This window comes from Nicotiana tabacum, chromosome 23, assembly GCF_000715075.1.
Source record: "Nicotiana tabacum cultivar K326 chromosome 23, ASM71507v2, whole genome shotgun sequence".
Lineage (NCBI taxonomy): Eukaryota > Viridiplantae > Streptophyta > Magnoliopsida > Solanales > Solanaceae > Nicotiana > Nicotiana tabacum.
Window position 1 is genome coordinate 127,906,599 of NC_134102.1, and position 72,089 is coordinate 127,978,687.

The 72,089-nt window shown below is 38.3% G+C and overlaps 3 protein-coding genes across 4 annotated transcripts; 2 read left to right on the forward strand and 1 right to left on the reverse strand.

Annotated features, from left to right (window-relative positions):
• Window positions 1-22,515: 22,515 nt before the first annotated feature.
• Window positions 22,516-24,416, forward strand: LOC107794299 (protein DETOXIFICATION 56-like). The gene has a single exon (XM_016616782.2). It carries the CDS (start codon window positions 22,659-22,661, stop codon window positions 24,120-24,122), a length of 1,464 nt encoding a protein of 487 aa, XP_016472268.1. The 5' UTR covers window positions 22,516-22,658; the 3' UTR covers window positions 24,123-24,416.
• Window positions 24,417-45,851: 21,435 nt separating this feature from the next.
• Window positions 45,852-49,972, forward strand: LOC107793253 (putative LRR receptor-like serine/threonine-protein kinase At1g12460). Its single transcript, XM_016615575.2, has 2 exons — window positions 45,852-47,996; window positions 48,085-49,972. The coding sequence occupies exons 1-2, from the start codon at window positions 46,831-46,833 to the stop codon at window positions 49,565-49,567; spliced, it is 2,649 nt and encodes an 882-aa protein (XP_016471061.2). The 5' UTR covers window positions 45,852-46,830; the 3' UTR covers window positions 49,568-49,972.
• A 245-nt stretch (window positions 49,973-50,217) lies between these two features.
• On the reverse strand, window positions 50,218-55,233 carry LOC107793252 (putative aminotransferase ACS12). 2 transcript variants are annotated; one of them, XM_016615574.2, is made up of 4 exons: window positions 54,474-55,233; window positions 53,547-53,672; window positions 51,671-51,831; window positions 50,218-51,573 (listed from the first exon to the last, which is right to left on the reverse strand). In XM_016615574.2, the coding sequence occupies exons 1-4, from the start codon at window positions 54,975-54,977 to the stop codon at window positions 50,730-50,732; spliced, it is 1,635 nt and encodes a 544-aa protein (XP_016471060.1). In that variant the 5' UTR covers window positions 54,978-55,233; the 3' UTR covers window positions 50,218-50,729. The 2 variants fall into 2 exon arrangements, with proteins under 2 accessions (XP_016471060.1, XP_016471059.1); XM_016615573.2 differs by having other exon boundaries at window positions 50,218-51,582.
• Between the last annotated feature and the right edge of the window lie 16,856 nt (window positions 55,234-72,089).

The window sequence follows — 72,089 nt, forward strand, 5'->3', positions numbered from 1 at the left end:
AAACTTTGTGCTCTTCATAAGCATAAGACTTGTTTCAACTCAACATCAACACAATGTTAGCACACTTACCTCTTTAAAGTCATAAATCTTCAATGACCAGGTTCATTAGGTTATAAACATCACAGTCCAAAGTAAAAAGCACAACCTATCTTTCCCCTTTTGGCATCATCGAAAAGTTGCATAATTATGTTAGATAACCAGATTTTAATAGATATTACTCATGACCATTGGGGCTACTTCAAATGCAATCATGGAGTCAAGCATCATATATCAATCTAATGATATTAGCTATCTAAGAAGTATCAACAAATAGTTAGAGCACAAAAATCATTGCTTAACATTGATACTAGACATCCACAAAGCATAAAAAAAATAGAGATACTGGATCATGAGCAAACAGAACAAAATGAAATCCCATCTGGGTCACTGGTTTGTCTAACTAGGCTACGAAGGTTTCAAGGCTGGGAAGGACCATGTTCTTGGTTTTTGGCCTGAAGTAGCTTTAACATATCATGAAGGATGCCTTCATTCTTATCCTTCTCCTTTGCAAGCTCAGCCCTGAGAGCATCCCTCTCAGTTTCTACTTCAGCCAGCCTCTTCTTCAACCTTTTAATCTCAATATCTTTAGCCCCACACTCTTGTACCAAGGCTCTCACTTTTCTATTCACATGCACCTTCTTGGTTGAACCAGGTTCTTTAACAGCAGCATGGACTTCATAGTCACAAGCAGTCAAGGTGTTTGCTCCAAAGTGATCCATGCTTGTACTAACATCCCATTTCTTTAAGGGAACCTTGAAGTGATTCAATACGGTGGTGAGAATTAAACCATAAGGTATGACGTGAGTTTTGGTGCCATTTAGAACCCTATCAAGGAACTGGATAATAAACTCAGGCCAATTAATATGCCTCCCACTATCCAGGCATTCCATAAGGACGAAGTCTATGAATATGGCAATGTTTCTTCTTTCCTGCCTGGGCAACACGACCTTGTTAATAAATTCAAACAACACTTAGTAGGGGTGGCTTCATCTCACTTTTGTATACAGCCTTGGCCTCTAGCTCTAACTCATTGTCAGCAAACTTCCTTGTAATGGAAAGGGAGGTAGGGAGGTTCTCTAGGCTTGGCCATTTGAGCCTTTTGTAATCATTGTACCCTTCAACAGGTATACCAAGAATCTCTCCCAATTCTTTGTCGTCGAAGCTCATAGTCACTCCCTTCATCACACTGGTGACTGCCACTTTTTATCTCACACTTTTCCATGAACTCCATAATCTCAACCCTGGCAAGCCTTCCATCCATCTGAAGGACCATGTCCTTCCAACCCTGCAGTTGTAGTTTTTGCAGCACCATGACCATGCATTCCGCCTCCAAGTCCCTGAGGAGTCTATCCTTCAAGATGGTTCTTTTTCCAAACTTCTCCTTCTTACTCTATTTTTCATCGGTTTCTTATTCTTCTTCACTCTCTTCTTCCTCCACTACTTTCAATTTTCTAGATTTCACGGCAAACCTGGTTCTTTTGCCAAGGTAGAAGGTTTTGTAGACTTTGTCTTTGAAGGGGACTTCTTTTTGGAAGTATTACTTTTCTTTGTCTTTGGAGTCGCAACCTCTTCCTTCTCTTCTTGTCTTCATCGTGAAGAACTAAGTCTATCTCCTCAATATCAACGGCCTCAACAGGCTCAACCACTTTCTTCTTTCCCTTTGCAGCAACTTTTCTTTTACTCTCTACTAGGGCTTTTTCCAGTTCAACCTCATTCTGCTTCTTCTGACTCCTTGTAGCTCTTCCTCTTGTATGAGGAGTCTCTATAGGGATAGAAGAGACAACCTTTCTCTTCTTGTTTGCCCTAGCAGTTCAAGGGATTTTAACTCCTGAACTCTTCTTTCGTTTAGGATTGTAACTGTCAGACACTCGTTTCAATAGGTCTTCGAGGGATTCCTTCAAAGATGGAACAGGTTCTTGAACATTCTTCCCTAACATAACCAACTCCTCAGCAGCTTCTCTAGACCCACTACCCCCTCTTTCTCTCAAACCTTCTTCCTCTCCAGTAGATTCCTCACTCCACACTACCATAGCTCTTGTTTCTTCAGTCAAACCAACAGGAGTGGGTGAAGATTCAGCCACTCCTTTTCCCTTTCCCCTCATATCACCTTGAGCACCCTCACTCTCTTTTCTTTTTTTCTCTTTATTTTTACCACCTAGTTTTCCAAATTCAATTGTTTCAACCTCAGCCATAGTTCCTACCAAAACAAACCTATTTTCCAGACTTTTAGTAACCTCAGAGATTTTCTCATAAGTAATTTTTGGACCAGATGTTACCTTGCAGACTTAAATAATTATTCAGATTTCTGGGGTTCTTCTGCCCGACTTGCTTTTAACTACTCATTGATTTTTTTGATTTTTTCTCCTCCAGCGATTACCTTGAGAGCAATAATCTTCAACCTTCCTTTCTTAGAGGTGGGTATGGGTAAAGCTGTGATAGATGGTGTGGGTGTAGTTTCCTTGGGTGGTGATGAGGGATTCTCATAAGGGTTTTCCATTGTTGTGTTTGGATGAGTGTTTTAGAAAAGATAAGAGAAGATTGTGAGAGTTGTTTGACGGCAGGGTAGTTTAGAAGTGGATAAATGGGTAAGTACAAATCAAATTTAAAGAAGAACAGTTTAATTGGGTAATGACAACTTTTCCAGAAGCTCAGAAGTCTAATCAAACTGGGATTCAATTAAAAAGACGTTGAAGACTCCCTAGAATCTAGGCACTTATTGCGTTTTGGGACTCTCCTTAGATGAAACTGGTTCATTTTGTAACAGATAAGCTCAACGAAGGTTAGGATTAAATAGGACTCTCTTTTTTATCATAATTCAAATATAATTATTTCAAAATATGCACAGTGGAGAGTACGTACCATGTAATCCTGATACTATACTATCTTTGACTAGCGAGCATAATTAAAGTGATGTTTGGCGCTCGTCAAACCTAATTGAAATTACTACCTTTTGGATACCGCAAACAAAAGTCAATGGTTCCTCTTAGGTATCTCAAGATCCTCTTGACATCAGTCAAGTAACACTCCTTTGGATTTGCTTGAAATCTAGCACAAAGTCCTACACTGAAAACAATTTCAGGTCTTCTAGCAGCGAGGTATAACAAAGAGCCAATCATTCCCCTATACAACTTCTAATAAACAGATGAAACAGGTTCATCTACATCCATTTTTGTGGTTGTTTCTATAGGAGTGTCAAGTTCTTTGGAATCTTCCATTTAAAACCTTTTAAGCAACTCTTTCACATACTTCTGCTGATGGATCATAGTTCCATTTGAATTTTGTTTCATTTGTAAGCCTAATAATAAATTAAGCTCACCCATCATACTCATTTCAAATTCACTCCCCATTAGTTTAGAAAATTCTTTACTTAACTTATCAGTAATTGCTTTAAAGATTATATCATCAACATATATCTAAACTACCAAGAGATCTTTACCTTTTTCTTTCAAGAATAAAGTATTATCAATTTTGCCTCTCTTGTAGCTATGCTCAAGCAAGAATTTTGACAATCTTTCATACCATGCTCTTGAAGCCTGCTTGAGCCCATAAAGTGCCTTGTTAAGCTTGTACACGTGATTAGGACATTCCTTGCTCTCAAAGCCCGAAAGTTGCTTGACAAACACTTCTTCCTTTAGATATCCATTGAGGAAGGAACTCTTGACATCCATATGATGGAGAGTGAATTCCATGTGGGCAGCAAAGGCTATAAGGAGTCTAATTGCTTCCAATCTTGACACCTGAGCAAAAGTTTCATCATAGTATATGCCCTCCTCTTGACTACATCTTTGAACCACCAATCTTGACTTGTTCCTTGTAACTGTTCCATCTTCATCAAGTTTGTTTCTGAAGACCCATTTTTTGCCAATTACTTATCTGTCCTGGGGCCTTGGTACCAGATGCCAAGCTTAACTTCTTTCAAATTAGTTGAGTTCATCTTGCATTATATTGCATTCACCCAGTCTACATCCTGCAAAACCTCAGTAACATTTTTAGGTTTAATAAGAGATAAAAAAGCATCAAAAGCACAAAGATTCTTCAAAGAAGATCTGGTTTTGATTCCAGATGTTGGATCTGTAATTATGTTCTCAATGGGATGAGAACTTTGATACTTGTAAGGTTTCACAACTAGCTGGTTTCCCCTAGATGTTCCTTCAATGTTTTTTTGATGAGGAACAAGTTCATGGACAGGTTTCCTCGAGGTTTGAGGATCAGTTCCCATTTATTTAGTTCCCCTTATCAGGTTGCCCTGGGTGGAAGGACCTGTTTCATCACATATTCCTTCTAGAATTTTAATCAAACTGGGAGTCAGTTTGAAAAGACGTTGAAGACTCTCCCTACAATCTAGGCACTTATTGTGTTTTGGGACTCAACATGAGGTAGCAGCAACATACTCACCTTCTGCAGTTGATAAGTCCACGGAATTTTACTTTTTGGTGGCCCAAGACATAATACATGAGCCAAGAAAATGTGCCATACTTGAAGTAATTTTCCTATCCACAAGAAAACATGCATAATCAGCATCAGCATATCCTACTAAGTTGAAATTACTACCTTTTGGATACCGTAGACAAAGGCCAGTAGTGCCTTTTAGGTATCTCAAGATCCTCTTGACATCAGTCAAGTGAGACTCCTTTGGATTTGCCTGAAATCTAGCACAAAGTCCTACACTGAAAACAATGTCAGGTCTGCCAGCAACGAGGTATAACAAGGAGCCAATCATACCCCTATACAACTTCTGATCAACAAATAAACTAGGTTTATCTACATCCAATTTTGTGGTTATTGTTATAGGAGTGTAAATTTCTTTGGAATCTTTCATTTTAAACCTTTTAAGCAACTCTTTCACATACTTCTGCTGATGGATCATAGTTCCATTTGAATTTTATTTAATTTGTAAGCCTAAGAAGAAATTAAGCTCATCCATCATACTCATTTCAAATTCACTCCCCATTAGTTTAGCAAATTCTTTACTTAACTTATCAGTAATTGCTCCAAAGATTATATCATCAATATATATCTGAACTACCAAGAGAACTTTACCTTTTTCTTTCACTAATAAAGTATTGTCAATTTTGCCTCTTTTGTAGCCATGCTCAAGCAAGTATTTTGACAATCTTTCATACCATGCTCTTGAAGCCTGCTTGAGCCCATAAAGTGCCTTTTCAATCTTGTACACATGATCAGGACATTCCTTGATTTTAAAGCCCGGAAGTTGCTTGACAAACACTTTTTCCTTTAGATATCCATTGAGGAAGGCACTCTTGACATCCATATGATGGAGAGTGAATTCCATGTGGGCAGCAAAGGCTATAAGGAGTCTAATTGCTTCCAATCTTGATAACTGAGCAAACGTTTCATCATAGTATATGCCCTCCTCTTGACTACATCTTTGAACCACAAATCTTGACTTGTTCCTTGTAACTGTTCCATATTCATCAAGTTTGTTTATGAAGACCCATTTTTTGCCAATTACTTATCTGTCCTTGGGTCTTGGTACCAGATGCCAAGCTTGACTTCTTTCAAATTGGTTGATTTCATCTTGCATTGCATTCACCCAGTCTACATCCTGCAAAGCCTCAACAACATTTTTAGGTTTAATAAGAGATAAAAAAGCATCAAAAGTAAAAAAATTCTTCAAAGAAGATCTGGTTTTGATTCCAGATGTTGGATAAGTAATTATGTTCTCAATGGGATAAGAACTTTGATACTTGTAAGGTTTCACAACTAGCTGGTTTCCCCTAAATGTTCCTTCAATGTTTTGTTGCTGAGGAACAAGTTCATGGACAGGTTCTCTCGAGGTTTGAGGATCAGTTCCTCTTTATTCAGTTCCCTCTGTCAGGTTGCCATGGATAGAAGGGCCTGCTCCATCACATGTTCCTTCCTCTGATGTAGCTTCAGTCTGGACTGTTGTTTCTTTTGAGTTTCTTACCATCCGAATTGCTTCATCATCATGTTCCTACCACTCAGAAAGAATGTTAGTTTCATAAAACACCACATGTATACTTTCTTCTACACACATAGTTCTTTTTTTATAAATCTTATAAGCTTTACTATGTGAAGAATATCCCAAGAATACTCCCTCATCACTTCTGGGATCAAACTTACTGTGAGACCCCAGGTGTTTCTCTCTTCTCTTACGTAATATACGTAACGTGACGTAATTATATTAGGTATATATGATTGGGTATAGCATATTGGGAGAATAAGACTGAAAATGTGTGGTAATATCAAGGAACTAAACTAAAGCTTTAAGTCAAAGGAATCCCTTAAACAAAGGTTCATGGTTAAAGAAATGGCTCGGGTAGCACCCCGCGCATTCGGAAGGTTTAAGTTAACTTGCACCTGTGGGATAAGACTAAGAGTGTATAATATGCTAAGAATAATGTGTTATGAGATATTATAATATCACACTGGTCACATGTTAAGTTTTGGAGTCAAGCAAGTTGCGAAATAAAGGTCGGCAAAAGTTATCATAAATTTCTCTAATAAATTTTCTAATCTTTGGGTCAAATGTATCAGATCATTTCTCCCAATATATAAAGAGTTATGGGACCCACAACCTACCAAATCGAAGGTATACGAGTCTAGTTTGCAACCAAAGAAATCTCACATCAAACCGACATTGGAGTAAAGAGTTATGACTGTTTTACCGCGGACTGTCCGGGCTGAAATCGGGTCGCGAACCGGGTCGGGTCAAACAAGTGGTATAAGTCGGAAACTCCGACTTTTAAGACCCCAAAACATTTCATCTTCGTCCCAAAACAGTGTGACAGCTTAAGAGAGGGTTTCATGGTGTTCTTGAGTGATTAAGGTGCGTTTTTAACGATTTATATCGTTAAAGTTTGCCCCCGTGCCTAGAAGCGCAATCTCTACGCTTTGCAATCGTTTTCCCCTTCTATTAGCTGTGTTTGGAGTTATTTTTGGAAGATAGGAAATTGTTGTTCTTGCTGGTTCTTCAGGATTTATACTTGGTTTGCCAAGGTAATCATCTTGGGACTCTTTTATGATCGTTTTTATAAAGTTCTACGGGCGTTTCGTCAAGTTAGGGTCATATGGCAAATCTGCCGATTTAAACTCATTTATGAACTATTTATATGTGCGTATAAGCTGCATATATATAGTGGTTTCGAAGCTTAGGACGTAAGGAACAACTTTAATGAAGGAACTACAGGCATTCGGACGTTCGTTGGAGAGGTATGTTAAGGCTAAGCTTCATCCTTCCTTTTAGCACGAATTTTGGGAAATTCCTAAGACGCCAAATGTGATATTTTACTATTCTGTTGCTAGAAAGACCTTCTGTGAAAGGCATTGGTATCGTAGCTGAAGTATTTTCATGATGCTATTAGGTTGATGTTCCACTCGTTCGGTTAAAAAGGGTATTCGACATCTATATATGTCATTTATCGGCTTTCTTAAATATATGTCCATATATATGAATTCTTATTCGTCTTTGGGTTGTGTGACTTAAAAATAAAGATATTTAGTATTTGTGATCAGTCCTTCTTCCTTGTTAAAGTGTATTTTAAAATCGCTAAATTGACACGTCGGTTTCAAAATTCTCAAATATAATTTTTATGTTTAAACTACTAAAATATTTGATTTTTTTTTGAAATACTTTCTTTTACTAATTATCAAGAAATCAGGTATAAGGACTAAGTGAAGCACCTTAAGCTTTTTATGAACATATTCAGAGTTAAGTTATCTTTCTAAAAGTCGAGTTAAGTTTTCAAACTTATTAAAAAAGATATGAGGTTCCACGAGACATTTGTATGCGATACGAAGGTGATTATGAGATTATGAGAATAAGAGTACCAATGAGCCAAGGTTGGCTAAGTTCTTGTTATGGCCTATTATGTGCATTCAAAGTTCATATCATACATGACATATTATGCATGGACTTCGAGCTATAATCGAAGGTAAGGGGCCTATTTGCCCGAAAGACTATATATATTGTACAGATGGCCACAGGTTGGCAATATGATACCGGTTAGCTACCGGGAGAGACCGCCATTGCTAGCATTTGGTTGGGTATGTCATGCATTTACATCAATATATATGTATTCACGACATACGATTACACGAGCATACCATGCATATTTTATTACTATGAGGTCGGATGTCGGCCATGGAGGCTATCAGAGTTTCAGTGTCATGTGGTATCTTTATTACCTTTTTACATCAGCTATGTATGATTCTACTTTCTGCCTTAGATACCAGTACATTTTTATTCGTACTGATGTCCCGTTGACTGGGGACACTGCATTTTTGTTTCATGCGTACAGGTCCAGGTAGGGACTCTGATCGACCCCTCCGCTAGGATTTCGGGGTTCAGTTGTGAGTTGGTAAGCTCCACCTCTTCCTGGAGCTTTCATAGGATGGTTACTTTTGTTGTACAGTTTGGGTATAGTTGGGGCCTTATCCCGACAGTGCTTATGACACTCTTAGAGGCTATTGTGGACACAATATTCTGGGTTTCTTTTTGCTGCTTTCAGTCTCCAGCCCATAGGCTTGGCTTGTATATATAGGTGTGTAGGCATGTATGTCTTCAGTCGCGGCCTCGTCAGCCAGCTAGTATTTTATTATTTTGGCTTGTCTACCTATGTTTATATGGCTTATTGTTATTCATGTCATAACCTTACGGTCCAGGATTAGTATTTCAGATGTTGTGCTGCCTGATCTGTTGGGCCCCCAGTCTAGTTAGCTAGTATGTTTAGTGGCTAACTCGATCGAATACAGTATCGAGTGCCAGTCGTGCCTCCCCTAGTTTGGGGCGTGACAAACTTGGTATCAGAGCAGGTCGTATCCCAGGGAGTCCACAAGCCGTGTCTAGTAGAAGTCTTGCTTATGGGTGTGTTGTGCACCACACTTATAATCAGGAGGCTATGAGGCATTTAGGAATGGTTACATTTCTTTCAATTAATAGATCGTGCTATAGAGCGAAGTTATAAGAACATATGAAATCTAAATCGTGCTTTGTGTTTCCTATCTAACAGACTACCTACGCTCAGGAGATGGCACAGCGAGAGATAGGTATGGATCCGGGAGAAGGTACCAGTTGTTCCCGACCGGGTCAGACGGATTGATTTCCCTTAGAGGATCACAGTGAGTCTCCAGTACCCCTAGTTTCAGCTTCCCCGGCACTTGTTGGAGCCCAGGGAGATGCAGTACCCCCAGCCTCACCAGTTCCATTGGTACCTGAGGTAGCTAGAGACACAGGACCTCCAGCACCTATTGTTCCCCCATCAGAGACTGGGGAGCAGGGGATGAGGGAGGTTGTTCAGTTGCTGACTAGGATGGTTTCTATTTATGAGCGACAGCTAGAGTCAGGAGCAGATGCTCGGAGAGATCGGATAGGAAGCTCGACGGTACGAGAGTTTCTTCACTTGGCCCCTCCATTATTTACAGGATCCAGTTCCACTGAGGATCCCCAGGACTTTATAGACCATATGTATAGAGTATTGAGGGTGATGCATGCCTCTGTCACCGAGGCTGTGGAGTTGGCTTCTTTTCGACTACGTGATGTAGTCGTCCTATGGTATGAGGCATGGGAGAGATCTAGAGGACCTGATGCTCCGCCAGCAGAGTGGGAGGACTTCTCTGAGGCTTTTTTAGCCCATTATTTGCCACGGGAGGTTCGGGAGGCCCGTCTTGACCAGTTTCTTAGCCTAAAGCAGGGGGATATGAGTGTGAGGGATTATAGCCATAAGTTTAATTCTTTGGCAAGGTATGCACCAGATATAGTACGTACCATGAGGGCTAGAGTTCATCATTATGTGGATGGTTTGGGGGATCATCTGATTAGAGACTGTAGGGTTGCATCCCTATCGGATGATGTAGATATTTCCCGCATACAGGCTTTCGCTCAGACTACAGAGGACCTTTCCTGTCGGATTCGTGATACTCGTAGGGATAGGGAGCAGAGTAAGAGGGCTCGTACTATGGGGTCTTATAGGGAGCTACGAGTTGATTTTAGGCCCCCACTCCATCGATATCCAACTCGGTCAGCAGGTAGTTTCCCACCACAGATGCAGGGCCAGCGGTTTGATCGTTATATTCAGTCAGGACCGGGGCAGAGCTCAGGCCAGCCTGAGGGCCATCGACAGGAGCGTTCTGCACAGATGAGACAACTTACTCCTCCATGTACTCAGTGCGGTAAGCTACACATCGGGCAATGTAGACAGGGTTCGAGTGCATGTTTTCATTGTGGGCAGACAGGACATTATATTAGCCGGTTCCCGGGGTTAGGCAGAGGTACACCAGCTCAGCCTTCACGATTCACAGCAGCCTCGTCGCCCTCAGTTCGTGCTCCCCAACCAGGTCCACAGTCTACTCAGGGCCGTGGTAGGCGGATAGGTGGAGGAGACACCTCAGGTTCTAGTGGTGGCCAGAACCGCTTTTATGCACTCACAGGCCGACAGGATTCAGAGGCATCCCCAGATGTTGTCACAGGTATATTGACAATACATTCTCATGCCATTTATGCATTGGTGGATCCCGGCTCTACATTTTCATATATTACTCCATTTATTGCTGGTAAGCTTAACATGAGATCTGAGTTATTGCCACAGCCAGTTGAGGTATCTACGCCAGTTGGCGACTCTATTATAGCTAATCATGTCTATCGAGATTATACAGTGTTAATTAATGACCGTCCAACCTCTGTTGATTTAGTTGAATTGGTTATGCTAGACTTCGATGTAATTATGGGTATGGATTTGTTGGCAGCTTGTTATGCTAATATTGATTGTCGTGCAAAGTTGGTCCGATTTCATTTTCCTGGTGAGCCTGTCCTTGAATGGAAATGTAATGTAGCCACGCCCAAGGGTAAGTTTATTTCATACCTTAGGGCTCGGAAGTTTATTGCTAAAGGTTGTATATACCATCTGGTTCATGTTAGGGATATAGATAAGGAGCCAGCGACTCTTCAGTCAGTTCCTATTGTGAATGAATTCCCGACGGTATTCCCTGACGAGCTTTCAGGAATTCCCCCCGAAAGGGAAATCGATTTCGCTATAGATTTGCTTCCTGATGCGCAGCCTATATCCATTCTTCCCTACAGAATGGCTCCTGCAGAGCTAAGGGAATTTAAGGAACAACTGAAGGACTTGCTCGATAAAGGCTTTATTAGGCCAAGTACATCCCCATGGGGTGCTCCGGTGCTCTTTGTTCAAAAGAAAGATGGGTCCTTGCGGATGTGCATTGACTACAGGCAACTAAATAAAGTCACTATCAAGAATAAGTATCCTCTTCCAAGGATTGATGACTTGTTCGACCAGTTACAAGGTGCCAAATGCTTTTCGAAGATCGACTTGCGATCCGGTTATCATCAGCTACGAGTCAGGGATATTAATATCCCAAAAATAGCATTTAGGACGAGGTATGGCCATTTTGAATTCCTTGTCATGTCTTTCGGGCTTACAAATGCCCCAGCAGCCTTTATGGATCTTATGAATCGGGTATTCAAACCATTCCTGGATGAATTTGTGATTGTGTTTATTGACGACATCCTGATATATTCACGATCGAAAGCCGAGCATGCGGACCATTTGCGAGCTGTATTGCAGACTCTCCAGGACTACAGGTTATATGCTAAATTCTCTAAATGTAAATTTTGGCTAACTTCTGTAGCTTTTCTTGGTCATGTTATTACCGGCGATGGTATCAAGGTTGATGGCCAAAAGATTGAAGCTGTGATGACTTGGCCGAGGCCCTTGAATCCGACAGAAGTTCGTAGCTTTTTAGGCTTGGCAGGGTATTACCGAAGGTTTGTGGAGGGATTTTCCTCTATCTCTGCACCATTGACGAAACTGACACATAAGGGAGCTAAGTTTCAGTGGACTGAGGCATGTGAACAAAGTTTTCAGGAACTAAAGAAAAGGCTTACTACGGCACCTGTCTTGACTCTTCCGGATGGCACCGAGGTTTATGTTGTATATTGTGATGCCTCGAGAATTGGCCTAGGTTTTGTTCTTATGCAGCATGGTAAGGTTATTGCGTACGCCTCCAGACAGTTGCGAAAACATGAACAGAACTATCCTACGCACGATCTTGAGTTAGCCGCAGTTGTATTTGCCCTAAAGATTTGGCGGCATTATCTATATGGGGTTCATATTGATGTTTTCACCGGCCACCAGAACCTTCAGTATTTATTTAAACAGAGGGAGCTGAACCTACGACAAAGAAGATGGCTAGAATTACTAAAAGACTATGATGTTGATATTTTATATCATCCCGGCAAAGCTAATATTGTTGCTGATGCCCTTAGCCGGAAGTCCATAGGCAGTCTAAGCCATGTTGAAGCTGATAAGGTCAAGATGACCAAATATCTATGCCAGCTAGCTAGTTTGCAGGTGCGTTTGGTAGATGCAGAGGGTGGACGCATTCTCGTTCAGAATACGGCAAAATCTTCTTTTGTTACTGAAGTGAAAGAGCAACAACACGAGGATCCTGAGCTTATAAAACTGAGGGAAAGTATTCCACAGCGGCGACAACCTTTATTTGAGATAACTGGAGATGGAGTCCTTAGATACCAGGGCCGCTTATGTGTACCGTCAGTAGGAGAGCTCCGTGCCAAGATTCTTTCGGAGGCCCATTATTCTAGATATGCAGTTCATCCCAGAGCGACAAAGATGTATCGGGACCTTCGACAGATCTATTGGTGGAATGGAATGAAAAAAGATATCGCGGAGATGGTAGCCCAATGTCCCAATTGCCAGCAAGTTAAAACCGAACATCAGAGGCCTGGAGGCCTAACTCAGTGTATTGAGCTTCCATTATGGAAATGGGACATGATAAATATGGACTTCATCACTGGTTTGCCTCGCACTCCACGGAGGTATGATTCTATTTGGGTAATTATTGATAGGCTTACAAAATATGCTCATTTCCTGCCAGTCAGGACGACATATTCAGCTGAGGATTATGCCAAGCTTTACATTCGAGAGATTGTTCGCCTTCACGGAGTGCCATTATCTATTATCTCTGATCGAGGGGCTCAATTTACAGAATATTTTTGGAAATCTTTTCAGAAGGGTCTAGGCACGCAGGTAAATCTTAGCACCGCTTTTCATCCGCAAACTGATGGACAGGCAGAGCGTACTATTCAGACAGTTGAGGATATGTTACGTGCCTGCGTGCTAGATTTTAAAGGAAGTTGGGATGATCATCTACCTCTTATTGAGTTCGCTTATAATAACAGCTTCCAAGCTAGTATTCAGATGGCTCCTTACGAAGCACTATACGGGCGGAAGTGTAGGTCGCCGATCGGTTGGTTCGAGGTCGGGGAAGCAGAGTTGCTAGGTCCTAACTTAGTCCAGCAAGCAATGGAAAAGGTAAAACTTATTAGAGACCGGCTGCGTACAGCACAAAGTCAACAAAAGTCTTATGCAGATGTTCGACGACGAGACTTAGAGTTTGATGTAGAAGATTGGGTTTTCCTGAAAGTATCGCCTATGGAGGGCGTCATGCAATTTGGAAAGAAGGGAAGCTCAGCCCCAGGTATGTTGGACCGTATAAGATTATTCGGAGGATTGGTAGGGTGGCGTACGAGCTTGATTTGCCTTTAGAATTGGAAGCAGTCCATCCTGTGTTTCATGTATCTATGTTGCGGAAGTGCATTGGAGATCCTTCACGTATTACGCCCATTGAGGATATTCACATTGCTGAAGACTTATCTTATGCAGAGGTACCAGTAGTTATTTTAGATCGGTAGGTAAGGAAGCTTCGAACTAAAGAAGTGGCTTCTGTGAAAGTGTTATGGTGAAATAACAACATCGAGGAAATGACCTGGGAAGCTAAAGAGGAAATGAGGAAGAAGTACCCCCACCTATTTACGACTTAAGGTGAGTCGCATTTAAATAATTGCCAATTATTTCTTTACAGCAACTTAATTGGATTTTAAATGACTTGAAAGTGCAATTTAAATTTCTTATTGCGAGATAGCTATACGAAGCCTAGTAGTTGGAATCTTCAGAATTTGATTTATGCTTTGCAAATGTAACAAATATAGCCTCGCAAATAACGTATTAGCGGACAAGAAATGAAACCAAAGAATTGACTTGACCCATTCGCGGACGAATGGAGATCTCTGTTGTGAGACCCCAGATGTTTCTCTCTTCTCTTACGTAATATACGTAACGTGACGTGGTTATATTAGGTATATATGATTGGGTATAGCACATTGGGAGAATAAGACTGAAAATGTGTGGTAATATCAAGGAACTAAACTAAAGCTTTAAGTCAAAGGAATCCCTTAAACAAAGGTTCATGGTTAAAGAAATGGCTCGGGTAGCACCCCGCGCGTTTGGAAGGTTTAAGTTAACTTGCACCTGTGGGATAAGACTAAGAGTGTATAATATGCTAATAATAATGTGTTATGAGGTATTATAATATCACACTGGTCACATGTTAAGTTTTGGAGTCAAGCAAGTTACGAAATAAAGGTCTGCAAAAGTTATCGTAAATTTCTCTAATAAATTTTCAAAACTTTGGGTCAAATGTATCAGATCATTTCTCCCAATATATAAAGAGTTATGGGACCCACAACCTACCAAATCGAAGGTCTACGAGTCTAGTTTGCAACCAAAGAAATATCACATCAAACCGATATTGGAGTAAAGGGTTATGACTGTTTTATCGTGGACTATCCGGGCTGAAATCGGGTCGCAAACCGGGTCGGGTCAAACAAGTGGTATAAGTCAAAAAATCCGACTTTTAAGACCCCAAAACATTTCATCTTCGTCCCAAAACAGTAAGAAAGCTTAAGAGAGGGTTTCATGGTGTTCTTGAGTGATTAAGGTGCGTTTTTAACGATTTCTATCATTAAAGTTTGCCCTCGTGCCTAGAAGCGCAATCTCTACGCTTTGCAATCGTTTTCCCCTTCTATTAGCTGTGTTTGGAGCTATTTTTGGAAGATAAAAAATTGTTGTTCTTGCTGGTTCTTCAGGATTTATACTTGGTTTGCCAAGGTAATCATCTTGGGACTCTTTTATGATCGTTTTTACAAAGTTCTACGGGCGTTTCGTCAAGTTAGGGTCATATGGCAAATCTGCCGATTTAAACTCATTTATGAACTATTTATAGATGCATATAAGCTGCATATATATAGTGGTTTCGAATCTTAGGATGTAAGGAAGAACTTTCGTGAAGGAACTACAGGCATTCGGACGTTCGTTGGAGAGGTATGTTAAGGCTAAGCTTCGTCCTTCCTTTTAGCACGAATTTTGGGAAATTCCTAAGACGCCAAATGTGATATTTTACTATTCTGTTGCTAGAAAGACCTTCTGTGAAAGGTATTGGTATCGTAGCTGAAGTATTTTCATGATGCTATTAGGTTGATATTCCACTCGTTCGGTTAAAAAGGGTATTCGACATCTATATATGTCATTTTGTCGACTTTCTTAAATATATGTCCATATATATGAATTCTTATTCGTCTTTGGGTTGTGTGACTTAAAAATAAAGGTATTTAGTATTTGCGATCAGTCCTTCTTCCTTGTTAAAGTGTATTTTAAAATCGCTAAAGTGACACGTCGATTTCAAAATTCTCAAATATAATTTTTATGTTTAAACTACTAAAACATTTGATTTTTTTTTTGAAATACTTTCTTTTACTAATTATCAAGAAATCAGGTATAAGGACTAAGTGAAGCACCTTAAGCTTTTTATGAATATATTCAGAGTTAAGTTATCTTTCTAAAAGTCGAGTTAAGTTTTCAAACTTATTAAAAAAGATATGAGGTTCCACGAGACATTTGTATGCGATACGAAGGTGATTATGAGATTATGAGAATAAGAGTACCAATGAGCCAAGGTTGGCTAAGTTCTTGTTATGGCCTATTATGTGCATTCAAAGTTCATATCATACATGACATATTATGCATGGACTTCGAGCTATAATCGGAGGTAAGGGGCCTATTTGCCCGAAAGACTATATATATTGTACAGATGGCCACAGGTTGGCAATATGATACCGGTTAGCTACCGGAGAGACCGCCATTGCTAGCATTTGGTTGGGTATGTCATGCATTTATATCAATATATATGTATTCACGACATACGATTACAGGAGCATACCATGCATATTTTATTACTATGAGGTCGAATGTCGGCCATGGAGGCTATCAGAGTTTCAGTGTCAGGTGGTATCTTTATTACCTTTTTACATCAGCTATGTATGATTCTACTTTCTGCCTTAGATACCAGTATATTTTTATTCGTACTGATGTCCCGTTGCCTGGGGACACTGCATTTTTGTTTCATGCGTGCAGGTCCAGGTAGGGACTCTGATCGACCCCTCCGCTAGGATTTCGGGGTTCAGTTGTGAGTTGGTAAGCTCCACCTCTTCCTGGAGCTTTCATAGGATGGTTACTTTTGTTGTACAGTTTGGGTATAGTTGGGGCCTTATCCCGACAGTGCTTATGACACTCTTAGAGGCTATTGTGGACACAATATTCTGGGTTTCTTTTTGCTGCTTTCAGTCTCCAGCCCATAGGCTTGGCATGTATATATAGGTGTGTAGGCATGTATGTCTTCAGTCGCGGCCTCGTCAGCCAGCTATTATTTTATTATTTTCGCTTGTCTACCTATGTTTATATGGCTTATTGTTATTTATGTCATAACCTTACGGTCCAGGATTAGTATTTCAGATGTTGTGCTGCCCGATCTGTTGGGCCCCCAGTCTAGTTAGCTAGTATGTTTAGTGGCTAACTCGATCGAATACAGTATCGAGTGCCATTCGTGCCTCCCCTAGTTTGGGGCGTGACACTTACCTAGGGAGTCTTTACCACTATTGTGCACAAAGCACTTGCATCTAAATGCCCTAAGATGTGATATATTTGGTTTTCTCCCTTTAAGTAACTCATAGGGAGTCTTCTCGACAAGAGGTCTAGTCATGCACCTATTTATGATGTAGCATGCAGTGTTCACAGCTTCTGCCCAAAAACTATGGGGCAGTTTACTAGAAAGAAGCATAGTCCTAGCCATTTCTTCCAATGTCCTATTCTTTCTTTAAACTTCTCCATTTTGTTGTGGATTCCTAGTAGCAGAAAAATTATGATTTATGCCATGCTCATCACAAAATTCAGCAAATTTAGCATTCTCAAATTCAGTACCATGATCAGACCTAATTAATGCAAGTTGATTACCTAGTTGTTTATGAGTTTTTCTAACAAAAGAAGTGAACATGTCAAATGCTTTATCTTTAGATGTTAAAAATAATGTCCAAGTAAACCTAGAGTAGTCATCAACAAGCACCATAACATATCTCTTACCACCCCTGCTCAGTGTTCTCATTGGACCACAAAGATCCATATGGACTAGTTCCATCGTCCTAGAAGTACTTAACATTTTATTTCTATTGAAAGAGGATCTTACCTACTTCTCCCTTGCACAAGCCTCACAAACTTTATCTTTCTTGAACTTAATGTTAGGCAGCCCTATCACCAAATCCTTGGAGACTAGTTTGTTGAGTTGGCTTAGACTGGCATATCCAAATCTTTTTGTGCCAAATGAGGGGATAACTATCCAAAACACTTAAGCAAGTGAGTTCATTATCTAAAAGTGTAGACAGATCCACAACATATATATTGTTTACTATTTTTCCCTACAAAACTATCTTGTTAGTGGTAAGATTAATCACCAAGCATTTTGTAGAGGTGAATGCTACCATGTTACCTCTATCACACAATTGTGTTATACTTATTAGACTATACTTCAGTCCATCTATCAAGTAGACATTCTCAATAGAGTGAGAATCAATCTTACCTACCTTTCCAACCCCAATGATCTCACCTTTTTTCCCATTTCCAAAGAAGACATTACCTCATTTAAGGTCCTCAAGTGAAAGAAACTGGTTCTTGCTTCCTGTCATATGCATTGAGCAGCCACTATCCATGTACCATATTTGATTACTCCCCTTCACTTAGACCTGCTAAAGGAAATCAGGGGTTAGTCTTAGGAACCTAAACTAGTTTAGGTCCCTTTCTATAGGCAAAAGGATGAATCAAATTCTTTTTAGCCCAACTTGGCAGCCTATTTTTTCCTTGAACAAAATCTTTGTTCTTTTGACTTGCCTTTTCTTTTATAGTGCATTCACTTTTATAGTGACCAGTGTAACCACAGTGTGTGCAAATCTTGTTCTCAGAAAGTGTAAGATACTTGCTTTTGGGATCCCACTTAGGTGCAGGGTTCCCAAAGCCAAGTCCTTTTCTGTTGCTACTATGGTGTTCTTGTAGCCATGAAAGTGCATCAGAGGACATGTTCCATTTACAAGTTCTGTATAGCTCATGATTGACTTTGCTTAGATCCTTCTTTAGGATTCTTACCTGTTCATCTCTCTTGTACAACTCATCTTTCATTTTTCCTACATTTTCTAAAGTAAGTTATGTGTGATCAGTTATCTCTTTGCTTGTTCCTAGTTTCAATTTTAGATTTTCAGATCTAAGCTCTAGGATAGTCGATTCAATTGCATGAACCTGGTCCTTCAACACAGTATTTTTACTTATAGTTTCACTAACCCTAAGTTCCAGGTTTTAGCACTTAGCCTTCAAAATCACACATTCTTTAGACAGTTGTTCCTTTTCGTTATTTACATCCTCAGATTCATGAATTAGCTCTAGTTGTAACTCAGATAACCTTTCTTTAGACAAAAAATTTGATCTTGTCTTTGAGATGAGAGACACATACCTCATTTTCTTCATCACATTCTCCAATGGCCATAAGTGCTCGTTCATCCTCCTCATCATCATCTGAGCTTTCTCCCCAAGCAGCGACCAAAGCCTTGGTTGATCCTTTGTTGTTACTTTTCTTGGGTTGAACATGTTCCTTCTTCCTGTTTCTTCATTCAGCTCTTTCCTTCTTCAATTCAATTTCCCACAAAGGATAATTTTTGATGTGATGATCAGCTTTTCCTCACTTGTAGCAGCCATCATTGGTTTGCTTCTCCGGAGTTTTTGCCTTACTGTAGCTTCCATTTCTTGAAGAACCCTTTCCTCTCCTCAGGTACTTCTTAAATCTTTGGTGATCTTATCCATTTCATCATCTTCCAGATCAGAACCTTCAGTGATTCTGAGTTCCAAGCTTCTTTCCTTCTTTAGTACATCCACCTTCATGGTTTGTCTCCTAAGTTCATAGGCAGTGAGATTTCCGATCAATTCATCTAGTGGGAGGGTAGCAATGTTCTTTGACTCTTGGATGGTAGTGATATTGCTTTCCCAAGTGATTGGAAAGACCCTAGTAAGTATCTTCTCCACCCTCTCTTCTTCGGGAATAATCCTTCCAAGAGATTTAAGTTCATTTTTCAGTGTAGTGAACCTTATGTATATCTCTTGAATAGTTTCTCCATCCTTCATAGCAAAGTTCTCATACTGAGAGTACAATAAAGCTCCTCTAGATCTCTTCACTTAAGTAGTTCCTTCATGAGTCACCTGTAGTGTGTCCCAAATTTTCTTAGCAGTGGTACATCTTTGGATTCTGCTATACTCATCTGGACCAAGTCCACAAACAAGTCATTTCTTGGCTTTAGCGTTCTTTTCCCATTTTTTCAAGTCTTCAGCAGTGCAATCCGCTCTTGTCTTTGGCACCTCTACTCCTTCAGCACTTATCTTCAAGGTAGCCAGTGGACCATCGGTGACAATGTCGCATAGCTCATAGTCCTCTCCTTGAATGTGATCTCTCATTATGTTCATCCACCAAGAGTAGTACTAGCCATTAAAGAGTGGTGGACTAGCAGTGGATTGTCCTTCCCAGTTTTTAAGTGGTTCACTCATCTTAATCTTCTCCTAAGGTGTTAGCCTCTTTAAGGATAACCCGCTCTGATACCAATTTATGTTTTGTACTTCAATACCATACAAGAGGGGGATGATTTGTGTGGTATCCAATTTTCGCGTGCACAAATTATAGAAGAACCTGATTCTTCTATGTATTCCTTATACTACTGATGCAAAATAATAAATGCGAAAAGTAAAGAACACAAGTATTTTTACGTGGAAAATACTTGGCTCAAAAGGTAAAAAAAAAACCACAACCTACTATCCAGTAGGATTTTTTTCAACACTTCACTAAATCACTAAGCCAAAAATAGCATTTACAAAATTCTTTGTAAACCTAAGGATTACCTCTAACCCTTTGTGGCAACTAACCTCTAGCTGTTGCGACAACTTCAAGTTAACTCTAACTTGAATACAATACTCAGAGTACCTAGTACAATTGCTTCTAGATAAAGCTGAAAGGTAGAACTCAAAAGCCCTACTATAATGAAACTAGAATAAAAGACAAACACTTGGAACTGGTTATTCTATCTGGTTCATGTAGCTTCAGGTTCGTACACTTGAATCACACAGGAATTGTTTGCAAAATGCCTTGTTATTTTACTCTTAACTCACGTTTAACTTCAGCATTTGTGCGTACCTGTGAAATAAGAACATCCTGCAATATATAGAGTTAGTAGAATAGGAAATAACTAGAGTTCTAATGATATACTCTTCCATGGTGGAAGAGTTCTAGTTATCCTCAACTTCTAACTTCTCTATTATCTAGGATAGAGTTCTCTTTGAGTAAGGAGTCCTTATCCTTATCACTTATGCAATCCTTTCGTTCAGGAGATATCAGATATAACCACTTAAGCTTATCTCCTTCACGCACGCCTTGTGCTCGAATCTATCTGTGTATACTGTGTATGGACCTGGTTCATGCTTGAGTTCCTTTGTTAATCATCAAAACAATCTTCACTTAGGCTAACAATAAATGTAACCATTATAGATATTAATTAGATAAATTCTTTTCAACTGTCTATGCACAGTGTGCTATTTGTACATCATGCCCCTTTACAATTTTAAAATTAAAAAAATGACCTTTTTAGATTTTTTATGTGTAAAAGACAGATCTCTTACGTGTAAAAATAAATCTTCAATATATATAAAAAAAATAAATTTAAAAAAAAAAGAGTTAAGGTCATAAAACTAAAAATAAGATAATGGTATATTCCAACCCGGTTAAAATATTCTAAATTTGCTTTATTATTTCTTTGTTTAAAGCCACTTCGAATTTGCAGGAATGTTAATTAAGCTCAACCTACTTCGTATGATACGATTAATAGGAGTAGTTTCCAAGTATTGAGGGAAAAACTATGGTTGATTCTCCTGGAAGAATATATAATATACTTAGTTTTCATCGACATCACCTCCAATTCTTGTTCAAAACCCTTATCATATTCTCCCGTTTGTTAAATATGTTCGAGTATTAAACAACAATTAAAGAAGATTTCCCAACCAAAAAAAAAACATGTTGTTTTACCATGTTTTATCTCTAATTCTTTCCGGTGCGACATTAACTGCATGATAAAGAATAGAATTCAAACCATGCAAGAAAAATACGTTTCTCTTGATAATGCACTAATATTAATTTGGGAGAACTTAAATTGAAAAGGGGACACTATAATAAAAGTCACAAGTGTAGTTTAACGTGTACCATAAGTCTATGCTACTTGATATTTTGAGAATTGTTTTTGATCAGGACATATAAAAGCTACGAGATGGCAGCTGCAATTTCATTAATTAGGGAAAAAAAGATTTGCTATTCAATTGCGTCTCTACCAAACAAAAGAAGAAATGCAAATAAGGATGCATATTGTAGCATGTAAAATTTCTCACAAATTAAAAACACATACTCAATCTAACAATATCATGTTAGAAAGAGAAGTGAGAGACACGTATGGCCTACTGGAGACTGAATTATGGGATTAGTGCTTCAAATTTTAATGTTTATTTTTTCCACGGAACTTATCAATAAGATTCAAGATTATTGTAAGTGTTTAAGCAACAATTTATTGTCTTTCATAAAGTTTTCTGAGCCATATGCGTTATCTTTTCTTTCCATCAGCATCTTTCTAACATAATTGATTTGCTTTTACATTCTCATCTCGCACTATAAACAGTAGTGTACGAGGGACCGCCATTGTATTATACTTTAAAAGGTACTAAAATGCATCATCAAACTCTTCTTTCAATAATAAATTTAAATTATATATACTTACAATGTAAAAAAGAAATTATATTATTAATGTAATTCAGCCAGTTATATAGGTGGTTGCTCATACTTTTTATGAAAGAAGAAAAAAAGTCAGTATGGTGTACTAAGCTCTGGCTATGCGCGGGGTCCGAGGGAAGGGTCGGACCACAACGGTCTATTGTATGCAGTCTTATCCTGCATTTCTGTAAGAGGTTGTTTCCACGGTTCAAACTTGTGACCCCCTAGTCACGTAGCATCAACTTTAACAATTATGTCAGGATCCCTTTGTACTTTTAACTTTTTATAAAGAGTTATCTCTAATTATAGGTCAACTTAATGTGTTGGTATAATAGTTTGAGTTTAACTTCTGACATTGCACAAAATTAAGCTCTTCGCTTATTGGCTTCTTTACCTAATTGGCCGTTACATAAAAGGCATTCTTTTTGTGTCATCTTTTAGAAAAAACAAACCCCTCACGATACTCATCCTGCCCCTCATGCACCTTATCATTCTTATTTTACTGATTTAGCCATCAATTTTAAGCATAAGATAAAAAGACGCAGAAATAGAAAGAATTAAACCACTATCTTTGCCAATACATACCACCACCAAATATGCCATCTTCACCAGAAAATGTGACACAAAAATGGCCAGCATCAAGCCTCATGCAAAATGCCGTTTCAGAGCTAAAATTGCAAAGAGGAATACTACTTCCTTTGATGGCTATGAACTTCACATGGTTTGCAAAAACAGCCATCACAACTGCATTTCTTGGTAGGCTTGGAGATCTTTATTTAGCTGGAGGAACACTTGGTTTTACCTTTGCAAATGTGACCGGATTTTCTGTCTTGAATGGCCTTTGTGGTACAATGGAGCCTATTTGTGGACAAGCTTTTGGAGCCAAAAACTACAAACTTCTTCACAAGACCCTTGTTATGGCTACTTTATTGTTACTTTTAATCAGCTTACCTATTTCTTTCTTGTGGCTAAATGTTGATAAGATCCTCATTCACTTTGGCCAACAAGAAGATATTTCAATTATGGCCAAAAAGTATCTCATTTATCTCCTCCCTGATTTGGTTATCACCTCTTTGTTATGCCCTTTGAAAGCTTATTTGAGTACACAAAATATTACAATCCCAATTATGTTAAGCTCAACTCTAGCAGTTGCTTGTCATGTACCATTAACCATGTTACTTTCAAGGGCCAAGGGTATAATAGGAGTTTCTATGGCATATTGGATAACAGACTTTTTAATCATGATATTTTTGGCTATTTATGTTGTGATAGAAGAGAATAGAAAGGGAGGAAAATGGAAAGAAGGAGGATGGTGGGATCAAAGAATTCGCGATTGGATCAGACTACTAAAATTATGTGGACCATGTTGTCTTACTACTTGTCTTGAATGGTGGTGTTATGAAATCTTGGTTTTGTTAACAGGACATCTCCCAAATGCTAAACAAGCAATTGGAGTTATAGCCATTGTGTTAAATTTTGATTATTTGCTCTTTTCTGTTATGCTTTCGTTATCAACGTGTGCATCTATTCGTGTGTCTAATGAGCTTGGTGCAGATAGTCCTGGTCCTGCTTATCGCGCAGCCTATGTATCGTTAGCTATGAGCATTGTTTCAGGTTTTCTTGGTGGTGCTGTTATGGCTGCTGCAAGAGGAATTTGGGGGCCTTTGTTTAGTCATAACAAAGGGATTATAAGTGGTGTTAAGAAAATGATGTTGTTAATGGCATTACTTGAAGTGGTTAATTTTCCATTAGCAGTTTGTGGAGGAATTGTACGTGGAACGGCTAGGCCATGGCTAGGAATGTATGCTAATATTAGTGGATTTTATCTGTTGGCTTTGCCATTAGGTGTGGTTTTGGCTTTCAAGATTCATCTTGGTCTCACTGGATTGTTGACAGGATTTGTGGTTGGAGTTGCTGTTTGTTTGACCTTGTTGTTGGTGTTTATTGCTAGGATTGATTGGGTTCAAGAAGCTAAGAAAGCACAAGTTTTTGCTTGTGATCTTGAAGAAATAGCCAATGATGATGATAGAAAAAATTCACAAGTGGTTACTGAGTATTGAGTATGGCTCATGTCGTGAATAAGATTATATTCATTTTGAACCCTCTGATTCTAAATTCTGAATTCGCTTTTAACTATAATGATTGTTGGACAATATTTCAGCATTGATGGGAATCACTGTTGTAAGCGGTTTCTTACGCAGGATTTCCTTCCAGATGAAAAGAGAGTTCTTATTTCACATCCCAATTCAATCATCATGGTAAAGTTTAGATGGCTTAGTAGGCCATTGGTGTAAATAAAACCCAAAAAAAAAAAGTGAAGAAATCAATTCTGAAGAAAATGCCAACTGTTTGTATATTGTAGTCTTCTACAATTTTTAGTTAATCTTCCTTACATTTCTGAATTATATTTTCGAAGTAGATTCATTACACATTACCACTTCACTTAATAATGTATAGCAAGATTTTAGTCAAGTATATTACTACTATAATACTTGTGAGCTGTCTTTACCACAAGAAAGAGAAGTTTAAATTTCTAAGGCAATGGTTCATTTGTTCGGAAAATATATTAACAAGTTTCAAGCTACCCTTTTGATTTGGGGAATAACAAGCAATTTCATGCTTAAAGTCTTAATCAAGACATAATATCTTTGGTTTGCAAAAGTGAAAGGTAAAATTGTTGAGTAGTGGAGAAGTTTATAGGCGGCAGAATTCATGGTCATGATTACTTTATTATACCCCTTCTATATTTTTAGAGTTTTCGCAGCAGATCGTATTTAAGATTTTCTCCCGCATAAGCGGTTGGTCGGCTTAGTGACTTCCGCAGATGCGGATGATGGACCGCAAAAGCGGTACCGCAGAAACGGCTAAAGATTTTGGGCAAACATTGTCGGTCTATTATTACAATTTGCTTGTAAGTAAATTTAAGTTGAAATTGTGGCGGTCATAAAATTTACTGTGTGTCCCAAATTGGATTGAATAACTTTATATATATATATATATATATATATATATATATATATTTATTTATTTATTTATTTATTTTATTTATTTTTATTTTTTTGGCTGGTCCTTCTTTGATGGATAGATGTACGTCGTAGAAAAGGCCTAGTTTGTTATTGAGGCCCAGAATGGTACTGGGTAAAAGTAAAGAGAAGCCCGCTGTATTGGCCTCATAACGAACAGCATTTGAACAGAGACAAACCTATAAACAGGAGTCACTTTCAGGCTGGATTTACCTCAAAATGTCAAAAACTAGAAATACTCAAATCGATTAATTGCTACAACATTAATCCGGTTTTCTGAAGGTGGTGCATTGGTTATTACATGCTCAGAAACGGCGGCGAAGACACCCTCTAATAAAAGATGTCTTCCCACAGTCCTTCACGAATATTTTATTTAATTTAATGTGACTAAATGATTTTTTTTTAAATAATTACATATATATTTTATTTAATTATATATATATATATATATATATATATATATATATATATATATATATATATATATATATATATATATATATATACATATATATTTTATTTTTTATATTTATTATATTTTCAAAAATGGCTTTATACAATGTTGGTTACTTGTGTTTCACTTCAGCAGCACCCTTTCTGGGCCTGAATAACAATCTAGGCCCTTTCAACTCCATCTCTGGTTATCAGCCCAGCAACTACCACAGAAATCCTTACCAACAGTTTTGTCGCAATTTTTACTTCTCAGGTCCCAAATGTCCAATAAAATGGATGGGGAATTTTGAGCAGAAATTCCATGTAAAAGACCAAATTAAACTCAGAAAGATCCTAACAATTAGGATCTTTTTGTTAAAATTTCTGGCTCCGTACATGACTTGCAGGGGCAGATCTATAGCCTAATGTATGGGGCATGTGAACACATGGTCTCTCCGTCAAACTAGGTATTTTATATACATATTTTTTAAAAATTGATCTAATATTATTTACTGGCATCCATTCTCCAAAGTGTACTTGATTTAATGCCAAGTTATTTAGCCAGAGGAGTAGGAATCAATTCTTACTTAATACTTACCTGAGGACTTGTTCCATCCACCATACTTTAGCCGAAATCCATTGACAATTAATTAGTGTGACAGCAACACAAAATGCACACAGGTGAGAAGAAATCAAAAGCCATATAGGTGTAGCAACCACTCATGCATATAAATATAAGGCTTTTTCTATCATTTATATATATATATATATATATATATATATATATATATATATATATATATATATATATATATAAAGTGTTGAGTGATGCACATCTTATAAATAGTTGAATTTCCTAATCAGGAGTACGTAAAGCTGGATTGAGGGCACCATTGTATGACAGTTGGAACTTTGAAACCAAAAATTGCGGTGGGGATTAACTAATAATGTTGCTATCTTTTGAAAATGGTAAGCTAAGGTTATTATGAATTGCCTGGTCTGTACGCAGCTTCAATCAAACACCTTTTGCTGGACCTAGACTGTTACTTATGACTCGCAAGATCTTGTCACTTAATTTGCCTTTGGATATTTAGACAGTCAAAGATAATCATTACTTGCCGTCCTAATAAATCCTTTCTAGTGTCGAAGTGACAATAATTTGAGTATTGCCGGCAACTAATGTCTCCCGATTAATTTAAATTACTTGGGTGTGCGAATAAAGTCTGATATTAGTAGTTAAAAAGAGTGAAGCCTACGTATAAGGTATAAGAATCTCTTAATAGTGTGAAACATTTTAGGTAAAATCGTGCAAGAAGAAAAAAAAAATAACACACTATATTAAGAGTATATGTTTTAGCCAACATAAACTTTTCTATTTTTTTTTTTACACTTGCGATTTTGGTTGGACGGATCATTCTTAGTGGTCTTTCTACTCAGTGGCGGATTCAAGATTTAAACTTAATAGCTAGGTTGATCTTTAAAATTTTTAACATTGATCAATTTATAGCACCTCTAATTTTATGATTTTTGAAACATATATTTATTATTCATGTCAAAATTGTATTACTAAGTTTGGTTGATATCATAACTCAAAAGCTATATCCACCACCGCTTTTACTGGGTTGGTCATGTTCGGTTTATTTTCCAAAGTCAAAATATATATAAGTTAGGCACTTGAACTATAGACTAAATTCTTGTTACATATTTTTTGTGTGCAAAATAATATTACACGCTCAATCTTTCCAAAGAGTTTATCACTTCACTAGCTAGAATGCATGCACAGTTCATTGTACGTCATGAAGCCGTTGACGTGCCCTTGTTTTCAGAAAAACGTTAAATTTCAATCTTTTGTAAGACTGTTTTTCAATCGAACACCATTAAAGAGGCGTGTTAAATTTTAGTGTTTGGAAGAAAAAAAAATTAAAATTTCATGAGAAGTTTTTTTACACCAATTCAAACGTCATCGGTACGTGAAAACGAAATACTCCCTCCGTTCTAATTTATGTGAATATGTTTGATTGGGTACAGAGTTTAAGAAAAAATAAAAACTTTTGAAATTTATGGTCCTAAACAAATCAAAAAGGGGTTCAAAATATTTCTATAGTTATAAAAGCTTCTCATTAACGGTAAAATAATAAGTTTAAGTTAAATTGTTTCCAAATTTAGAAAGGGGTCATTCTCTTTGGATTGGACAAAAAAGAAATAGGTGAAACGGATGGAGTATGAATTAAGGGGTGTGGTCCTCCCCGTGCAAGGGTTATATTACTTGCATGTTTTTAAATGTTTGTCTTTTCTTTTGAGTTGTCCCAATTGTTATTCACTTTCCTTCAAATGAGAGTTTTCTACATATAGTAATTACCATAAAAAAAGTTTAAAGGCCTTACTCTCAGTCTTTTGAGTACAGAATTATTCTTTCTTTTTTTTTGTTTTTCGTTCGGTATCCGGTATTCATATTGGGGCTCGATTAAATTCGGATTCACGCTAGGAAGTCCCACATTGGAGGTAAAGCGCTCCCTAACAAAGGCGACTCCATACCCATGGGCTCGAACCCGAGACCTCTGGTTAAAGATGAAGGAGTACTTATCACTCCGCCACAACCCTTGTTGGTGTACAGAATTATTCTTATGGTAAGACTTCCACTTTGCAGGAATTTAGTTGTACTCAAAGAGCTAGGGATGACCAGTGGTGGCAAGCGGGTTCAGCTGAACTAGCTTCATCAAAAAATAATACTATGTATATGTATAAATTAGGATTAAAGCTGCATAAATTTTGTATAAATATTTTATTTGAACTCACTTGACAACTACTATTTTACGATTAAAGTTATGTATTTCTAAGATTGAACCCGCTTGCACTAAATTTTGGGTCCGCCACTGGGGATGACAATGTGACGGGGCTGGCTTTAACGGGCTAGGGCAGGGGAATATTTAAACGAGGCAAGGTAAAGCGAGGCGGGTTAAAACACATTTTTAGAAAATTTTAAATGGAGCAGATCAGAGATAGGTTTGGGGTTTTAACTGCAAAACTAAACTACAAACCGAAAGAAACTCTTGTTTTTGTAACTACGAATTTTGAATGCAAGGCCTGTGCTATGCAAAATGAGTTGCTTAAAGCCGACACTATCACTAACTTCTTAGTTTGCTATTTAAACTAGCTTTAAAAAAATCGGACACCTCTAATTTTAGGTGATGTTGTGTTGGTGTAGGAGTTAGACCACAAACATTTCAACAATAAAAACGTATATATAAAAATTAAGATAAATGTTTGAGGGAGAGGGCATTTTGAGTAAACTCCAAAACTTTGGCGATTATAAATTTCACAAATAATATGTAGTTCCGAACCACCTCGTCACTAATTTGGCATCTAAAATCAAGAAAATGGAATCTAATTAAGTGCAATACAAAAAAGACGAACTCAAGGAAATGGAATTGAGAGGGAGTTACAAAAATATTACTAGGAAGGTTTTTTGGATTATAAAAAATAATTACGGTTTTAGCTAAACGAAAAGTACTCGCAAGCTACAACCGCAAGTTTAAAGTGATCAACTTATGATTTTTTAACTTATAAGTATTTTTTATGTTTATCAAATATGTAAATAAGGTCATAAAAATATTTATAAACTGGTTTGATCAACTTATAGCCCACCCAAACACCCTTCCATGTATATTTACGAAGGATTGCATATAAGTGTTAGTAATACGTAGCGAAAAACAATAACAATCCTACAAAGATCTTTTCGTGTTTGAAATTGGCAAATACCTTAAAACCTTCCTAAACTTGGCACGCATTATTGGTTACATCCTTGAACTATCTATGGTCTTAATTACCCCCCTATACTTGGTTATTCGATAGTTGCTACCCTCTTGGACGATCTCATCCCAGGAAAGTGGCATGCACTCACCTGCCACGTGAATTTTTCTGTCTATGTGGTATTTTTTTGAAAAATAAAATATATTTTTACCTTTTTAAGTATGTTACGTTTTTAGATAATTTTTTTCGAATAAAATTTATAATAAAACTTGGATAGAACTACATTATTTATGCTTGTTTTTTTATTTTGATAAAAATAATAAAGTTTTAGTTATTCTTTTTTTTGAATTTGACCTGAAAATAAAGATTTATACAATTGAAATAAATAGTCAAGGCATCTAAAAATTTATAAGAATACATAGTTTGAAATTAATTATTTTGGCTATAATCTTTTATATAACTCTAAATTATGGTGCTCTACAAATATATTTTTTTTACAGATTTTATCTGAAAAAGTAAAAATACACAGTTGAAATAAATAGTCATTGCATCAAAAGAAGAAATAAAAAGAGTGTACATTGCAAGTTCATTATTTTGGCTATACTTTTTTTATTTGGTAAAATATAATGGAGCTATGGCCAATTTTGTTTTTATTGGTTTGACTCGAAAATAAAAATACATAATTAAAATAAGTAGACATTATATATAAAGAAGAAAATAGGAAATATATATACACAACTGGTACTCTATTATTTTGCTAAAAGTTTTTTATTTGGCTAAAATGATGGAGTTCCTACCAAACGTTTTACAAATTCGGCCAAAAACAAAAAAAGAAATATGCAGTTGGAACAAATAAACAATATATCTTAGAAGAAATTAAAAATAATAAAAGTTAGAGTAAAACTCACATTGTATGTTAAGATGAAGCAAGAAGAAATACACAGTTGTAACAAATAAAATATTATATATAATTATATGACAATTAAAAGTTAAAAAATAATTTACTTGGAAACTAATTTTTTAATTTTTCTTCACTCTCATGCGCTTAAAAGAGAGTGCACCTACACTCTTTATCACATCAGCATCCAGGGGATAATGGCTCTCAAAAGGCCAAGTTGAGGGGGGTAATTAAGATCACGAATAGTTTAGGGTTGTAACTAATAATTCGTGCCAAGTTTAGGATTTTTTTTAGGTATTCTTCCTTTAAAATTTATTTACCTATCAAAGATCAGATCTAAGACGTACCTGGTGAATAGAGTCTCGTTTCAAAAATTCTTCGATAGTGCGAAGACTCTATACTTATCCGCACCGAGACCGATCCTTGCTATCAACTCTTTGATCAATGAAACCAACAAATAAATTGAACAAATATTGTGCTGAAATTTTTCTCAAAAATCCCAACTCAATAATAAAAGAACAAGAAACACAATTTCTTATAAATAGTAATTCTCTCTTGACTTTGTGCGGCAACTTTATAGAATCTTTCCATTAAAAGTTGAATGCCATTCCAAATGGGTAATGTGGCAGCCGACTTTCGAAGGGTCAATTTGGTTTTTTGGCCTTTTACAAATTTATTTTTAATTTTATAATCCTATCTTTTTTTTTATATATGGTAGATTTACTTTTACATGTAGGAGATCTTTCTTTTACACGTAAGAGATCTAAAAAAAATATTTTCTTAAATTCAACATTGTAAAGAGACCTAAAACCTCACATTTTTCCAATCCAATTTCAATTGGATTTTACGTTACTATTCCAATCCAAAATTGGATTTAATTAACAAGTCTTTTATTAATATTTTATATGGCATCTTTCTTATAAAATAAGTATTAATTACATATAACATATATATTTTAAGAAAGATATATAATTTAATTTTCTATTCCAAATAGAAAACTTGAATTTGTTCACAAATTACATATAACAAAAATATTTTCTTATAAAATATCTTTTGTGCTAGCAAAGAATATAATAATATTTCATTTGCACTAATAATTTAATTTATTTGACTAACTAAATTCTTTAATTTAATTATCAAATAATTAAATAATTAATCCTTTAACAAAGATCAGAACACTCGTTAGTGTGTAACCCCATAGGTTCAATACTAAGCCGGTCATAATTTGATCAGATCAATATACAAATCAAGGGTGGTGTCTAGCAACACTCTTTAACGACTTTATAACATGAAGTATAAAATTTACTCTCAAGAACCCGTAGAAGAATAATATAGTAATTCCTCATGTCCTTATAGCTCTAGGTCACCCTAGGAAATGGTCCAACTGTCAAATCCTAATAGGCGACCAACTATGTATTCATGCCGAATATAATCGACCACTGAATGACATAAGAAACTCTTTTCTTCTTTCATTCAACTGCCCTAGCCAAGGTCTTAGTTTGGTCGTTTATAATTCATGACAACATGGAGTTTAAACTCATTACCAAGAGTCAACAAATTTCATCTTGATCAATCACTAATTCAACAAGTATTTAACGTACCTAATATCCTTTTGTAACGACCCGACTGGTCGTTTTGAGCATTTGCACTTCGCTTGGTAGTTTGAGGGCATGAGTAGAGCTGTATGATATATTATAACTTGTATGAATCGTTAGTTTTGGTTTTCAGGTTATTCGGAATTGATTTGGAAGAATGAATTTCATGATTGAAGCTTTAAGTTGGAAGAGTTGACCAACTTTGACTTTTTAATATTTGACCTCGGTTCGGAGTTTTGATGGTTCCGTTAAGTTCGGATGGTGGTTTTGGACTCGGACGTATGCCCGAATTTATATTTAGAAATTTCTAGAAGGTTTTGGCACTAATTGACGAAAGTTAGAATTTTAAAGGTTTGAAAAGTACATAAGTTTGACCGAGAGTTGACTTTGATGATATCGGTTTCGAATTGTGGTTCTAGAAATTGAATAGTTTCGTTATGTCATTTGGTACTTGTGTGCAAAATTTGAGCTCATTCCGGGTTGATTTGATATATTTCGGCACGAGTTTTGGAAATTGAAAGATTCAAAGTTTATTGAGTTTGATTCGAGGCGCGATTCATCGTTTTGATGTTATTATGTGTGATTTGAGGCCTCGAGTAAGTCCGTGTTATGATATAAAACTTGTTGGTATATTCATACGGGGTCCTGAGTGGCTCGGGAGAGTTTTAGACATGATTCGGATCATTTTGGAAATATTGGTTGAGGCTCGTTTGCGGCAAGATCTGGTGTGATTGCACTTGCGGCTGATTTTGCGCAGGTGCGGTGGTCGCAAAAGCGGAAGTATGGTTGCACCTGCGATGAAGGCTGAGTTGGGCTACCTCCGCAGAAGCAAAATTTGTAGCGCACCTGCGTGCACGCAGAAGCGAGATCGTGAGCGCAGGAGCGGACATTTGCGCAGATGCGCGTTCAAGTGTCACACTTGCGATGTCACAGGAGCGGATGTTTTTCTGTAGGTGCGAGGGCCATTTCTCCAGTACTTCTCCGTAGAAGCAGAATTTTGGTCGTAAAAACGACGCCGCAGAAGCAGCTAAGTGTATCGTAGATGTGACGATGCCTGGGCAGAAGCTATATATCGAGGGCTTGGCTATTTTATTCACATTTTGAGTTGGGGAGCTTGGATTTGAGCGATTTTGGAGGCAAATTTTATCACAAGGATTGGGGTAAGTGTTCTATACTTGTAACGACCCGACCGGTCGTTTTGAGTATTACAACCTCGTTTCCCCATTTACTTCTCAAATTGGGCTTTACAGTTGTTATGTGACTTGCCGAGGCAATTGGTTCGAGTCCAATGAGATTTTGGAATGAATTGGAACATCTAGTTCTAAGGTTTAAAGCTTAAGTTAAAATAGTGACCGGATGTCGATTTTTCAAGAATATATGGTATCATATTAAGCAAATGAGCTTTAAATTCATTTTTGATTGACGTATTAGATCCGTATTGAAATTACGGAGCCATAGCAAAAAGAATCATTAAATTCGGACATCGTATGAGAGAGTTATGCCTATTTTCGTGTCTGTAACGATTTTTCCGTTGCCACGAGCGCCCAGGGTAGCGTGGGGCGCTAGCCCTAGCGCTGGGAATTTTGGGATACTGGAAACTGCGCCACAGGCAGTGCCCCACGCTACCTGTGACACCTCAAACAACTGAGGGTTTATAAAACGGGGTTCTTGCCATTTTTACTCATTTTTGAGTTTATGGAGCTCGGTTTAGGCGATTTTTGGACGATTTTTATGGGAAAACATTGGGGTAAGTGTTCCTTATCCTATATTGATTATATTTCATGATTCCATATTCATTTACATCATGAATCCATGAATTTATGGAAGAAAAATCAGATTTTTATAAAATCTTCCAAAAATATAAAATGAAGATTTGAAGGTCAATCCGATGTCGGAATTTGATAATTTTTATATGGTTGGACTCGTATCGGAACGGGTGTTCAGATTTTGTAACTTTGTCGGGTTCCGAGATGTGGGCCCCATGGGCTATTTTTGAACTAAATTTCGGATTTTTATGAAAAATTAGCATTTTCATATGGAATTGATTCCTATACCTCGTGTTGATTGTATCGAATTATTTTGATTAAGATTCGAGGTGTTCGTAGGCCGAATCACGAGAAAAAGGTTTATTGGAATAAAGAATTTGCTTGGATTGAGGTAAGTAACTCTTCTAATCTTGGAGTTGAGGGTATGAACCCTGAATATATGTATTTTGTGAATTGTTGGGAGGTGACGCACATGCTAGGTGACGGGCGTGTGGGCGTGCACTATAGAAATTGTGACATAATTATTTATGTGGAATGTTATAGTTAAATAACCTTGGTATTTTCCATGCGGTTTTATGTGTTAAAGAAATTGAGCTGAAAAGCATATTACAAATCATGTTTTGTTCTACCAGTTCTTGGGGAGATGTATCAGTTTTAGATATTTTCTTTTAATTAATTTTATTGGAATTGGATAGTTGGAAATTGGCTTACCTAACGGGTTGGGTTAGGTGCCATCACGACTAGTGGGATTTTGGGTCGTGACAAGTTGGTATCAGAGCTCTAGGTTCATAGGTTCTACAAGTCATGAGCAAGTGTCTAGTAGAGTCTTACGGATCAGTATGATGACGTCCATACTTATCTTCGAGAGGCTACAAGGCATTTAGGATAATTTCCCATCTTTCTTTCCTTATCGTGCGGAATTGATTCAGCTTGAAATATAACTCTTTGAATTCCTTCCACGTATTCATATGCGCACATGAGCGCTCGGTATCAGCTGTGCATCGTCAGCTTGTGATTCTCTGAATGAGGTTCGAGGTGTGTATTTTGTGTTTTGGTGATTGGCCAGTCTGGAGGACTTGAGGCCAAGTTTAGACCGCAGCTTAGGCTCGGTAGCTTCAGTTGTAACCTGTACATTTGGACTCATATGTCCGGTAATATCCCTATGAGTGGAAGTTGTGGCTCGATGAGCGGTGGAATGGCTTTGTGATGAGTATGATGTAAATGCGGGATGTGTTAAGACGATTTGAATATGACGAGAAGTGTTTCCTTGAAATGTAAAGGAAAGGTCATTGGGTGCTTGATTTCTGAATTGATGTGGCGTACAATCTCTAGTTTGAATGTTTTGATGGATCTTTCACATTGTTAAATTTTGGGGTAAAACTAAATTCTCACGTCTGGTTAATGAGTTTGGACTCAGATAGACTAAGTGATTGCATAGTAATTGTGAATGCGAAAGGGTATAACAAGATACCAGATTGAGGCTAAGCAGGTGGATTATCCCCTGCAGAGTAATCTACGTAGGAGTATTCCTTATGATGTGAGTAGAGAGTTTCTTTTCTACCGACGGGGTGTATGGGTGGAGATTTGAATCTGAATCTGGCTAAGAAAGTTGACTTGTGTGTTAAGAGGATGAATACGAGTTTAGCGGTTGATTGAGGTATTTTTATGGTTGGCATTGTATGAACTTGGGAAGAAGTTTCATTGGACTGACTGTGGCATTATGGCAGTAAGAGAGTATTGGTATTGTGAGTTATGGAATGTTTTAATCTATGGCTTTGAGCCAAGTGTGGGAGTCTGCTATTGACAATTTGATTTCATGGTTAGGTGTTAAATTTTAATTTTGGTCTGAGGCATACTTGTGGGTTAGCTATGATTTGCAGAAGTTGAGATCGAGGATGACTCAAATAAAGAAATTTCTGGTTAAGGATTATATTGCACGTATGAGTAAATGAAATTCGCGGGATGAGTAAGTTGTTATTGGTGAATGATGTAGTGCGCACAGAGTATGAATTTGATATGTGGTGTTAAAGTAGAGTTACTTCTTTGAGTGTTGTGGTGCTAATGGGGCACGTGTCTTTTGGCCCATTTGGGCGGTGCAATTAGATTTGAGCAAAGTGGGTGACTCCCGAGAAAATTCCAGTGGGTTTGAGAATTATATGTAGCAATTGAAAATATTTCCAGACTTGTGTATGGATAAATCCGAGATTTGCGTTGATGGTGCCTGGACTTGCGAAAATTCTACATTAAGGATTCTACATTTTTGTATAAGGAAGGTAAGAAGTACAATTTCAAATTCACATAAGGTATTCTAAGAGTGAGTGTTATAATTGTGGTATTTTTGAATGTGCTTAAGAAGAGTACAATTGCTTATGGGTCGTAGGGCGTTGTGGTTCTATGCTAAGGTTTGTATGGTGAGTTGTGGTTAAAGATCGTGGTATTTTAGCAAGAAGAAGTATCAATCTGAAGATAAATTCGGAAGGGACTCGGAGAAAAATAGGACAACTGGGTAGTAGGTTGGATCAGTATGGTAATGGATAAGATCGGTTCTTTGGGTGCATATGATGTGGGGGTTTTCTACAGGTGCTTTGTGGCAATACACCTGGACTTGGAGACCTGCGTGGCTTGGTCGAGTTAGAGGAATTTAGTTTTAAGGGCTTGATTATGTGCAAATGGATTCCAAAGTATTCTTGATGGTTTCTACCAGTGTGGAGAACGTGTTATGTATTGTGATTTCCTCCTGGAAAGAAGCAAGAGAAAGGTTTCTAACTAAAAGGGTATGTAAATTATTGGTGACTCAAAGTTGATAATGGGATTCTTGTGCTTGTCACATGATGGCATAATAGATGCGGTGAGTTGTGTGTGATTAAGGTTGGCGTGTGCAAGGTCACGGTTTAGCCTTAAAAGGGAGGTCATAAATTCTTAGAGGCATGAACAGTTTTCGATGTCTAGATGAATACTATTACTACTTGGTGTTGTATGAGAAGGGGGCGGACTTCAGAAGGTGCACTGTATTTTAACTTACGGATCTATAAATTGGTATTACGGTACTCACACTGTTGATAGAATGCTGATATTCAAATTTTGACAAGTAGCACAGAAGAATTTTTATAGTATGTCTCATGGGATGATCTTGTATTAGAGAGGTGTTAGACATTCGGGCGGTGGAGATGGAATCAAATATGGTGATTCGTGTGTTCTATGGATTTGGAGATTGGGAGTTCTCAAGAGCGGATGTTTCATGGTTATGGACTGTGAAGTTGTGGCCGGAGCTGGCCAGATGATAGAATGTGTTATGATTCAGTCATTATGGATTTTCAGAAGAACTTTTATCTATTTGTGGGTAACCCGAGTTGATTTGGCGGTCCATTGGTAGGCCCAATTAAGATGTATATTCTACACCGAGTCAGAATGGTTGGCTCCATACTGCTATTATTGAGGGATGTGTCATTCTGTTGATGTTGAGCTTATTCGTGTTCTCAGATGATCTGTGAGTTGCTCCTTCATGCTACGAGGAGTTGTGATTCATTGGTTATGTGCACAGATGGTGCGGTCCTATTTGAGTTTTATAGTGGAATTTGAGCGTGATGAGTATTTGGGTATTGCATGATCGATTGCGTAATGGTTATGTTCTTTCAGGTTTTGTATGGCATTTTTGTCATTTGCCTCTCCGTGGTTATTAATTTTGAGCAGGGTGGCTCGAGGTATATTATATGGACCAACGTTTGGATGGGGACACACATTGCAGCGGAGCTATGTTAAGGTATGAACCTTGTGTTAGAATCGGGTGATGGTTCTATGGTGTATGATGAATTTTCAGCATTTCGTTGTGGCGGTACTTATTAACATTGCGGGACAGTTCTCTCATTTGAGTCATTTTTTATGACTGAGTACATTTGAATTATTGTGTATTAGTGCACAGATGGCACAGGTTGTGGCTCTGAGTTATATTGGTGAGGCATGTCTGTGAAAATAGTTGTGTTTAGTAATATAAAGTCATTGGACCTCGAATGGGTACTATCATGTTTGATTACCGTATGTTAGGGAGGATAATATTGAAAGTCGGCTCAAAAAGCGATTATGGTTCTGGTTGGGCGAGAGAGCTCCGTGACTTGTTTATTTCGCGTGTTTCTTTTATTATCAACAGGGTACGAAGGTTTTGGGATGAGGTTTGGTTCGATATGGGTTTAATACTAGTATGCGGTTAGTTTTGGAGTAGTCACTGCGATCGAGAATGGTGCTACGAGCAAGCGAGTTGTGTAATATGTTGGTTGATTATATCCGTGGTGATAGTTATAGCTCGATGCAACTTGTTCGGATTTATACGGTGTGTAAATTTAAGACTTGTGTCTTGAAAGAAATTCTAAAGGTTGGAAATAAAATTCCAAGGTTTATGGTCTAGAGTTAAATTAATGAATTCAGTTGGATTGTGTTGTCAAGCCTATATGAAATAGGGTGACGTGGGTTCACCCCCGGGTACGTGTGTGGTAAGATGGAACAGTGATTTGATGGCTTGGAAACAACTCTTAGCACGTTCGAGGACGAATGTATATTTAAGTGGGGGAGAATGTAACGACCCGGCCGGTCGTTTTGAGTATTACAACCCCATTTCCCCATTTACTTCTCAAATTGGGCTTTACAGTTGTTGTGTGACTTGCCGGGGTAATTGGTTCGGGTCCAATGAGATTTTGGAATGAATTGGAACATCTAGTTCCAAGGTTTAAAGCTTAAGTTAAAATAGTGATCGGATGTCGATTCTTCAAGAATATATGGTATCACATTAGGCAAATGAGCTCCAAATTCAGTTTTGATTGAAGTATTAGATCCATATTGAAATTACGGAGCCATAACAAAAAGAATCATTAAATTCGGACATCGTATGAGAGAGTTATGCCTATTTTCGTGTCTGGAACGATTTTTCCGTTGCCGCGAGCGACAAGGGTAGCGTGGGGCGCTAGCCCTGGCGCTGGAAATTTTGGGATACTGGAAACTGCACCACAGGCAGTGCCCCACGCTACCTGTGACGCCCGAAACAACTGAGGGTTTATAAAACGAGGTTCTTGCCATTTTTATTCATTTTTTAGTTTATGGAGCTCGGTTTAGGCGATTTTTGGGCGATTTTCATGGGAAGACATTGGGGGTAAGTGTTCTTTATCCTATATTGATTATATTTCATGATTCCATATTCATTTACATCATGAATCCATGAATTTATGGAATAAAAATCAGATTTTTATAAAATTTTCCAAAAATATAAAATGAAGATTTGAAGGTCAATCCGATGTCGGAATTTGATAATTTTTGTATGGTTGGATTCGTATCGGAACGGGTGTTCAGATTTTGTAACTTTTGTCGGGTTCCGAGATGTGGGCCCCATGGGCTATTTTTGAACTAAATTTCGGATTTTTATGAAAAATTAGCATTTTCATATGGAATTGATTCATATACCTCGTGTTGATTGTATCGAATTATTTTGACTAAGATTCGAGGTGTTCGGAGGCCGAATCACGAGGAAAAGGTTTATTGGAATAAAGAATTTGCTTGGATTGAGGTAAGTAACTCTTCTAATCTTGGAGTTGAGGGTATGAACCCTGAATATATGTATTTTGTGAATTGTTGGGAGGTGACGCACATGCTAGGTGACGGGCGTGTGGGCGTGCACTATAGAAATTGTGACATAATTATTTATGTGGAATGTTATAGTTAAATAACCTTGGTATTTTCCATGCGATTTTATGTGTTAAAGAAATTGAGCTGAAAAGCATATTACAAATCATGTTGAGGCTATGTGCCAGTATTATTGGGATCCACAGATGTCATATTGCTGTGAATTATTGTGTTAAATTGAAAAGTCATACTCAGTCATATTCATTTCATTGCATATCATAACTCAGTTTTATGACTCTATTTTGATGCATAAAAATGTTTTGGGTCGAATGCCTTGTTTTACTAAGATGCCCGAGTGGCTTGAGAGGTTTATGACTGAGTGAGGCCGAGGGCCTGATTTATGTTTCATATTCATTGGATCGGGCTGCACGCCGCAGCATGTTGCATATTCATGGGATCGGGCTGCACGCTGCAGCATGTTTGATATCGGACGAGGGCCTGATTTGTGAGGATGAGTGTGGATCGGGGCTTCCCGCCTGCAGCATACCTGAGTGAGGCCGAGGGCCTGAATTGTGAGGATGAGTGTGGATCGGGGCTGCCCGCCTGCAGCATACTTTATTATTATCGCGCGTGAGTTGTCCGTGCAGATTATAGCGCTTGGGATGAAGGATCCCTTCCGGAGTCTGTACACAACCCCAGTGAGCGCAGGTACCTACTAAGTGCGAGTGCTGAGTGACTGGGAGGAATGAGTGATTGTGAGGTATGCCCGAGTGGCAAGAGTGATTGTGAGGTATGCCCGAGTAGCACGAGTGACTGTGAGGTTTTGCCCGAGGGGCTGTATATGAGTGATGTTCTGTCCGAGGGGCTGTTTATGATTTTTATCATTGATTTGCATTGCATTGGCATGCACATATGACATACAAGCATAGAGATGTATTTTTCCTCATGCTGTACAACATCACATCATTCATGATTTCTCACACATTTTTGACAGATGGGCATAGTGATGCATTTGTTTTACACGGGTTATCCGGAAAGAAAATGAAACATCTTATTTATTATTGACAAGATTTTGGGAGAAATTTATTGTTTTCAAACTATATATATTATTGAAAACTTCGGCAAATGATTTGGGTTTTCACTGAGATATTTAGAAGGAAGAACTATAATTTTTGAAATCATTATTTGGCTGAGCATTTTATCCCTGAGTTATTTCTGGTATTATCTGCTTTATGTTGTTATGGATTATTGTGTACTATTGGTTGTGGACCCGACCTTGGTAGAAGCTCGTCACTACTTTCAACCTACGGCTAGGTTTGTTACTTACTCAGTACATGGGGTCGGTTGTACTGATACTACACTTCTGCACATTGCGTGCAGATGTTGGCTGCTGTTGTTGCTGTGCTCGCTGGTTGCGGGACTTGAAAATGTACATGCGTTCCTGTTGTAGCTGCCTCTTGTTCAGGGTAGCCTTAGATTTATAAAAGCTCTATTTATATATTATTCAAACAGACTATGTATTTATTTCATTTCCGCTTTGTATACTCTATTCTTAGAAGCTCATGATTTGTACTACCAGTTCTTGGGGAGATGTATCAGTTTTAGATATTTTCTTTTAATTAATTTCATTGGAATTGGATAGTTGGAAATTGGCTTACCTAACGGGTTGGGTTAGGTGCCATCACGACTAGTGGGATTTTGGGTCGTGACAATACTCGATTTTGATTATATTTCGTGAATCTATCTTCGTTTTTTTGGTAATTAGATTATGAATTTTAAAGAGAAAATTTGGAGGGTTTTGTCTAACGTTTCATAAAGCAAAATTTCGGTCTTTGAGCATCAATTTGGAGTCGGATTTGAGTCAAACTAGTATAGTTAGACTCGTAATTGAATGAGTTGTTGGATTTTGTGAGTTTCATTAGGTTTCGAGGCGCGATCCCAGGTTTGACTTTTTGGTTGACTTCAGGGTTTTGATTAAAGATTCGACCTTTATCATTTGGAATTATTTCCTTAGGCCTATTTTCTGGAACTGTGAACGAGCTGAGCATTATATCTCTGAGTTACTTCTTTTATCACTTTTATTATGAAATATTATTGGCTATTGGTGTTGGACTCTGACCTTTGTTCCAGCTCGTCACTACTTTCAACCTAAGGTTAGGTTTGTTACTTATTGAGTGCATGTGGTCGGTTGTACTCATATTACACTTCTGTACCTTGCGTGCAGATGCTGGATGCTGATGTTGTTGTGTACGGCGGGGAGCTGGATATGAAGTTGTACCCGCATTCCGGTCATAGCTGCCTCTTGATCTTGGTAGCTTTAGAATTTGAATTTGTTCATATATATTTCAAACATATGATGTACTTTATTTCATACCATCTTTGTAAATTCTAAATCTTAGAGGCTCATGATTTATACTACCAGTCCTTGGGAAATGTATAAAGGTTCAGTTATTTTATCATTCATTTGTTTCAATAAATCTCATTAAATTGGATAGTTGTTAATTGGCTTATCTAGCGGGTTGGGTTACGTGTCACGACTAGTTAGATTTTGGGTCATGACACCTTTTTACTATCGCCCTAGGGCCATAGGTGTCTAGTATCAAAGCACAATAAATAACTTAGCAATTACTATGATGATCTAAGGTCAAAAGAAACTCTTACATCACATTTTTCAAGAGAATATCATATTGACAGTTTATGGTAATTCTAACAATTGGGAATTATCCAATGAGTCGGTTCAATGATCATATCTCCATATGCATCATCTATCTATGTAATTTAGTTAATGAGATCAACTAATATTTATTCCATAAAGACGATCACATAAATATTGATCTAACCGGATTACTAATGTCCAAATTAATAATCCTACAATCAAGAACAAAAGTTTAGATTAAATTGTAAGAGACTTTACTCTCATTATCATGATCTCTATCACGATGAAAAGTCCCAAAATTTAATCAAGGACCTTATTAAATTAATCAAGCAATTAATAATAACTATGATAAAAGAATATCAAATGCCATGTATTTTTATATCAAATAATATTCACAAAAATATTTTCAAATCATCAAATATGAGAATAGATCTAGGGCATATATAATGTATACCAATTTAAGCAAGCGTGAATGGTCATGTAATCAGTAGGTGAGTGGTCTATTGACTCAATTCTTTTCTATTTCAGATAAAAGAAATCCTTGATTGCTGGAGGACAGATTTATTCCTTAGGAATAGAGTAGCTCGGTACACAAAGTATTTTGTACATAGGATCCAAAAAATGGTTGCACCCTAAGGAGTTTGACGTAGATAACCTACTTCAATATAAATATTACTGGTTGTTTTTACGGTTTAAACTATCTACCTATAGGAATAGGCTTTAAAAATCATTCATCTAAAAAGGGAAGAGAAAGGATAGCACTCAACAATTTCTTACATTTTTTGTCTTAGATCATTTTTGTCACTTGTCGGGAAAAGAAAAGCGTAAAGATGTTAAGATGTTTCTGAATCTGGAAAAGGGGACTTATTGTTCAAAAAATGGAAATATAAAAACCAGTAATTCCTTGAGAACATACAAGTTAATCAAATTTTTAGCTTGATATGATTGTGAGCATGAACTAAGCAAGTTAGACGTGTCACCAAGCTCGCCTTAATTTAAGCTCGAAATAATTGAAATACTCTTTGCTTATACCTCAAAATATTACACTATGACCAGAGACGGAGCCAGAATTTAAAATTTTATGGGTTCAGTATTCTAATTTTTTGTAAGTTAATGGATCCGAAATTAATAACTTATGTATAATTCAATAATTTTTTAATATAAATATGAAAATTAGACAAAAGTTATTGGATTCAACCGAACCCGTATCCAAAGGGCTAACCCCGCCCTAACTCCACTTCATTTCATGACCTAAAAGAAAATTAAAGATATATACTTTTCCTATTTTAAACTGGTGATGTATAGGAAAATTATAACTAAATACTGAGGTGTAATTTTATGTCACAACCCGGTTTTCCACCCTTCTAGTTTCTACACACTGATTTTCCAATTTGAACAAATATAAGTAATTGAATTGACTCCAAGCTTCCCCTGACATTAATGGGTATAGAGATAGAATTGTTTTTAAAATACTTAAATTCCTTTAGAGCAGTGTTTGTTAACACGTCTTTATATACTTCCATTCTTTTGTTTCCATTTTCAAACTCATTTATTGCCAAATGCCAAAGCAAATTGACAATTTTCTTAAAGTGTGACATTAAATATAATATTATTTTATGGCGAGAAATTAATGGCAGCAAATCTATCCCTGTGGAGTTCAGCAATTCCCAACTGGCAATTGATTGGCAAGCAGCCATCACCCACCATCCAAAAAAATAAAATTAACATTAGTTCCAAATTAAAGTTGAGTTCGACAATATCAAATGATGGTGAAATTTAACATAGGAAAGTTAATACATTTACTTTCTTTGTTAGCTCAAACATCAATTTTTAAATCTTGTTTTAACTGAATTTATATTTAAAATTACATATAGTCACTTAAGCCAAAATCTTTTACAGTTAAGAATATTAATGATGGATCTAATAATCCTAGTTATGTTTGATTTTTCAAATAGAATGGTGTCAAACAATTTGAGATAGAAGGGTAGTATAATTTTTTTCAATCAATTTGGAAAAAGTATGGAAATTTTGAATGAAAGAATACAGATTAGATAAAATGTGAACATTTTGTAGTCACGTCTCTAAGTTTGAATGCGTCTAATATCTATTACACTTGTTTTAGGAGTTAGAAAGAAACATTCAAATAAATCAATTTTTATGTCGTTTGATTCTTTCTTGTATCTTTTTCAAGTCAAACTTTTAAAAGACAATAATCTGAAACAGAAAGGAGTAATAACGGGTATTAGGTGTGGGCACAGTGATTCATAAAGTAAAAGAATTTCAGATTTTGGATTGTTCAATTACTCCATACAATATGTAATTAAAAAGAAAAAATTCATTTTGGTCCATTCTGTTCTTGTACAGTTATATACACACAGCTACATCCACCATTTAATAGTTTAATGATAGGTACAACTACTCTAGGAACATTTTGCATTAATAATGACAAAAGAAAGAAACTTAAGAAAAAAACAGAAGTGGACCTTTTTCTTTGAACTTCTTTCACAAAACTTTATAATAGGGACATTAAACCCCTTGACCTAATTATAGGAGAAGTAACTGCTATTTTGGTCCCCAAGATGGCCTAAAAACTAATTACGCTTTTGAACATAAAAAATGTGAGATTTGAAAAAGGAAAAAAAAAGTAATTTTTTAATTTCAATTGAAAAAAGGTATTTAAAATTTAAAATTATGTTTGCACATGCATTTCAGTTGAAAAAATATTGCAGTTTTGTAGGAGGAAAACTTTATTTACTTGAAAAATATGTAATTGTTTTTAAAATTTATAACTCATCTTCAAAAAAAATTTAAAATCATTTTCAAAAATTCAGTTAAATATATAACTAAACACTGATTTGAAAATATTATTTGGAAAAAAGAAAAAACAAATTATATCCAAACGGCTCATAAATTGTCTCTTCTCGGAATGAATTTTCTTATGATCATTAAAGGCCTATGTTATCAAAATGTCCAGAAGAATCATTAATCATTTGCATCTTCTACTGTTTAATAAAAAGCCATTGGAAAAAACATTTAGGAGTTCTTTTTTTTTTAATTTTCATTTTCTTTAGCATCCTAATCTCCAAAGGCGAATTCAGAATTTAAAAAATAGGTTTAGAATAGATGTAATCTTTTTTTTTTGAATATGTACACATTGGTCAAGTCGCAAGCAATATTTAACCGTTTTTCTATCTCCACAATATAGGGGTAAAGTTTGCGTACACATTATCTTCTGCATATCCTATTATATGGAATTACACTGACTATGTTTGTTGTAAACCCGGCTTAGATCCGACTCTGGTTCCTCCATTCCATCAGAAAACAATCTTTGGACCATTTCTGGCACCACTTTTGTGGTTATAGGTCAAGGAAGATTTTAATTAATCTTGGTGATATATTGTTGGGTCAATGATTCCTAAGAGGGATTTTCACAACAGTAGGGTGGTTTAAGATTTTGTTAATTTTTTTTACGCAAAAGTTGACTCTTTTATTTACTTTACTGTCCAAGTACATTATATCTTTTGTGACCTTTTATAACTCAATAATAGAACAAATAAAATGAACCATAAAGTGTAAAAGAAAATTAGGAAATAGCACATGAAGATGTGAACAAGTTTCATAAAGAAATTTACTTACTAATAAATATCCTTTCTTCCTCTATGTTTTCTTGATTTTATTAACATATTTATACAGTTTAATGACCAAATTCTTGTCAGACAGATTGCATTAATCTTGACTAACCACAATAACTGCAAACCCCACACCTGCAAAAAGGGTGAAAGAAGGAAAAAATTAACTTTGGAAGACTCATTCAATTCAACCTTCATTTCTTTCTTTCATTTCATTCATCTTTAGGTACCTATGTATAAGGAAAGAAAGAGTCTGGTGCGTAGTGATGGTAACGGTGCCTTGGTTGGTGAATGGAATAAATGCTTCTGTTCTTAAATCTCTGTATTGGCAACAGACCCTACATATGATGCATACTCCACTGTAGTGATAGTGAAGTCTCAAAAACCAGACATATTGGCTTCTCCTTTTGTTTGCTATCACTAAAAACATTTAACTAAATATACTAGAAACTCAACCTACATTTCATCAAAATTTTGGTGAAAGTAAGAAGAGAGTTTCTGAACGAGTATGATTTCGTTATATATAGACTTCATAAATTTTTTAAGTGGAGGTTTGGAGAAACGGTTAAGTTGTCTCTATGTGACCTATAAGTCACACGTTCGAGTCGTGGAATCAACCACTGATATATAGAGTAGATTGCTTACATAACAGTCCCTTGAGGTGTGTTTCCGAATCATGCGTGAATACAGAAATACTTCGTGCACTAAACTACACTTCTTTATGGACGTTATAAATTTATATTTATAAGTCGAGTAAAAAAGTAATGAGTTCAGCAATTATTCATAAGTAAAGGAGGAAGGAGGAAGGAGGAAGGAGGAAGGTGACCACGTGGAGACAACCGTCAAATATGTGCAGACTTTTGTTTAAGAAAAGAAATTAAGCAGTTTCTGTATTAAACTAACAGACCAACCTTCTTTTCCAGCCAAGCCAGGCATTTTCTATTTGCATTCCACTAGTTTAGTATTACCCCTTCTGCTCTCTATGCATGTCATTGCCAGCCAGCTTAACAGCAAACTCCAAATTTTCCTTCCTTTTTTTTTTCTATCTTTCTAAGCCCACTTTCTTGAAATCTTCATTTTTCTCGAAATTCAGCAAATTATAGAATTTAGGGTTAGTGACACCAACCCAGATATACAAAATACCTAAAGTTTATAACTTTATTGTTTCCTCCAAGAAAAGAGTACTAAATCACAGAAATTTAAGATATGCCCATAAATGTACTTTAATTTCTTTCTTGTTTAAGCAGATACTAAGCATTGAAAAATGCTCCTGCTTAGTCAAGATTTAAATCTTGTATTTTTTATAATTGGACCCCATTTGAGAAAAGGCAAAAGGGTGTCTGAAGAAGTAGAGATCAAGAAGTTTCAGGACTGGATCCAGCAATGATAATGCTGGAGTGGTTGTGTTGGGGAACATGAAAAAATTAGGTACATTTGTTCATTGTTTTGTTCTTGTTTGGTGTTTTTGTTTGCTTGAATTGGAATTGGTCTCCCCATTAACTGAAAAAGAGATCTTGCTTCAATTCAAGGGTAACATTTCTACAGACCCTTACAATAGTTTAGTTTCTTGGAATCCTAGTGGTAGCCCTTGCCTTGACTTTAGTGGTGTTTTCTGCAATTCTGCTGGAAATGTGGTGAAGATTGTGTTGTGGAACGCTAGTCTTGGTGGTGTTCTCTCCTCTGCCTTAGCAGAACTTAAGTCTTTGCGAATCCTCACTTTGTTTGGGAACAAATTCACTGGCAATATTCCTGTAGAGTACAGTGGGATTGATTCATTATGGAAGATTAATGTAAGCTCCAATGCTTTATCTGGTTCAATTCCTGAATTTCTTGGGGATTTGCCAAATATAAGATTCCTTGATTTGTCAAGAAATGTGTATAGTGGTGAAATTCCTGCGGCTTTGTTTATGAATTGTAACAAAACAAGGTTCATTTCCTTGTCCCATAACAATCTTTCAGGTTCAATTCCAGTATCAATTGGAAACTGTCAGAATCTTGAAGGGATAGACTTATCTTTTAATGGTCTTACTGGAAGTTTACCTTCACAAATTTGTGATATTCCAGGGCTAGTTTACTTGTCTGTGAGGAGCAATGCTCTAACAGGAAATGTTCAAGAGAAGGTTTCCACATGTCAAAGATTGGAGCTTTTGGATCTTGGTAGCAATAAGTTCTCTGGTTTGGCTCCTTTTGGGGCTCTTGAATTGGTAAATCTTACATATTTCAATGTTTCAAGTAATGGTTTTGATGGGGAGATAGTTAACTCTAGCACTTGTAGTCAGAGACTGGAAGTGTTGGATGTTTCAAGAAATAATTTCTTTGGTGAAATTCCCTTGAGCATCTCGAAATGCAGCGCCCTCAAGTACTTGGACATGGCAAATAATAGGATTAATGGAACTATACCTACTGAGCTTGCGGATTTGAAAAGCCTTTCTGTTATTCGATTGGGTAATAATTCACTAGGGGGAACAATTCCAGCCGAGCTTGGTAGTATCGAATGGCTTGCAGTTTTGGACCTGCATAATCTCACCCTATTTGGTGAAATCCCATATGACATTAGCAACTGCAAGCTTCTTCTTGAACTGTGAGTTAATTACCATCTCAAGTTTAATGTTTTTGTTAATGTTAACGTTGTTTTAAACTGGAATTGAACTGTCTACAATTTGCTACAGGGATCTTTCTGGGAACCTTTTAGAAGGAGAAATACCGCAGAATCTATACAACTTGTCAAACCTTGTATATCTTGACTTACATCATAACCAACTGAATGGAAGTATACCATCAACCATTGGAAATTTGTCTAACTTGCACTTTTTGGATTTATCAGAAAATGTGCTGTCCGGATCAATCCCTGTTGCTCTTGAGAATCTGCATAATTTAACTCATTTTAATGTATCTTACAACCTTCTATCTGGTGCTATACCATCAATTGAGAGCATCCAGCAGTTTGGACCCTCGGCATTTTTTCATAATAGTGGTCTTTGTGGTGCTCCTTTAGATGTTTCATGCTCTCCCAGTGGCATTGCTCCTGCAAAAGGGAAACCAAGATTGAGTGCCTCAGCTATTGTTGCTATTGTCGCTGCTGCAGTAATCCTTACGGGCGTTTGTTTGATAACCATCATTAATATGAAAGCTAGGCGGAGGAGGAGAAGAGCAGACGAGACAATAATTGTAGAGAGCACGCCACTGGCTTCTACAGATTCAAATGTCATTATAGGAAAGTTGGTTCTTTTCAGCAAGACTTTGCCTTCAAAATATGAGGACTGGGAGGCTGGCACAAAAGCTTTGCTAGACAAGGAGTCTTTGATTGGTGGAGGAACAATTGGATCGGTTTACAGAACATCCTTTGAAGGTGGTGTATCACTTGCAGTGAAAAAGCTCGAGACATTGGGGCGAATAAGAAATCAAGATGAATTTGAGCATGAAATTGGGCGGTTAGGGACACTTCAGCATCCAAATCTTGTTGCTTTACAAGGATACTACTGGTCCTCTAGTATGCAGTTAATATTATCAGAGTTTGTTCCAAATGGAAACCTGTACGATAATTTACATGGACTTAGTTATCCCGGAACCAGCACTGGTGCTGGTAATCCAGAACTGAATTGGCCAAGAAGGTTTCAGATTGCTGTAGGGACAGCTCGAGCCCTCGCGTATCTTCACCATGACTGCAAACCTCCTGTCCTTCATCTTAACGTTAAGTCCACTAATATACTCCTGGACACAAACTATGAAGCCAAATTGACTGATTATGGTCTTGGTAAGTTCCTTCCCTTGCTGGATAACTATGGACTAACCAAGTTCCACAATGCAGTTGGTTATGTTGCACCAGAGTTGGCGCAAAGTTTGAGACTAAGCGATAAATGTGACGTTTACAGTTTTGGGGTAATTCTGCTGGAGTTGGTCACTGGAAGGAAACCAGTGGAGAACCCAGTAGCAAATGAGGTGGTGGTCTTGTGTGAATATGTTAGAGGCCTGATTGAAAGGGGTGCTGCTTCAGACTGTTTTGATAGAAGTTTGAGGGGCTTTGCAGAAAATGAGCTGATTCAGGTAATGAAGCTAGGCTTGATTTGTACTTCTGAAACGCCTTCAAGGAGACCTAGCATGGCTGAGGTAGTGCAAGTTCTTGAGTCCATCAGGAATGGCCTGGGCTCATAGTAAAGAATCAGTAGAGCTCTTGGACTATTTGAAATGTGAACTGTTCATAGAATGAGGGAGAAGTAGTCTAGCTGGGATTTCATTTTGTGTTTCAACAGGTTAAGGGCCTTGAGGCAGAGCCTGTTATGATTGCTTCTCATGAGATTGGGTGAGGAAATCAGAAAGGGTCCCAAATAAGAGAGGCACACAGACCAATTAATCGTATCGGTCATATTCTTGAATTTGGAACAGGAGTAATTAGGAAGTGGCTGCTTTTGGTACAAAGAGAAGATTCTTTTGTATTTGATTTGTGATTCTTTTAATCAATTGGTCATTGTAAGTTTACAATAAAGCCATTCTTTTCCTGTAAGTTGCCAAGTCATTTTGATATCTCATATGCAGGTTGATAACTACTTTTTAGAACCATATGATCTGGTAATCCATTTACTTTTACCAATTAATTAATAAATAAAATAGAGACAATTTCCAATTGATTACCAGTCTAAGCCCAAAAGGCTCCATTGGAGCTACAATGCAGCATTAATGAGCCAGATATTAACACAAGATGAGCAATAACTTGGATTCTTCAAGCTATCAAAGGAAGGAAGCATATAGCATCTTTGTCCCCTTTGACTAACTATTTTGATGTCCAAATCAACAAACCTTCAAAGGGATGTAAGAAATCAATTCATTTCTCAAATAACATTATCTACTACTAACACAAGAATGAATGCGAACAAATAATGAGTCGGTACATGTACCTGTAACTATACAACTAGGGGGAATATAAAAAGAAAAATAAGCTTTCAGGCCATACTTATTGACTATGCACATTAAATTTGGAAAAGAATTTCATTTGATACCAATTTCTACATGCTATATGCTTAGCCTTGCATCAATGTTGATTGCTAATTCACCTATCTACATTCTCTGGAATCCTGAGGCTGGTCAAAACCCACAAACTTGGAGGAATGCATTTGCGAATGGCAGTCTGGCATTTTTGGTTTTCTCTGCATTTGGTTCCCAATGCTGCATCCTGATCTCATTATCAGAACATTAGGCACTAAGTTGAACCATTCAAAGCTATCTTACGTGTGACCTCATTCCTGCCAAAGTTTTGGCTACGGTTGACTATGAGTAAAGGATCGTGTGATTATGAGTAAAGGATCGTGTGATTAGCAACTTAACTCAGAGACCTACGCATCTCCAAAACTTTCTGAATACGTTGCATAACTGTGGAAATATCCTTCTCACTTAAGGTAGTAAAACATAACCTGAACCACCCAGGTTCAACGCAGTGGCAGGAAGAACCAGGAGTTACATTGATCTTAGCTACATTTAGTAGCTTATCCCAAAGCTCAATCTCTCCCTTTTCACTATACGATCGAATTAACCTGCTCATGTCAGCCCAACAGTAGAAGCCCCCGCTACTTTTGGTGCACTCAATTCCCAGCTGCTTCAATCCACTAACAAATAGAGAACACGTCCTTTTGAGCCTCTCTCTATTCTTTTTGATAAATTGTTGCACAAATTTTGCATCTGATAGCATCTGAATGAGCAAATGCTGTGTTGGCACTGAAATGGATGAGAATCTTGTCAATTTTTTTGCAGCTGCTAGAACATTTTCATTGCAAGAATAGATTAATCCCACCCTGAAACCAGGAAGAGAGAGGTCCTTAGAGAGACCATAGACAATGTGGACCCTGTTCCGGTCAAAATCTTCAGAATCAATTATCTCTGCTATGCTGACAAACTCTTCACTTCCATAAGACCCAGCCAAGATTTCATTGGATATTACGTGGATGTTCTTCTCAGTTGCAAAGTCTAAGAGGTTATAAAGTGTCTCCCTAGTGAACAGATTGCCTACGGGATTTGAGGGGTTAGAAATAATAATCCCTCGTACTTTAAGACCACGTTTCTTAGCTTGATTAAGTGCTCGGTCAAGAGCATCAATGCTCAAGCTAAAGTTGTCTGCACTGCGGCAAGGAACGGGTATAATCTCCACTCCAGTTCGCCATTTGACATCCCTATCAAGACTGCAGACACGTTGAGTTCATTTTATACAATAAATAAGTAAAATAACAAAAAGATTGAAAATATCTTTAAAAGAAAGAAAATACTCACTCGAGATGATATGGTGAGGGAACAAGAAATGCATTTCCAGGATCAGATAGGCAGAAGCTCAGTATCTCAAGAGCAGGAGTTGCACCAGTGGTAAGAACCATTTGAGAGGGGCAGAAGGACACTGATCTCTCCACAGCTTGAGACATAAATCCTGCCACAGCCTGCATATAGGTGAAATTAGCAAGCAAAAAACACATAAATTAATTCAAAGAGATACCACAAGTAATATAGAACTACACAAAACACAGTATTATTTTACGAATTGATCTTCATAGTGGCTAAACAACAATTTCATATAATGCTGTTACACAATTCAAACCCTTAATTTAAAAAGGTCAGATCATCTCCTGATCTCCCACCCACAGGATACCTGATGACAAAGGTAGCCACTCATATTTCAAAGAGGCCAAAATTGCCATCTACCTTCTACAGGTAGTGCAAAACTAGCAATAGATCCTTCGACAGGTTACACCAAGATGAGTATCAAGGTGAACATTTATCAAGGAAATAATAGTGCCACCTCTCAAAGAACAACTGACTCCAATATTCACTATAAAGACTTTTGAGCTTGCTAATAAGGAAATCCATGCAGAATAAAGCAGGTTAAAGTATTCTCTTATGTGCTAAACAAAGAAATCAGATTTGTTTTTCCACATATTACGCTGCAAGCACATCCATTGTTCGAGTCAGGACAAACATCACCACACAATCATCAAATGCAGAAACAACATAAATACCTGAGCTAGATCGACAATAATTATGAGTTTCCAACTCCAGTTTTACCAATGCAATGCTCAAGTGGGAGCAGAAATTTAACAACAGGAATACACAAGAAAATTCTTCCATTCCTCTGGCTATGGTTTGACGAATTGGCTGGGCATTTTCAAGTTTCAAAATATTCCTATCATTTCTCTTCTGTTATATTTTTATCCTCCTTTTTACAACAATCATGGGCTCTGAAATCTCAAGAAAGAACTCAAAATATTCAGAGCCGTGTTCATTTTCCCACAGTGATGCTTAGCACCGAAGTGTAGAAGTTAAAGCATGTTATCCTCTTACACATAATTGACAAACTTTTCAGAAGTTAATTGGCATTGTTAAAATAAAGTGAAGCTTATTTGTTGCTGGTAAAGTTGATGTCATGTGACCAAGAGGTCACGGATTCGAGCTGTGCAAACAACCTCTTACAAAAATGCAGGGTAAGGCTACGTATAATAGACTTTTGTGGTCCGGCCCTTCCCCAAACCCTGCGCATAGCAAGAGCTTAGTGCACCGGGCTGCCCTTTTTTTTTTTTTTTTTAATTTGTTGCTTTTCCTTATGTTTGGTGTACATTATAAACTTAGAAAGCTCAAGACGGGACATACAATACCCTTGTATACAATAGGTAATTTTGGAATTGTCGAATGCCACTAGGGACTCTATACCGCTCTGCACCAATCCCGCTGCCAGGGGTTCGTGTTTCAAATTAAACCAGCAGAAAAGCACACTGAACAAGCGGATGAGTGATAACTGATACAAAGTAACTGTGATACAAGCGTATGGACATTTTTTTTATTGTTGCATATGGACATAAATGAGCCCATCCTTGGTTACAATTATAAACTAATACCACTCAAAGAGGTGTCTCATTGATTTAATCATATAAAGTCTTAATTCAAATTAACAAGCAATTAAAGCTCTACCAACCTTTTCAAGTAAAGTTTTTCTTCAATTTCCCTCTCTAGCCCGTATAGACGATAATCATATGAACAAATACTCATTTAATAGTCCAAGAAGAAGAATCCACAATCAAAACAGAGGATATTCAATACAAGCCAACAGTATATCGACAAACAAGTCACCAGTAGTGTGCAAGGAAAAAATTAAAAAGCTTACCACTTTCAACTCCAACAACCCATCAAATGGTTGATAAGTAGCTATTCCACTTATACTCAAATCCTGATTCATCATCCATTTTGACACATTTTCTGCCAGCCATTCTTGAATTAAATCCAATGACAACTATAACCATACAAAACAGAGAAAAAATGTCAAAAAACAAACAAAAGAAAGAAATATCAACCAAAAAGTTCCTCCAGCACGAAATATATTGCATTGGCATTCAGGGAAAATGCTTTCTATAGAAAATGTTTTTCCATGGAAGATGTATTACTTCAACAGCATCATTTTCTCGATCAATTTCCCGTGTTTGATTTGGTATAAGAATATGTGACGTATGGTAATAATATTTGACAGGTGCTGTTTGACGCAAGTTCAGATGATATATGCAACCTGTTTGGTTGCTTGAATTGGAGAATTAATCTCCTCAATAAGTTCAGCATAATCAATACCTTATTTGGTTGCTTGAATGAGGAGAATTAATCTCCTCATTAAATTTAGCATAACTTATACATTGTGTTGTAATTTTGCATCTTCTTTAAACAATACTCACATAACTTATGCAGGAACATATGTACAATTTTATGCGAGGTGGAAAGAATACATGATTTACAATGCAGTGGTTAGATTATTTAAAGAGAAAACGCCCTTAAAGTAAGTAATACTTGTATAAACATAATTCATCCTATATTACGCCCCGCATAACAATTCTTTTATTATTAATCACTGCATAACAATTCTTGCATTACTAATCACCACATAAACAATCCCTACATTACTAAGTCCTGCATTACTAGCCCCTCCAAAACTTTGACTGGAATGCCACATTATTCCATTTTGTCACAGTTCAAAATACCCAAATGCTCCAAAATATTTTCAGCAAGGAAAACATTTTCCCTAATATCAAACAGATAAAATTAATACCTTGTTTTCTGCTAATCCAAGTTGAATAACACCATCTGGATTACTTGACTCATCATAAGGGTCCTCAGAAGCTCTTTTTAGTCCAATATAGTAAGGACTAATATCACTTTGTTTAGAAATAATAGAATTAGCTCTTGAAGACACTTGAGAGGGCCCAGTAGCTCCCTTAGGTGACAGTAATAAACGTGACGACTGAACTCTCTGTAACCCTCCTGAACCAGAAGACGACACTTCCGCCAAATGGCTAGACGACGGAGACCTCGCCGGAGCTGGAGATTCACCGTTATTGTCGTCACCGGCGGAGCGATTACGTTTGAGGTAGAGTTGCCAGAAGTAGAAAAGAGCACAAGGTATAACTGAACCAAAGAAAAGACCACCTCGGCCTTGTACTACTCCTTGTAAGGGTACTATTACCCTCATCGCCGCCGCCGCTCCTCCGCTGCCGCCAGTTGAAATGGTTGTTGTTCTTGTTCTTGTTGGTGAACGGTCCCGGGACCTTGTCATTTCTGTGACATAGTGAAGGGGAAGTCGTCACCTTGTCGGAATATGACGTCAGTGGACGGGTGTATTTGAAGTATCAGCGGCGGTGGTGGTGGACGGAGAGTACGAAGAGAGGTGAGTGATGGAGAAAATGGTGGCAGGAGTGTATTTTATCTTTTTGTCCGCCTAAATAGATGTTTTTCCTAATTTTGGTAATAGGTTTTGCCCTTTTCTTTTTTAGAAAATTATAACAAGTGAAATTTTCAAGAAGAAGTCCAATACGATAATTTTTCGCGGTCTATCTTGCTTCTATTGTGTGGGTGGGGGGGGGGGGGGCGAGCGGGGGGGTGATTTTTGTTTGGAAATATTTTTAGACTTTTTTTTATGTTTGGTTCACTGTATTTCTATTTATATTCAATACTTTGAAAATTTATATAAATTTTACATAATTTTATTTATATAACATACACAATATATATATATATATATTTATTTATTTTCGTGTATTATTTTTAGAGTGACTATACAGTGTTATTTTTTTAATATTTTTGGACAAGTTACGTATTTGGCTGGTCGACCAAAATAATTTCAAACTGCTAGTCAATATACAAATATATATTTTATCGACTATTATTTTTTAGATCGGCTATACCGTGTAATTTTTCAAAGCTTTCCCCCTTAATCTTGATGCTCACTCATAGAAAATTATTTTTGGAATTTTACTCATATGGAAGATTATTCAAAAGCACTAATCATAAGGATAATTTGAAATAATTGTTCATTATATTTCTTCAAATGAGTAATACATATTGAGAGATTTTTTAGTATAGGTCATTTATTACAACATAAATAAAAATGTTAAAATGATATATTAATGCCTTTTCGATTTTTAAAGCAACACTTTTTAAATCAAATTTGTTTAACTAAAATAATATTAGAAAGGACGAATAAAGGTAGTTCTTTAGAGGTCCCGTGATCAAAAAAGTCACCATGTAAATTTGTCCTATTAAAACTTTGGAACAGGCCAAAAAGTGAGCCATCATTTTGTTTTTCAATCGAAGATGACAACATTGTGTTAATCTACAGATGTTGTTTAATGAGTTGAGATCCCAAAGTAAGTCAAGAATCACCCCATCATTTGGTCATCAACAAGCTTTCATAGCTACACACTACACTAGTACTCAAATTAAAGACAAAAAATTCCAGCTTACTTTGTCAGCTTCCAATATACATTGTCAACCACAAAGCTAGAAATCCAAACAAAGAATGGCTTTGATATGACCAAAAGATAGATGAGGAATATCCAAGTCCTAAGAACCCGTAATCAGAAGGTACATTTGAGCCACAAATTTTTTTAATGGTTATGCGCTTTGGATCTGGGGTTTTTTGTTATCCAAGTAAATTAACCTTGGATTAACAAGCTACATTATTTTTTATTTTGTCAATAATTTAAGTTATATAAATTAACCTGATAACATAAAGATGGAACTCGACCAAGTTCACTTTATGCCATTTAGGTGCAAGGTTCTAACATCGAAAAGGTCCTTTTCTCTCTTTCTTTTTTCATGTTTAACTCAAATTAAAGAGAAGAAGAATTCAGCTAAAGTGTTTGAATCACATTGACTACAAGTATTACTAATAAAGTCATTTTATAAATTAACAACTCAATAATACTAGTAAATAACTTTAAGACAACACAATAACATAATTAAGGGGTTAAAAAGAAAAAACTATACTAGGCCTTGCCTTACAAACAGAACCGGTTCAGACGTAGTACTTGTCTAAACTTTTATAGAATGTCCACAAGCATTTGTCCAATTTTATAGAATGACTCATTATCCTTGTTTTTAGATTCCCTTTGTTCTGCAGCTTGCAAAATGTTTCGTGTACGGCTAGCGCTAGACTTTTATTAAATTTCTTGAACGAAAAATTAATCCAAATTAGCTTTTGAGTTAATTAGATCATTTTTATTATACGTAGAACCAAACATAAGATAATAAGACATCACAAGTCGAGGGTTAGCTCACTCGGTGAGCTCCCTGTCTTCCATACATATACATAGGTGACATAGCAGCCATGTGTTTCCCCTTTCTCCTCCCTCCTGATGTGGGCAGTCCGGTACACGAAGTATCCCATATTCACGCAGGTCCGAGGAAGGGCCGTACTTCAAAGAATATGATGTAGGCAGCCTAGCCTAATACAAGCATCAGTGACTGGTTTCCACGACTCCTCTATGTAATAAAAAAAAAGGGGATCTTACAGAAATGTCCCAAATAAGTCTCAACTTACCAACCTCTAGTCATTAATCATAAACTTACCAAAACTAGCCAAACACATATAAAAATGATAGCCTAAATAAATAAGATTCTTTCTCTCCAAGAATCACACGCAAAGATCTCCTTTCATATATTTAAACGTGGTTAGCAACATTAGATGCATGACGAAAAGAAAATTTCATGGATGAGATAGCAAATAAGGTGATGAAATACAAAAAGAAATATTGACAAGATTCCAAAAATCTAAGCAAAAAAGGACCCTTTTCAAAGGGTATGGTTGAAATCCATTGAAAACATATAGATGAGTCAATATACAAAATTCGAGGAAGATTGGATATGATTGGACTGATTTGGTATCAAAATTCGTAGTAAAAATCAAGTTCAAAAAATTCTTCTGTCAAACATGCATCACGCATGTATCTCACACACAGATATACATGGATATACGTGTGATACACATTTGATACAAGCATGATACATATAGCTACTTTGAATTTATAATTCAAACCACCTCAAAACTCCACCAAATCATCCCAAAACTGAGATTCAGGCTCCTTAAGATGTACCCAATCTATTTTAATAACACCCACTCAAAAGAAAGCAAAACTTTGACCTTTTTTCTTTTTATACAAATAGCTAATTGGTTAATATTATTAATATTTTATGAATTAATTAATTTTTGTAATAATCTATTTATAAATGGACATAGCTGGTAGTTTCCCTATAAAAAAAAATAGTAGATACATCGTGTTATAAGATTTATGCCCAATGCAATTCACAAATGGTAATTCTTTGATTATGTGCCTTCTCTACGCGATTTTGAACCAGCATTGAGTTTTGGGGTGCTATTTAACTGGACCCAGTTATAAGATGGACAGACTTTAATCTCCCTCGGGTTTCTCAACAAAAAAAATCATATTGCAATGGTGTATACGGTTAAAATCGGCCTTATCCGATTTTACTATTCGACCGAGACCAGGAAATTGCATCGAAAGACGACCTTATAACAGAACAGACTAAATCACGAGGACTAGGTACCAAGTTCAGAACCGAGGTACCTGTCGAGATCGAGGCTAGTAGCGATCAAAGCCAAATGAGACAAACATCGAGCAAGATCGAAGATAGCATAATAACGGAAAGGCGAGATATCCGTGACTAGTCGAAGATCACAGCGTAAATCTTGGGGACTGGTCGAGGATCGTGGCGTAAATCTCAGAACGGATCAAATCAGAAACGATTAATTAGCTAATCATGGGATTTTCTTCTGTAATTAGAACTATACCATAAGTGGGATTCCTCTACTATATAAAAGGGTCCTAATTATTTGTAGAACATGGTTCACAGAGATCAAAGAAATATAATTTTCTTTCTCGTTTATACGATTGTTCATCAACTTGTTATATTTTAATTGTTCTTGCATTAACCAGTTCGAGGGTATCCAAACTCGAGGGCTGAGTTCCATTCTAACACTGGTTTATTTTACTTTATAGTTTATTTCTGTTATTAATCCTCATATTTATCAATTGATATTAAGTGAAATCACGTGTTCTTAGAGCCACACTTTAAGTTTAATTGTTATCCAATTTTAAGGGTAAATAATTTGGCGACCACCGTGGGGCCTAGGATAATAGTGATTGCTTAATACTGATTCTGATAACACACACTGCTTTACACTTGTTCTCGTAAGAAACTTTGTTTTTAGAATAAACATGTCAAACTCATAAACAACACCTACACATGGTGACAACAGCCTCGGATTTCACGGGAAAAATGACAACATAGCCGCCCCAGGAAGCGAGGTGTCTCAAGCCAACCTCGAGGGAGCACCAATTGCAAATCCCATCGATGTCAGTTCACATGTCGCCCTAAGTGCAAATTTGGGCGTTGAGCCCGAAGGTAGTATACGCAGGGAAGTTCGATCGGGTGGTCGAGGTACACAGGGGGGAGAAGATGGTAGAGTTAGCCTCCAATTGATATTCGAAATGTTACAGGCTCAACAGGCCGCTATAGCACAACTACAAAATCAACACCGAACACCGAGTAGGATCGAACCAGAAGTCGTTCAAAGGACCGAGCCTGTGCTGGAAAGGTCGAATGCCAACGAATGGGGGACTGACCCTGCCATTATGAAAATGTTCGAGGAGCTCACTAAACGAATTGAATCGGGAGAAAAGAAAATCAAGGCAAATGACAACAAAGTAGAGACATACAACTCCCGGGTTGACCAAATACCGGGGGCACTGTCGATTCTAAAGGGTATAGATTCAAAGAATTTGTACATAAGCATTTTCCTCCAAGTGCGGCACCGAAATCCATTCCAAAAAATTTCGAATGCCAGAAATTTCAAGTACAATGGGACCACCGACACTAATGAGCATGTCACTTCTTATACATGCGCAATAAAAGGGAATGACTTGGAAGACGATGAGATTGAATATGTTTTACTGAAAAAATTTGGAGAAACCTTGTCGAAAGGAGCAATGATATGGTACCACAATTTGCCGCCTAATTCCATCGATTCCTTCGCCATACTTGCAGACTCATTCGTAAAGGCACATGCCAGAGCGATAAAGGTTGCAACTAGGAAGTCGGACCTCTTCAAGGTGAAACAAAAAGACAACGAAATGTTGAGGGAATTCGTATCTCGGTTCCAGATGGAACGCATGGAACTACCACCGGTCACAAATGATTGGGTTGTTCAAGCCTTTACTCAGGATTTGAACGAACGCAGTGCGGTGGCATCACGACAGCTAAAACAGAATTTAAATGAATATCTAGTGGTAACCTGGGCCAATGTACATAATCGGTTCCAGTCAAAGATCAGGGTCGAGGATGATCAATTGGGGACCCCTTCCGGTTCTATTTATCCAAACATGTCCATCGACAGAACTCAAAGGGATATCGACAGAGAAACCTTGTCGAACATAGATCGGTATCAACCATACAACACAGATCGTAGAAACAGCGGCCCATGATGCAATCCCATCCTAAATGATCGAAGGAACGATCGAGGACAGAGCTCTCGAGGGCTCATGAGCAAAAGTGGCTTCGATAAACATGCTGATCCCACAGAAGCACCACGATTATCAGAATACAACTTCAGCATCGACGCATCAGGTATTGTGTCAGCCATTGGGAGAATCAAAGATACTAGATGGCTCAGACCCCTACAAATCGATCCATCACAAAGAAACCCCAATCAAATATGCAAAAACCATAGTACACATGGTCATAGAATCGAAGACTGCAGACAACTAAGGGAGGAGATGGCCCGTCTATTCAACAAGGGTCACCTTCGAGAATTCTTGAGTGACCGAGCTAAGAACCATTTCAGAGACAAGGATGCAAACAGGAAAAACAAGCAAGAAGAACCACAACACGTGATTCACATGATCGTTGGTGGGGTCAATATTCCACAAGAGCTCGTGTTCAAATGCACTAAAATATCAATCACCAGGGAAAAACGAACTCGAGACTATGTGCCAGAAGGCACTTTCATTCAATGATGAGGAAGCATAAGGGATTTCACAACCCCACAATGATGCTTTGGTAATCTCTATCCTTATGAATAAAATTCAGGTTAAATGTGTTTTAATTGATCCAGGAAGCTCGGCCAATATTATTCGATCGAGGGTCGTGGAGCAGCTCGGCCTACAAGATCAGATTCTCAATGGCTTCAACATAGCGAGTGAACGCTGGAACTATTCAAGAAACAAAGTTCCATATGATCGAGGGCGATATGAGATACAAGCTCGGAAGACCCTGGATTCATAACATGAGGGCGGTCCCCTCAACCCTTCAACAAATGCTGAAGTTCCCAACACCGAATGGAGTAAAAACGGTGTATGGGGAATAACATGCTGGAAAAAAGATGTTTGCGATCGGCGAAGTAATACCGATACCAGCCTCGACTCAGTCGGAGAAGCAGGGAACAGACGAGGACGATGACTACTGGATCCCTCGATCCTTCATAATCCTCGAGGATTCTGACGCCACCAAATCGACTATCGAGGAACTGGAGCAAGTCATACTGATCGAGCATCTACCCGATCGAAAGGTATACCTAGGTACGGGGTTAACCCCCAAGCTCAGGGAAAAACTCATTGGATTTCTTATTGATAATATGGATTGTTTTGCTTTGTCCCACCTAGATATGACAGGGATCCAGCCGGAGATCACTACACATCGACTGAGCTTGGACCCGAAGTTCTGCCCGATAAAATAAAAGAGAAGGCCTCAGTCCGAGGTAAAACATGCATTCATCAAGGACGAGGTAACCAAACTTCTCAAAATAGGATCCATTCGGGAGGTAAAATATCTCGAATGGTTAGCAAACGTAGTCGTAGTCCCTAAAAAGGGAAATAAACTTAGAATGTGCATAGACTATAAAGATTTAAACAAAGCATGTCCTAAAGACTCTTTTTCTCTGCCGAATATCGATCGCATGATCGATGCCACGGCCAGCCATGAGATCCTTAGTTTTCTCAATGCCTACTTCAGGTACAATCAAATACAAATGAACCCGGAAGATCAAGAAAGTACTTCATTCATCACTAAGTATGATACCTATTGTTATAATGTAATGCCGTTTGGACTAAAAATGCTGGTGCCACTTATCAACGCTTAGTAAATCGAATGTTCGAAGAACAAATAGGTAAGTCAATGGAGGTTTATATTGACGATATGCTAGTTAAGTTCCTACGAGCAGAGGACCATTTGACACAGTTGCAGGAAACCTTCAGTATATTAAGGAAATACGAACCGTGATGGCGCCTAACATTTCACTTGCTAGGCAAGCCAACGTTAGAAAATTCGTTAAACCAATTCCTTATTTCCATTCAGTAAATAACAATAATTAACTAAGATAAAATATAATAAGTGCGGAATATCATAAAATTGTATTAACTGCTACCACCAGGATCTGGAGTCACAATTCACGAGCATTCTAGAATTTACTACAAGTAATAGTCTGAATGAAATACAACTGTCTGAATGAAAGAAAACAGTAGGACATAAAAGATAGATGGGGACTTCAAGATCTGCGAACGCTGACAGATCTACCTTGAGTCTCCGGACAGCGGACCAGTAGCAAATCTTGATCAACCTGAGCCGGTATCAAAATCTGCACAAAAAGTGCAAAGTGCAGCATCAGTACAACCGACCCCATGTACTGTTAAGTGTCGAGCCTAACCTCGGCGAAGTAGTGACGAGGCTAGGATAAGACACCCACATATAACCTGAACAGTATAATCATGCTAGTGACAACAATAGTAAATAAAGCAATAATGCAGAAATAATGGGAAGGGGACATACAGTGGGGGAATACAACATAAAGAGTGAGAATAATGAAAAGACAGAATTAAACAGAAAATTCTTGAATGAATTGAGCAATTAAAACAGTAAAGGAAAACTGCACGACATCACCCTTCGTGCTTTTACTCTCAACCTCACCAAATAAATAAATAGAACGGCACGGCATCACCCTTCGTGCTTTTACTCTCAACCTCACCAAATAAATAAATAGAACGATACGACATCACCCTTCGTGTTTTTCACTCTTTCTCACAATATAAATAATGCATGCACGACATCACCCTTCGTGCTTTACACTCTTCCTCACAAATATAAATAATGCATGTACGGCATCACCCTTCGTGCTTTACACTCTTCCTCACAATATAAATAATGCATGCACGGCATCACCCTTCGTGCTTTACACTCCTCCTCACCAATTACAAAATCAATAACAACGGATAGATAAGAGTATCACAAAGAAACCAGTATTTGACCCATAATCAATAGCACAATGTAATCTCAACCTTGAATCAATATTCGAAAGTTACCAAATCTCAGTAAAACTATATATGAGTCACCCATCAATTCAAATAACCCGATAAGCATGGATAATAGAATTTAAGCCTACAAAATAGACAAGAATAGAATTTCACTCGCATGCTATGACTCGACAATGACGCATAAATGCTCGTCACCTCACCTATACATCGTATTTAACAACTAAACACGTAGCAAATGAACACATAATACCTATTCCCTCAAGCCAAAGTTAGACACGACACTTACCTCGCTTCGAAGGCCACTTAATTCTCAATCACAACTTTTCCTTTGGAATTCACCTCCAAACCACTCGTAGCTATTCAAAAATGACTCAATAATATCAAATATTCCTAAAGGAATCAATTATTTTTCATAAATTAAATTTTCCTCCAAAAAGTCGAAAAATCGACCTCGGGCCTGCTTGGTCAAAACCCGAGGTTCGAATCAAAATTCTTTTACCAATTCAACCCTGAGCCCGAATATGTAATTAGTTTTGGAATCCGACCTCAAATTGAGGTCTAAATCCCCAAATTCCCGAAATCCCTAGTTTCTACCCTAACCCCTAATCCTAACATGAAAACTCTAGATTTAGGTTGAAAACTCAAGAAATGTAATCGGTAATTGAAAGAAAATGGTTTAAAATCACTTACCAACAATTTGGGGAAGAAATGGCTCTAGAAAAATCGCCTCTCACCATTTGGTTTTTGAGAAAATGAATTTTTTGCTAAAATCCCGTTTTTGGATTCTGTTAAGTGTTGGGCGACAGTGTTCATCACGTTCGCGAGAGCACTGTCACGTTCTCCAATGGTACTGGCTGCCAAGCCTACACGTTCGTGAGACCTAGCTCGCATTCGCGATGGTTACTCCTCCCTAGCCTTCGCGTTCGCAAGGCATTGCTCGCGTTCGCGATGAAGGAACGACTGACTCCCCCTCTCCAATGTCTAACACTACGCGTTCGCGATGGGCTTGTCGCGTTCGCGAAGGGTAACACCCCCATCGCTTCGCGTTCACGACCAAGCCTTCGCGTTCGCGAAGAAGAAATCTTCAGCTGCCCAGTTTACTCTTCGCGTTCGCGAGAGTACCTTCGCGAACACGAAGGACATGCCAGAACATCTGCTGCAGCAAAATACTTCCAAAGTCCAAAACATCCCGTGGCCTATCCGAAACTCACCCGAGCCGTCGGGGCTCCAAACCAAACATGCACACAAGTCTAAAAACATCATACGAACTTGCTCGCGCGATCAAATTGCCAAAATAACACCTAGAACTACAAATTTAGCACCAAATCAAATGAAATTCTCAAGAACACTTTAAAATTTCTATTTTCTCAACTGGACCTCCGAATCACGTCAAATCAATTCCATTTCTCACCAAATTTCACAGACAAGTCTTAAATATCATAATGAACCTGTACCGGGCTCTGGAACCAGAATACGGACCCGGCACTAACAATGCCAAACATCAATCAATTCTTAAAAATAATTAATTTTCAGACTTTTAAGTTTCATCAAAAATTCATAACTCGAGCTAGGGACCTCCGAATTTGATTCCGGGCATACGCCCAGGTCCCATAATTCGATACAGACCCATCGGAACCATCAAAACATGAATCCGGGCCCATTTATCAAAAATGTTGACCGAAGTCAACTAAAATCAACTTTTAAGGCATAAATTCTTATTATTACCAATTTTCAACATAAAAGCTTTCCGAAAACCTGCCCGGACTGCGCACGCAAATCGAGGAGGTTGCAAATGAGATTTTTAAGGCTTAAGAGCACAGATTCGAGTTCCAAAACATAAGATGACCTTTTGGGTCATCACATTCTCCACCTCTAAAACAACCGTTCGTCCTCGAACGGACATAGAAAAGTACCTGGGCTGGTGAAAAGGTGGGGATATCTACTCCGCATATCGGACTCGGACTCCCAAGTAGCTGCCTCAATAGGCTTACCTCTCCACTACACTCGAACTGAAGGGTAACTCTTTGATCTCAATTGGCAAACTTACCGGGCTAGAATATCCACCGGCTCCTCCTCGTAAGTCAAATCCTTGTCCAACTGGACAGAGCTGAAATCTAACACATGGGACGGATCGCCGTGATACTTTCGAAGCATGGACACATGGAATACCGGATGAACAACTGCTAAACTAGGTGGCAACGCAAGCCTGTAAGCCACCTCTCCCACTCTCTCCAGAATCTCAAAAGGTCTGATATACCTAGGGCTCAACTTGCCCTTCTTTCCGAACCTCATTACACCCTTCATGGGTGATACCCGAAGTAACACTCTGTCTCCGACCATGAATGCAACATCACGAACTCTACGGTCGGCATAACTCTTCTGCCTGGACTGAGCTGTGCGAAGTCGATCCTGAATAATCTTGACCTTATCCAAGGCATCCTGTACTAAGTCTGTACCCAACAACCGAGCCTCTCCCAGCTAGAACCACCCAACTGGCGACCGACACCGCCTACCATATAATGCATCATAAGGAGCCATCTGAATGCTCGACTGGTAGTTATTGTTGTAGGCGAACTCTGCAAGGGGCAAGAACTGATCCCACGATCCTCCGAAGTCTATAACACAAGCGCGGAGCATATCCTTAAAGATCTGAATGGTACGCTCGGACTGTCCGTCCGTCTGAGGATGAAATGTTGTGCTCAACTCAACCCGCGTACCCAACTCACGCTGAACTTCCCTCCAAAAGTGCGAGGTAAACTGCGCACCTCGATCAGAAATGATAGACACGGGCACACCGTGAAGACGGACGATCTCACGAATGTAAATCTCTACCAACCGCTCTGAGGAAATAGGTAACTGCCATAGGAATGAAATGCGCTGACTTAGTCAGCCTATCCACAATGACCAAACTGCATCAAACTTCCTCTGAGTTCGTAGGAGTCCAACAACAAAATCCATAGTGATACGCTCCCACTTCCACTCAGAAATTTCTAACCTCTGAAGTAAACCACCAGGTCTCTGATGCTCACACTTTACCTGCTGGCAATTTAGGCACCGAGCTACATAGGCAACTATGTCCTTCTTCATTCGCCTCCACCAATAATGCTGCCTCAAGTCCTGATACATTTTGGTGGCGCCCGTATGAATAGAATACCGAAAACTGTGGGACTCTTCAAGGATCAGCTCATGAAGTACATCCACATTAGGCACACAAATACGACCCTTCATCCTCAAAACTCTATCATCTCCAACAGTAACCTGCTTGGAACCACCGTGCCGCACTGTGTCTCTAAGGACAAGTAAATGTGGATCGTCATCATGCCGATCTTTGATACGCTCAAACAAAGAAGACCGAGCGACTGTCAAGCTAGAACACGGCTGGGATCAGAAACATCTAACCTCACGAACTGGTTGGCCAAGTCCTGAACATCCAATGCAAGCGGTCTCTCACCAACTGGAATATATACAAGGCTACCCATACTAACTGACTTTCTACTCAAAGCATCGGCCACAACATTGGTCTTCCCGGGATGATACAATATGGTGATATCATAGTCTTTCAATAGCTCCAGCCACCTCCTCTTCCTCAAATTGAGTTCCTTCTGCTTGAACAAATACTGCAAGCTCCGATGATCAGTGAATACCTCACATGGCATGCCGTAAAGGTAGTGCCTCCAAATCTTCAGCGCGTGAACAATGGCTGCCAGTTCTAGATCATGAACAAGGTAATTCTTCTCGTGAACCTTCAGCTACCGTGAAGCATATGCAATAACCTTGCCACCCTGCATCAATACCACACCCAGACCAATACGATATGCGTCACAATATACTGTATAAGATCCTGAATCTGTGGGTAACACTAATACTGGTGTCGTAGTCAAAGCTGTCTTGAGCTTTTGAAAGCTCTCTTCACACTCGTCTGACCACCTGAACGGGGCACCCTTTTGGGTCAATCTGGTCAAAGGGGCTGCTATGGATGAAAACCCATCCACAAATCGACGGTAATAGCCCGTCAAACCTAGGAAACTACGGATCTCTGTAGCTGATGTGGGTCTAGGCCAGTTCTAGACTACCTCAATCTTCTTAGGATCCACCTGAATACCCTCTGTTGATACAACGTGACCCAAGAAAGCAACTGAACTCAACCAAAACTGGCATTTTGAGAACTTAGCATATAACTGGCTATTTTTCAGAGTCTGAAGAACGATCCGAAGGTGCTGCTCATGCTCCTCTCGACTGTGGGAGTAGATCAAGATATCATCAATAAACACAACCACAAAGGAATCCAAGTAGGGTTTGAACACCCGGTTCATCAAATCCATGAATGTTGCTGGGGCATTTGTCAGCCCAAATGACATCACTAGAAACTCATAATGCCCATACCGAGTCCGAAAAGGTGTCTTAGGAACATCGGATGCCCTAATCCTCAAATGATGGTAGCCAGATCTCAAATCAATCTTTGAAAACACCTTGGCACCTTGAAGCTGATCAAATAAATCATCAATCCTCGGCAATGGATACTTGTTCTTGATGGTGACTTTGTTCAACTGCCGATAATCTATACACATCCTCATCGATCCATCTTTCTTCTTCACAAACAACACAGGTGCCCCCTAGGGCGAGACACTAGGTCTAATGAAGCCCTTATCAAGCAAATCTTGCAACTGCTCCTTCAATTCTTTCAACTCTGGCGGGGCCATGTGATATGGCAGAATGGAAATAGGCTGAGTGCCCAGAGCCAAATTAATGCAAAAATCAATATCCCTGTTGGGTGGCATCCCCGACAGGTCTGCAGGAAACACCTCTGGAAACTTACGAAGGCACCAAATCTATGGAAGGAACCTTCGCACTAGAATCACGGATATAAGCCAAATAAGCTAGACACCCCTTCTCAACCATATGCCGAGCCTTCACATACGAGATAGCCCTGCTAGTAGAATGGCCAAGATTTCCTCTCCACTCTAATCGAGGCAACCCCTGTAAGGCTAAGGTCACTGCCCTTGCATGACAATCTAATATAGCATGATAAGGTGACAGCCAAATCATACCTAGTATGACATCAAAATCAACCATGTCGAGAAGTAGGAGATCTACACGAGTCTCAAGACTCCCAATGGTGACCACACACGAACGATAAACACGATCTACAATAATAGCATCTCCCATTGGTGTGGACACATACACATGAGCACTCAAAGAATCACGGGGCACAACCAAATATGAAGCAAAATAAGATGACACATATGAGTAAGTTGATCCTGGATCAAATAGAACTGAAGCATCTCTACTGCAAACTGAAACAGTACCTGTGATAACAACATCAGATGACTCAGCCTCAGGCCTGCCTGGGAAAGCATAACACCGGGGCTGGGCCCCACCACCCTGAACTACGTCCCTGGGACGGCCTCTAGCTGGCTGGTCTCCACCTCTAACGGCCTAACCTCCACCTCTAACAGCCTGGCCTCTACATCTGGCTTCTTGACCCCTACCTCTGGCTGGCTGACCAGGTGGTGCAACAACTAGTGTCGGGACCATGGCATGCGAACTCTGATGCTGTGAGCTGCCCGTTGCTCAAGGGAAAAATCTAGCAATGTGCCTCGGATCACCACAAGTATAACATAACTTCGGCTGCTGTGACTGCTGACCCTGAAGCTGGCCCGGTCGACCTGAATAACCACCCTGATAACTCTGGAGTGGAGGTGAACTAATAGGAGATGGTGGTGCACCGTAGGCTAGCTGGTCAGAATAATGCATCTGAGGGCCACGACTACCTGAGGCACCGTGGGATGCCTGGAGCGCTGAATGAAACGGCCTGGGAGGATGGACTCTACCGAAAGTACTCCTGCCTCTAGTTGAGGCACCGCTGAACTCACCGGAATGACGAGGTCTCTTGTCAGACCCCTGACCTCCCTGAGTAAGAACTAGTTCGACTCGTCTGGCGACATTAGCAACCGCCTGAAAAGAAATCTCACTCCCAGTCTCCTTCGCCATCTGCAATCTGATAAGCTGAGCAAGTCCATCAATAAACCTCCTCACCCTCTCTCTCTCGACGAGAAGTAGAAGAATAGCATGACGGGCCAAATCCACAAAACGGGTCTCATACTGAGTAACAGTCATATTGCCCTGCTGGAGACGCTCAAACTGACGGCGACGCTCCTCTCTCAATGTGATAGGTAGAAACTTCTCTATGAAGAGCTAAGAGAACTGGTCCCAAGTAAGAGCAGGCAACCCAGCTGGTCTGGTCAACAAGTAATCTCCCCACCATAAATCGACCCCATTGGTCTCCATTATACCCATATTCCACAGAACCTCGTGACAGCTGTCAAGATACTCCTAGGGATCCTCTGAAGGAGAACCACTGAAGTGAACAAGAAAGAGCTTGATAACCCTGCCCAATCTCCATATAGCCTCGGAAGACATAGCTGGCCCATCTCCGACCTATGTCGCAATAACCGGCTGAACTAATCCGACTGGCTGAGCTGCTGGAGCCTGATACTAGGGAGGGAGTGGTGGGAGTCTGGGCTCCTCCCCCAGTCTGAGAGACTGCTGGTGCCATGGGAAATGCGCCAGTCTGGGCCACACTCTCCATAATGCTAACCAAACGGACCAAAGTGTCCTGAAGTATTGGGGTAGCAATGAAACCCTTCCGGAACCTGAGCTGGTCCGGCAGGAACAATCTGGGCTGGAACCTCCTCGTCAAGCTCTATCTGAGGCTCCACTGCTGGGGTTGCTACTTGGGCCCTAGGCTGAGCCCTGCCTCTGCCTCTGGCATGACCTCGACCTCGACCTCTGCCCCGCGTAGGAGCTGTCATTGGAGGCTCTGGCTGCTACTCACCTGAGGAAGCGGTACGTGTTCTCGCCATCTGCAAGAGAATAAGAGTAGAAGAGTTCAATCAATATTGAGAAAGCAAAATCACATGACAGAGAAGAATAGAAGTGAAACTTGTTCCTGAACTTCAAAGCCTCTGGAAGATAAGCACATACGTCTCCATGCCGATCTTCCAGACTCTACTACGCTTGCTCGTGAATCGTGAGACCTAAGCAACCTAGGGCTCTGATACCAACTGTCACGATCTAAAATTTCCCACCGACGAGACCGTGATGGCGCCTAACATTTCACTTGCTAAGCAAGCCAACATTAGAAAAATCGTTAAACCAATTCCTTATTTCCATTCAGTAAATAACAATAATTAACTAAGATGAAATATAATAAGTGCGGAATATCATAAAACTGTATTAACTGCTACCACCCGGATCTGGAGTCACAATTCACGAGCATTCTAGAATTTAGAACAAGTAATAGTATGAAAGAAATACAACTATCTGAATGAAAGAAAATAGTAGGACATAAAAGATAGACGGGGACTTCAAGGTCTGTGAACGCCGACAGATCTACCTTGAGTCTTCGGACAGCGGACCAGTAGCAAATCTTGATCAACCTGAGCCGATATCAAAATTTGCACAGAAAGTGCAAAGTGCAGCATCAGTACAACCGACCCCATGTACTGGTAAGTGTCGAGCCTAACCTCAGCGAAGTAGTGATGAGGCTAGGACAAGACACCCACATATAACCTGAACATTATAATCATGCTAGTGGCAACAACAGTAAATAAAGCAATAACGTAGAAATAATAGGAAGGGGACATACAGTTGGGGAATACAACATAAAGAGTGAAAATAATGAAAAGACAGAATTAAACAGAAAATCCTTGAACGAATTGAGCAATTAAAACAGTAAAGGAAAACTGCACGACATCACCTTTCGTGCTTTTACTCTAAACCTCACCAAATAAATAAATAGAACGGCATGTCATCACCCTTCGTGCTTTTACTCTCAACCTCACCAAATAAATAAATAGAACGGCACGACATCACCCTTCGTGCTTTTCACTCGTCCTCACAATATAAATAATGCGTGCGCGATATCACCCTTCGTGCTTTACACGCTTCTTCACAATATAAATAATGCATGCACGGCATCACCCTTCGTGCTTTATACTCTTCCTCACAATATAAATAATGCATGCACGACATCACCCTTCGTGCTTTACACTCCTCCTCACCAATCACAAAATCAATAACAACGGATAGATAAGAGTATCACAAAGAAACCAGTATTTTACCCATAATCAATAGCACAATGTAATCTCAACCTTGAATAAATATTCGAAAGTTACCAAATCTCAGTAAAACCGGATATGAGTCACCTATCATTTCAAATAACCCGATAAACATGGATAGTAGAATTAAAGGCTACAAAATAGACAAGAATAGAATTTAACTCGCATGCTATGACTCGACAACGACGCATAGATGCTCGTTACCTCACATATACATCGTATTTAACAACTAAACACGTAGCAAATGAACACATAATACCTATTCACTCAAGCCAAATTTAGACGCGACACTTACCTCGCTCCGAAGGCCACTTAATTCTCAATCACAGCTTTTCCTTTGGAATTCACCTCCAAACCACTCCTATCTATTCAAAAATGACTTAATAATATCAAATATTGCTAAAGGAATCAATTATTTTTCATAAATTAAATTTCCAAAATTTTTCTCCAAAAAGTCAAAAAATCGACCCCGGGCCAACTTGGTCAAAACCCGAGGTTCGGACCAAAATCCTTTCACCCATTCACCCCCGATCCCGAATATGTAATTAGTTTTGGAATCCGACCTCAAATTGAGGTCTAAACCCTCAAATTTCTGAAATCCCTAGTTTCTACCCTAACCCCTAATCCTAACATGAAAACTCTAGATTTTAGGTTGAAAATTCAAGAAATGTAATGGGTAATTGAAAGAAAATGGTTTAGAATCACTTACCAACAATTTGGAGAAGAAATGGCTCTTAAAAAATCGCCTCTCATCGTTTGGTTTTTAGAGAAAATGAATTTTTGGCTAAAATCCCATTTTTTGTTTCTGTTAAGTGCTGGGCGACAGTGTTCATCGTGTTCGCGTGAGCACTGTCGCGTTCGCGAAGGGTACTGGCTGCCAAGCCTACGCGTTCGTGAGACCCAGCTCGCGTTCGTGATGGTTACGCGTTCGCGAGGCATTGCTCG

Excerpts from the sequence above, each read along its gene's own strand:
- LOC107794299 (XM_016616782.2), top strand. The coding sequence starts at position 22,659 with ATGCCATCTTCACCAGAAAATGTGACACAAAAATGGCCAGCATCAAGC.
- LOC107793253 (XM_016615575.2), top strand. The coding sequence starts at position 46,831 with ATGAAAAAATTAGGTACATTTGTTCATTGTTTTGTTCTTGTTTGGTGT. Across the intron at positions 47,997-48,084 it reads TGCAAGCTTCTTCTTGAACT|GGATCTTTCTGGGAACCTTT; the intron begins GTGAGTTAATTA and ends AATTTGCTACAG.
- LOC107793252 (XM_016615573.2), bottom strand. The coding sequence starts at position 54,977 with ATGACAAGGTCCCGGGACCGTTCACCAACAAGAACAAGAACAACAACC. Across the intron at positions 53,673-54,473 it reads TTGGATTAGCAGAAAACAAG|TTGTCATTGGATTTAATTCA; the intron begins GTATTAATTTTA and ends GTATGGTTATAG. Across the intron at positions 51,832-53,546 it reads GGTTGTTGGAGTTGAAAGTG|GCTGTGGCAGGATTTATGTC; the intron begins GTAAGCTTTTTA and ends ACCTATATGCAG.